Source organism: Vipera ursinii (genome assembly GCF_947247035.1).
Source record: "Vipera ursinii genome assembly, chromosome: W".
NCBI lineage: Eukaryota > Metazoa > Chordata > Lepidosauria > Squamata > Viperidae > Vipera > Vipera ursinii.
Genome location: NC_139522.1, coordinates 9,363,879 through 9,435,967, shown reverse-complemented (window position 1 = coordinate 9,435,967; position 72,089 = coordinate 9,363,879). Strand labels below are relative to the sequence as shown.

The window sequence follows — 72,089 nt, the reverse complement described above, 5'->3', positions numbered from 1 at the left end:
CCCTGGCATCCAGCCAAAGTAGCATGCAAATTCCTGGGTCCTCCCCACCACAAAGCCTAAAGTCCTATGATAGCTTTAAGGCCTGTCCAGCCGAGGCTGATACAACAGCACTTGAGACAGCCATCCAGGTCCTGGCTGCAACCCTAGAGGCCAAAAGGACAGCAACTCTAGCATCGGGGGTGACCAGCCCCCCTCCAAGGCCTCCTACCCTCTCCCCAGGGCCTAACTGCCAGGAGGGGTCCAGCGTGGAGCCTCCCAACAATCAACCCCCGCGGCCTCCCACCTTCTCTTCAGGTCTTCAGGACCAGCGATGGGCTTCTCAAGGCAATTCAGGCAATCCATATGCCATCCAGCCTCCATCCTGCCGGGAGGCATCTTGCAATCCTAAGGAGGAATCATTGCAGCATAAAACAAAGACTCAAATGCAGGCCAGCAAATCTGGGCTCCGCCCCCCCCATGCCTCATGGGAAGAGAAGAATCCCGAGCATGCCCAGATGGATTTAACAAATAATCAAGGAAAAATTCCCTCCTCGACCACTAGAGGGATCCCTTTCCCTTTTATCTCAATGGACAGCTCTGAAATGTATGCTAACGGAACTGAAAAGGATTTTTCCCCAGCATCTAATCTTCCAAGCAACTTTAAAAAACTGCAACTTGGGGGGGAGAACTACAACAGTTGGAGTAGAGATGTACAGGTATATCTCTTAAAGAATGGAACTCTAGAAATGGTGCAGAAACCTCCTCCTCTACCATGGGGACCCCGAGAAGAGTGGAGACACAGGCAGGCCTATTCTACTCTGCTGAGTTCACTGGACAACAACTTGTTCTCCAGCATTCCAGAAGGACTCAGAGCTGGTGAAGTTTGGCAGTTATTATACAATTTATTCAACAGCGACACCATTGGTTCGATCACCAGACACACAACTGAGTTTTACACAACCAGACTGAGGTTTGGTGCCAGCATGCCTGAACATCTTGCAAAATTAAAGGCACTCAGGGCAGAACTGATGTCCAGAGACCACCCAGTGACTGATGCAAACATGGTCGCAGTCATCCTGGCTTCCCTGGACAGGAGTTGGAGCAATTTCATTGTTTCACTGGAAGGGGCTAGGAGGGAAGACATAAATCTGTCCCACCTCACAGGGAGACTCATCGAGGAAGATAGAAGGAGAAGAGATGCAGGAGAATACGCCAGAGTCACCACTCAGCAAGCCAGAAGGGGGCGCCACAACTCAGAGCAAATTAATGCACTACTTAAGTGTTTCATCTGTGGCTCTGAGGAGCACCTCAAGAAAGACTGCCCCCATCAACAACAAGCCCCTAAACGTGGTCCCAATCAAGTAAGGGGCAAGGGGCAAGGAAGGGGGCGTGGCAGGGGCAAAGGAAATACCAAGGGAAATTTTCTGCATACTTGTTCCCTCACCCCCACAACAAAGGCTGATAGCTCCACTGACCTATGGTTACTGGACTCTGGAGCTTCATCTCACATTACTAATATGAGTCAAGGTTTTAAAAGGTTAAAGAAAATTAACTCATCTGTCAAAGTGGCCAATGGTGATAAAGTTTTAATTGTTGGGGAGGGCATTGTTTCTGTACCTGGACTTGGAAAAGTTGAAGGGGTGTTACACGCTCCCTCCATTGCCAACAACCTATTAAGCATTATCAAATTATGTGACGATGACAAGGTGGAAGTTTTATTTCACAAGGGGTTAGGTCATGTCACCCGGAACCAGAGGGTCATTGGAAATATTGCCATCATAAATGGTTTGCCATATTTCTCCCCTGAGAGCCCACCCACTTCAGAAGGGGCCCCACAGCCAGCCCCAAGGCTGTTTAAAGAGTGCAAGGCTGAAGCAATTGCACCCAAGCCCCCACAGCCTGCCCCAAGGCTTTCCAAAGGCAGTGTGGGCAAGAAGCCTGAATCTCAGCAGGCACCTACAGCACCACTCAAAGCAACTAGAGCCAAGAGGGTCTCAGTGGGGAAGCTGCTCCACGATAAGTGTGCCCATCTCTTACACAGAAGATTAGGTCATGCGAGCTTCCCTGTAGTTAAAAAGATGGAAGAATTTGCTGAGGGAATCCAGCTCAAGGATTGTGACGTGTTCCTGGACTGTGCCATTTGCAAGAAGACAAAAAGGAAGGCTGCCCCCATTCCAAAAATGTCACTGCGCAAGGCCCAGTACCCGTACCAACTAGTACATGTTGATTTGGTTGGGCCTTTTACACCATCCCTAGGAAAGAAACAGTATTTTCTCACTGCCGTTGATGATTTTTCGCGATACGGCCACGTGTATACCCTCACAGAAAAATCCGAAGCCTTTGACGCCATAAAGTCACTGTACAACTTTGTAGAGACCCAGTACAAGACCAAGATCGCACAACTGCAGAGCGATTGCGGGGCTGAGTTCATGTCCCGAAAGTTCCAGGACTGGATAAGGCGTAAGGGCATCCGCCATTTTCTTATTGCACCATTCACCCCCTCTCAGAATGGCGTAGCTGAGAAAAGAAATGGAATCCTGCAAACCATGATGCGTAGTCTGATTGCAGACGCTGGAGTCGCAGAATCATACTGGGGGGAAGCAGTGCACTACGCTAATTACACCTTAAACCGCACCTGGAGCAGTGTTGTGAACCAGACCCCATATTTCCTGGTTCACAGTAGGAAACCAAATCTGGGACATTTGCGTGTGTTTGGTTCCTATGCATGGGTGCACATCCCCAAGCAGCTGCGGAAGAAGGGGAGATCTGTTTCCCAGAGACTAAGGTTCTTGGGCTATGCTCCTGGCTCCAAGGCCTATCGTTTCCTGGGAGAAGGGGGCAGGCCTGTGACTTCCCAATCTGCCTCTTTCGAAGAGGACTCCAATTGGACCCAGATCCACTTGAATGATCTGAACCCATATGCCAACCGACCCAGCAAGGACACACCGACCACGACATCACCTGAGACGACCACATACCCTGCCACCGACGAAAGTGAGGAACAAGACGAAGATGCGTCCAGTCCCATGGAGGAAGACACGCCGTCTTCACCCCCAGCGACGCCTCAGAGACCCACGGAAGAAAAGGGCAGTGAGTGGCAGAAGGTAAGGAGGTCAAAGCGGTCCAACAAAGGAATCCCGCCAAAGAGAATTGACATTGGCCACATCGCGTCTGTCAACAGCGTTGTGGTCACCCCAAAATCCTTCTCTGACATCCAGGAGCTGCCCATTGAAGAACAGGAGAAATGGCAGCTCGCGATGGAGAAGGAGATGCAGAGCTTAAAGAAACTCAAGGTCTTCACCCCCCAGCAACCACCAAAGGAAAGAAAAGTCATTGGCACAAGGTGGGTTTACAAGGCCAAACCACTTGCCAATGGCCTCTACCTGTATAAGGCCCGTTTGGTAGCCCAGGGCTTCGCTCAGCGCTACATGGAGGACTACGCCGAGACCTACTCTCCAACCGTCCGGGCAGAGAGCGTCAAGGCCGCCCTCGTGACTGCAGCCGCTCTGGGAGAGGAAGTCTTCCAATTCGACATCCAGACAGCTTACCTCCACGCCAACTTGGACCGGCAGATCTACATGAGGGCTCCTCCTGGCTACCAGCAAGAAGGGGGAAATACATGGTTGCTCCACAAAGGGTTATATGGCCTCAAGCAGTCAGGGAAATTATGGTATGACTGTCTTAGAAAGAGTTTAGAACGAGTTGGTTTCACTGCATCCCATGCAGATGAATATGTCTTCACACGCAACTCCAAGGGTACCACAGAACGGGTGTTAGTTTATGTGGATGACCTATTATATGTAGGAAGGGTGTGATGAATTTGCCAAGGCCCTGGAAGAATTTGCCAAGGCCCTGGAAGAAAGGTTTACTCTGAAGTCTTTGGGGCGGGTTGACAAGTACTTGGGTGTGCATATTTTGGCCACTAAGGGGGGGTTCGCTCTATCTCAAAAAGAAAAGATAGAGGAGTTATTGGCCAAATGCAAAATGGCAGAATCTAATCCTATGCATAGCCCAATGCAAAGCGACTATTACAACCACACTCATAAGGACGGTCCTGAATTCACAGATAACATGCTTTACAGATCTGTGATTGGCTCCTTGCTATACATCAGCAATTGGAGCAGACCTGACATAGCTTTAGCTGTGAATCTATTGTCCAGGCACGTGGAACACCCAAAGGAATTCCACTGGACTACTGTTAAAAGGGTACTTACATACCTTAGGGCAGGGGTGTCAAACTCAATTTCATTGAGGGCCGCATCAGCACTGCGGTTGCCCTCAGGGGGCCGGGTGGGTATGGCCAGGGTGGGCGTGGCCTACTGGGTAGGCGTGGCTAGAGTGCGTATGGCCTACTGGGTGGGCGTGGCCAGCTCTACATCGTTCGCATCAAGGGTGCCTATGGGGGCCTGAGCAGGAGTGGGACAGATCTGAGGGTCTCTGGCAAAAGGAGGGTCTCTGGGCCAGGGCCAAGGCAGTGGGGGCCATTCCCTCACTGTTTCCAGGATGGCTTCGCGGGCCACATGAAACCACTTCGCGGGCCGGATCTGGCCCCCGGGCCTTGTGTTTGACATGTCTGCCTTAGGGGCACGGCTGATGCTCTCCTTATGCTAGAACCAGAGAAGGGGAAGACGGCCCAGCTCTCAGCTTACTCAGACGCAGACTGGGCTGGCGACACCAAAAGTAGATGGAGCACCTCTGGTTTCCTCATATTGCTAAATGGCTGTCCAATACATTGGCATGTTAGGCAGCAAAAATTTATTTCTTGCTCCACGGCCGAGGCTGAATATGCCAGCCTGTCAGACATGGCCAATGATTTGATTTGGTTCAATGATCTGATAACAAGCATCTGGGCATCTCCTCCTCTGCCCATCCAAATTCTAGAGGATAACACAGCCGCAATTGCAATCTCGGGCGCTTATGCAGTAGGATCTAGGTCTCGCCACATAGACATACGCTATAAAAATGTCAGGCAGCTTGCCAAAGAGGGTTTTATACATGTTGAGCACTGTCACACTACTGACCAGATAGCTGATCTGTTCACCAAACCTGTTCCCATTGACCGGCACAACCTTCTGTGTAAGCGTTTGTGTTTGGCCTTCTGAATGTTTTTATGCATGTCTATGATACCTGCTCGCCCCCTCACACACATTCACTGGTCCCTGTCATTGGCTGGCAAGAAGGGGAATTGTTAGATGTTTTGTGCCAGCCATGGCAGTTCCCCAAAAGGGTCATCAGATGGAGGCAAAGAGGCTTCTTTGCTTCCACTGATGAGCCAAGGGTCTCAGACCCCTACAGCCCCATTGGCGAGAGTTTTATGGTTAGGGAGGGGCCCAGACCCCCCATAAATACCTCTGCTCAAGGGGGCTGCTCTTTGCTTCTAGTCTCTCTTCAGTTTAGTTCTTGTTATGTTCCAGTTATGCTATGCTAGCTTGCTTTCTTTTCTTTTGTTCTCTCTCACATGCAGGCATGAATGCCTTCATGCCAAGTAATTCTTTCTCTTTAATCTATCATTGAATAAAGCTAATATGATTGCATCTCTGCGTGATGCCTTTTACTTGGAAGCACCTTAACGATCCATCGACCTCATGCGATCATCTTACAACTTTGATCAAAATAAAAGTTGTTTGCTTGTTGAAACCTCAGCTCAGGAGTTTCTTTTGCTCTTTTAAATTCCTGAGTAATGCTGGGGAAATTGTGAGGCAAAGACTTAGCCTCATCTCTCTTCGTGGCTGGTAGAGAGATGAAGGCAACAACCAGGAAAGATGTCTTCCACCTTTTATACCTTTCCAGAACAAAGAGATCTGGTCTTGGTACTAGGAACCAAAAGGTACACAAAAATAATTCCTAGATGATGACTCATACACAACAACCCAGGTTCCACCATAACTCCTTTTCCCTCTCCCCTCACCATCCTCATTTCATGTAACCAATCACCTGTACCTAAAGCATGAAACATTTGCTCGTATATAAGTAATTTCCCAATATAAAGTGTTATGTATTAGGCTTTTAGGAACAACTAAAGCACTTGTATAAGAGTCACCACCAGGAGGTGTTGAACTATAACTGTTTTGGTGAGAAGCAGTTTCGGCAGGAAACAGAGTGTCGCGCCCCGTGGGCGCAACGCCCAGTGGCGCCACGGACGCGACATTCACCTGGCACCTGGCACCGGACCGAAAGAACACCCCAACGGCTGCGGCAGCAACGACGGCCGGCTGACATCTGCCCTTCCCCACTTGTGCACGCCGAGCCGGCTGGAGCTTCTACGATGCACGCGTGCGTCGTGCAGCCCGGCCCAGCCCTGCCGGCTACGGTGGCCTCGCAGGGTCCTAGGCCCAGCCTCCCCTGCCTGCCGGCTACGGTGGCCTCGCAGGCTCCTGGGCCTAGACCAGCTGTTGATTTGGCCTTCGCGGCGTTGGCGGACGGGGCCCATGGCAGCGGAGGCCGTTTCCCATACAAGAGGACTGGGGGCTCGCCAGCTTTGCATAGGGTGTGGGGGTGGCGTCGAGCGGCGTCGGGACGAGCGTGCGCGAGGGGATTCAGCTGGGAGGTGGAGGGTGATGGGTGGCGGGCGTGTCGCAAAGGGAGTTGTTTGGGAGAAGCGGGGGTTAAGTAGGGGATGGGCGGAGGTGGGTGCAACCGGGTGGGGCGTGAGTGTGTACCTGCAATGTGTATTTAACAGCGTTGGATGCAGGTAGCAGCCAACGCTGGCTTTGTTCCGTTTGGAGATCGTTTGCTTTTGCTTATTAAACCGTTTTGGAAAACTCAGCTTTCGTCTCGGTTGCTTGAATCTCCTGCTCTCCGGACGAGGTTTGAGACAGAGGTTCAATCCGATTGGTTGGTTGTTTACCTGGCCAGGTATATAAGGAGTGCAGGTAGCCCCTATTCCTCAGTACAGTCACTTCCACCAAATAAAGAGCTGTTATGTTGTACTCATCGGTCTGGCGTCTTTCCTGCTCTCCAGAACTCACTACACAACAGTGGCGACGAAGGTGGGATGCTGCTTCGCATTAAAGAGCTGAATTCACGAGGGGACGGCTTCGCGTGCTGGAGGAAAGAAGCATCTTTTCCCCCCCTTCTATGGCCGGCTAGTCACCACGCTAGTGGCCTCACATACTCAGAACCCACCATCTGAGTCGGCGGAGCAGGATCCGAGAATAAGAGGAAGATGCCAAAGATCAGCCAGCCCAGAGAATTCGACATCCGCCATCCCAGACGATGGCCATCACACCTGGGGCAAGTCGAGAACTATCTCCAGGTGAACCAAATCGCCGAGGACGGCCTAAAAGCAGCAACCTTGCTTTGCATAAGCGGGCCTGCCACATTCGACTTGGCCGAAAGCCTATTCGCACCGATGCCGATCGAAACTGTCTCATACAGAGACCTGATGCAAAAGCTGAACGGGCATTTCAAGCCCCGAATGTCCGAGCTGGCCTGGCGGTTCCGGTTTGACCAGAGGGTACAACAGCCGGGCGAATCTGCGTCGGAGTTTATCACGGCCTTGTGACAGGCCGCCCGGCTCTGCAAGTTCTCCAACCTGGACGAGAGACTTTGGGACAGGCTGGTGTGTGGCCTAAGAGATAAGCGACTGCAACAGAGGCTTTTCGCAAGGCCCAATATAACTCTCCAAGATGCTCAAGATGAGATCTTGGCCGACGAGGCAGCCGGAGGCATGGTGCAAGCGGTACAGACTCCTCTGCCCAGCAGCCCAGAGGAAGCAATACATTACGAAGGCGCTACGTATGGCCAGCACACAGACGAGGAAGAAACCAACATCGACCAGATCCAGCGAAAAACGGAACAACGGGATCGACGATGCAAGCACAGGGAGAGCCAGAAGGCAGCTCCATCCCTCAAATGCGGAGGCTGCGGAGGCAACCACCTGCGGGTGAACTGCAAGTTCCAGTTGGCCATGTGTCGGGCCTGTGGAAAATTGAGCCACATCGCAGCGGTCTGCCGTAGCCGTTTCCGAGAGGGCCTACCCAAGCGACAGTTGGAGAACTCGTCGGGGAAAGGTACTGGGGCCTGGAGCTCGACAAGCGTGGGATTTTTCGAAAGCCGGAGGGCCATGTGCCGAACCGGGGCCCGCCGGTCGCTTAAACCCAAACTAAAATTGGAAGTCCATTTACAAGGCATTCCTTGTAAAATGGAGCTAGACTCCAGCTCTGCAGTCTCGATTATTTCCGACAAGACATTTAAACTTGTTTGCGGCCAGAGCAAGCAGTGGGTTAAATTGAGGCCCTCCAGTATCATGTTAACCGATTTACAAAATGCCCCAGTAAAAGTTAAGGGGGAGGCCACCCTTTCCGTACGGTTTAAGAGGTTTCAGGGGCACTTGGATGTTATCGTAGTCGAAGGCCGTAGGACCAGTTTAGTCGGGTTGGACTGGTTTGAGGCATTGGGCATCGTAATATCTGGCATCCACAGATTGCAGGGAAACAACATTGAATCTGTCTGCAAAGAGTTTGCAGATGTATTCGATAGTAAGCTGGGAAGGTACACAGGGCCCCCCATTTCATTTAAATTAAACCCCAGTGTCTTACCCATTAGAATCAAACCCAGGAGAGTCCCCTTCGCACTCAAGCACAAAATTGAAAAAGAGCTAGACAAACTAGTAGAACAGTGGGTCCTGCAGCTGACAGATGGGGGAGAGTGGGAGACCCCGATAGTCACCCCCCTCAAAGCTAACGGGGAGATCCGTATCTGCGCCGATTATAAATGCACCCTAAATAAGGCCCTAAACCAGCATGCTTCCCTCCAAGGCGGCGCCATCTTTGCTGAACTAGACCTCGCGCAGGCGTACCAGCAGCTGCCAGTTACCATGGAGACAGCAGCAGCACAAACAATTGTAACTCATAAGGGAGCCTTCAGAGTTAACCGCCTGCAGTTTGGGGTAAGTGTAGCGCCAGGAATTTTTCAGGAGGTAATGGAGCGAAAACGTAAGGGCATCCAAGGTGTATGCCCTTATTTTGACGATGTCCCCATTGCTGGAGAAACAGAGGAAGTGTTAGCAGACAGACTTAGGGCAGTTTTAAAGAGGCTTCACTCTGCAGGTCTCAAACTAAAAAGAGACAAATGCAGCATAGGGGTTACATCCACAGAATTTTTGGGGTTCAGGATCGATGCCAGTGGGATTCATCCTGCAGAATCCAAAGTGAAGGCAATTAAGATGGCCCCCACTCCCAAGAACAAGGCGGAACTGCAAGCCTTTCTGGGATTATTAAATTTTTACCACTCCTTCCTACCCTACAAAGCAGCCATAGCTGAACCCCTGCATAGACTCCTAGATAAAAAAGCTGCATGGAAATGGACCAATGTCCATGACAAAAGTTTCCAGGACCTAAAGGCTCTACTGTCCAACAAGTCCACAGTCACCCATTTCATTGAAACCAAGCCTATCTGCATTGCTTGCGATGCTTCACCATATGGAGTGGGAGCAGTGCTAAACCATCTGGAGGGAAATGGTACACAGGTTCCCATAGCTTACTACTCTAGAACCTTGTCAGGGGCAGAAAGGAACTATGCACAGATAGACAAGGAAGCCCTGGCAATAGTGGCTGGGGTCAAAAAATTCCACAACTATCTGTATGGTAGGGAGTTCACAGTGTTTACGGATCATAAGCCTCTATTAGGCTTATTCACCACTGACAAACAAACCCCACAAATACTCTCCCCTAAGATGCTCAGATGGTCCATATTCCTATCAGCTTACAATTTTAAACTGATTCATAAGCCAGGGAAAGAAATGGGCCATGCAGATGGGTTAAGTAGGCTACCCCTAGCAAACATAGAACCAGATCCGCCGCCCGCTGCACAGATACTGGCAATCCAAGAACTACCAGAATGCCCTCTCCATGCAAGGGATGTTGCAGCTTAGACAGCCTCAGACAAAATCCTGAGCAGAGTTCAGTCTTGGGTATTCACAGGGTGGCAGGATAAAAGTCCAGGCCCAGAATTCCAAGCGTATTTTGTAAGGAGGCATGAATTGTCTGCACATAAAGGATGCCTGTTGTGGGGTAGTAGGGTTATTATACCATCAACACTGAGAGAGAGAGTTCTGCAGTCTCTACATGAAGGGCACCCTGGCATAGTTTGCATGAAGGCTTTAGCAAGGAGCTACCTTTGGTGGCCAGGGTTAGATAAGGTAGTGGAAGAGCAAGTACAGGGATGCTACACTTGCCAAAGGTCCAGACCTGAGATGCCCCAAGCGCCTGTCCACAAATGGGAGGCAACACATACACCGTGGTCCAGGGTCCATATAGACTACACTGGTCCATTTCAAGGACAGCTTTTCCTAATAGTGGTAGACAGCCACTCAAAATGGCTGGAGGTAGTGCCAGTCCCAAATATGACCATGGCAAGAACAATCCAAGTGCTCAGGAGACTTTGCCACACATGGTCTGCCTGACGTTGTCATATCAGATAATGGGGCTCAATTTTCCGCTGCTGAGTTTCAGGCCTTCATGAGAGCAAACCTGATTAGACACGCCACATCCGCGCCCTTCCACCCGTTGACTAATGGACGAGCAAAAAGGATGGTGAGAACAACCAAAGATGCACTCAGGTGCATTATCGTCGTTGATTGGCACCACAGGTTGGCGGAATTCCTATTATCACAACACACCACACCATGCACAGCCACGGGGAAGAGTCCTGCGGAGCTCCGTTGGGGCAGACGCCTCATCACCAAACTGGACAGGCTTCACCCTGACAGAGTGGCTTCTGAGGCCGCGCAACCCCAAACCCCAAGAGAACTATACCCGGGTGACTTGGTCTGGGCCAGGAACTACAGTCCGGGACACTTGTGGATTTCGGTGGTGGTGGTTGACAAAACTGGGCCCTTATCTTACGTAGTAGGGGTGGAGGGGGGTCGTCAGGTCAGATGGCACATAGACCAAATAAGGAAAAGAGTTCCAGAACGGTCACCAAGCAACTACGGGGTGAATTACCCCTCATTGAGTTTTCAGGCTGGCACACAAGCTAGCTCACATCCCCCCTACCAGCACCACCAACAAACAACCGCGTCCGAGCCTGAGGAGGACCATGTTGACACAGAGCTGCATCGGGAGAACCCCGATCAACCAGGACAGCGACCCTCCCAGGACCGTGGGGCTAACCCTGCCACAGGGTCTGACTATGGGGTGGATCTACCAGGAACGGTCAGCCAGAGCTTACCTGCTGACTCGCCAGTTCAGGAGAACTTGGACTCTCAGGATACACCGAGTAAGGTGCCAGCCCACAAGGGGGAAGAAACCCTAAGACGTTCATCTCAGCCCCATAGGCCACCCGCGTACCACACTGACTATGTGCGCAAATAAGGGAAGCTGGGTGGCTAGGTCCATTGGGAAGTTTGGTTGTCATGAATGTAATAGTTGTATATGTGTATTCTTTCATCCTTAAGGGGGAAGGGGTGTTATGTATTAGGCTTTTAGGAACAACTAAAGCACTTGTATAAGAATCACCACCAGGAGGCGTTGAACTGTAACTGTTTTGGCTGGAAGCAGTTTCGGCGGGAAACAGAGGTTCTATCCGATTGGTTGGTTGTGTACCTGGCCAGGTACTGGCCAGGGTATAAGGCGTGCAGGTAGCCCCTATTCCCCAGTACAGTCACTTCCACCAAATAAAGAGCTGTTATGTTGTACTCATCGGCCTGGTCTTTCCTGCTCTCCAGAACCCACTACACGACATAAAGCACCTACAAAGCTGCTTGCACATAAATAAAGATGATTACAAAGTATCACTACTAACATCAATATTACTAACGTCAACCTTAAGCATAATAAAATCCCTTCATGGGAAACCTTACATGTGTATTTTAGATATAACTATTATGCAATGAAATAGGGGAAATTTGGGTTACCTGAAAGTTAAATACTATGGATCTTAAAGGCTAAATTGGAGCACTGTAATTGAAAATTGGTAAAATCTTAAAAACAGGACATGATAACTATAAGTAAAAATATATTGATAAATATTTTAACTGTGTTATAACTAGAAATGTATTAACTTGATTGTGAAAGGAATAAAATATTATTCAGAAATTTCTAATGAGTCTAAAGGATATTAAAAGAAGCCACCTGAAAATCCTAAGTAATAACGATTGTCTCTCTATCTCATCTAAAAGTTGACAAGTACAAATGTGACAAGCTGAAAACGCTAGCTAACCTAAACCGCAAGCAAAGGAAATACAGAAATAACTATAGGAGCTGAGCTTTGTTAACAGAAAATTAGATGGTGATAGATAGGATGTGTACAAAGGGGCTTCCTGGAACATGGGAGGGACAGTGGTTTTAGGCGGTCCGGATAGTTTATCGGATGATTAGGGAAGGGGTGTTGAGTGCGATAGGGAGGGGGGAATCAGCGTCGGGAGCAGGATATAAAAATGTGTCAAACAGCTGTATAAGGTGTGACTGAACTCTTGTGATAACTCCTGTCAGCTCACCAAGCCTTTGCAAACGCTTCTTTTTAAATAAAAACTTTGTTACTGGAATTCCAAGTGAGTTTGTTTTGGGATATTGAGCCACGTCCCAAACAATTGTGACATAGTAATTATGGGAAACAGAGAGGGAATTTTTAGATGATTTAACCTGAGATAGGTACAAATGATTTTATTACTGGACTATTGATTACCCAATCACCACGTTGCTTTCTAAACATTTTGATATTTTGATGTAAAATTGGAAAAATTAATAAAACTTGTTTTAAAAAAAAGAACCGACGCGTAAGGATTCAAGCGTGGTGATGGGGCATCCATCCAAGCATGCGCAGAGTGCGCGCCCAATAGGCCCAGCCTGTGGCGGCGGGAGGTGCTGAAGAAGGGGCGTAGCTCACGGACGATCACGTCGGCCAGTGAGATCCAAAGTGCGTCCGTGAAGTGCGTGTGGTGCGTTGTTTCGTGAGAAGTGGGAGAAGGTCGTTTTCTGGCTCATTCGTGCGGAATAGAGAAGAGGCTCTACTTGGGAATAAAAAGGCCGGGGGTGCGTTGTTGCCGGTAGCGAGTGATCCGAGGGCAGTGATTTTGGGCAAGATCCCATGGGAAGAGGAGGAAGGCCTGCTACAGAACAGGACGTGAGGCGAGCTTGAGGTTGAGAGAAGGGGGAGAGGTCTTTGCGCGCGCAATTTAGAGCAAGTGAGGTTCAAGGGGCTGCTGGGATAACAGCGGCAACAGGCACAACAATCAGAAGCACGCGCTGCTGAGTTCCAAACTCCTCGTGCGCATTACCTTTTTGCAACATGTCATGGGGATCCAGGTCGCGTGCGAGAAAGTGTTTAGAGAAGAGAAGTTAGCCCATGTGGTGAAACCAGGGCTTGAATGCTGAGGAGGTACAGTGGCTTGTACAAATAAAGATTGTAGGAGGGAATGCCACTTTTTAAAAGCTGTCCAATTGCACTATAGAGAACAGTCTGATTTGCAGGGGCCTCTTTCATCTCGAATAGTTTATATATGATAAAGTACTTAAAACAATTTTCCACTTGCCATTTGGAAAAATAAAACTTTAAGGTTAGTTTCTTCTGTGTGAGTAACAAGGTTCAAACTGGTGATATCCCACAAAATATGTCAACCTACTGTTTTTACCCTGTTGCAGACAGATGTTAAGTGTTTATATGTTTGGCTTAAAAAATCTGTTTTGGTTTCCATGCTAATCGCATGGATTAGCCACTGCTGTTCTTTTTTCAAACTTCCTGAATTTTTTTCTCCTTACATGACAGGTGTTTCAAGATGACACAGTTCCTGCCCCCAAATTTGTTGGCACTATTTGCACCCCGTGATCCTATACCCTATCTGCCTCCTTTGGAAAAATTACCCCATGAGAAACATCATAATCAGCCTTATAGTGGTATTGCTCCCTACATCCATGAGTTTGAGGTAGGTCTAGTAGTATTGGTCTTAACTATCTTTTGCTTGTTAGTGGGATATTGGCTAATGCTTGTAGAATCAGAACGATTGTTGTAGCAATTACTTTCTCAACAATTTTGTCTTAATATTCAGAGTTATTACAAAACAGTTTTCTCTTTCAGGACCCACGTGATGCTCCCCCACCTACTCGTGCAGAGACACGGGAGGAACGGATGGAACGGAAGGTATGTATAGCACAAAGTTAAATGTGAAGTATACCGGTATCAGCATTTGCTCTCTTCCAAGGTCCTAAAATAGAAAGAATTAAGTAGAAGGATGTTGAAGAGGTGGCCCTTGTAACATTCAAACAGTTGTTCTTCGTAGAGATATACTGAAAAACAAGATAAGCATTCCTTATGTTTTTTTGGTCCCTTTCATTGCAGAGGCGAGAGAAGATTGAACGCCGACAGCAAGAGGTTGAAAGTGAATTGAAGATGTGTAAGTGAGACACAGTAGAAAGCTGTAAAGCAGGGGTGTCAAACTTGCAATGTGACGTGTTGCAACACATCACAACTTTTTTGCCATTGCCAGCAATGGGGTGGGTGCGGTTTCATTATGATGCATCCGGCCCATGGGCCGGCAGTTTGACACCCCTGCTGTAAAGGAATGGATTCTTTTTATCATTAACTTAAAATTAATAGCAACCCCATTAATTAAAAATGAGGCCTGGCACTTGTAAAAAAAAAGGGAAGTAGAAGTATATTTTTTCTCATTTCTTCTGTAATCTGATTCATTATCTTTTCTTTTAGGGGATCCACATAATGATCCCAATGCTCAAGGAGATGCCTTCAAGACACTTTTTGTGGCCAGAGTTGTAAGTTATTTACTTTTCCTTCTATCAGTGGTTAGATTAAAATGCATGTAAACAATTTGCTAGCCCCATGCAGCTCTTGATTGTGCTTTTGGTGACCTGTTGTGCTCCAGACATCACTATACCCAGTACCTTGCAGTCTAGTTCAGTGGTCCCCAACCCCTGGTCCGTGCACCAGTACTGGGCCACGGCATGCCAGCAACCGGTCCACACAAACAAGCAAAGCCCCATGCAGGCAGCACACAAAACCACACTCTGGTCTGCGGGAAAACCTCTCTCCACAGAACCGGTCCCTGGTGCCCAAAAGGTTGGGGACCTCTGGTCTAGTTGATCACCTGCTGGGAAATGGGGAAAGGATGGTTGTTTTTTCACTATATAAAAACCAGTGCAGCTGGGATTGCTCAAGGACAGGATAGGTGTAATTTTACTAAAGAAAAGTCCAGTTGCGATGACTCAACTTCCAGACAACTCTACCTGGATGACCGAGAATTTTCATTGACATACTTCCCCAATTCCATCCCCAGATTTTCTTTCCAAGAAAGAATTTGGTGGTGGTGATTGGGGAAGCATAATTTCTGAGAAGAGGGGCTTCCTTCATTCCACTTGGTAAAGAATGTACATGCTGAGGTTTGCTCTACATCCAGTTTATTGTTTATAAGAGCTTTTGAGGTGCCAGATGAATCAGCTAGCTTCTTTAATAGTCATAGAGAGATGTGTTATTGGTTTTCCATTAGTTTTAACTCTGTTCTTCCTACTTACGTTCCAGAATTATGATACAACAGAGTCCAAGCTGAGGAGAGAGTTTGAAGTCTATGGACCCATCAAAAGAGTGAGTGATTAGTTTAGATCAATGGTTCTCAACCTGTGGTCCTGGACCCCTGGGGGGGCTGCAGTGTCAGAGGGGGTCTGCAAAGGCTTGGAGAAATGTTATGATTTAAATCTTAAGTTAAATTTTGATCCGTGGCCACAAAAGGTATTTAAAAGGTGTCTGTGGTGAAGAAAAGGTTGAGAACCACTGGTTTAGATGATTCCTCCAGAAAACACATATTTTCACAATGGAAAGGGAGGTGCCCTGTTTTCTGAGCACCTTTTTGTATTCTTCATAGTCTAGGTTGAGATCATATTCCTATTTACTATTTAACATTCCTGCTTTTGCTCTCTAAGGGAAGGAATTAGTGTTTTCCCATGATAGGTTTTTTTTTCATGTAAAAATATACTTAAGAAATTTCAGAAGGGATGTAAAATAAGATGATACAGTGTGGTTTTGGGGTCCTTATCTCAAAAATCTAAAATTTGCAAAGGCAATACCAGCTGAAGTTTCATAGTTGCAATCATAGTGACTGATTAGACAATATAAATAAAAGGGAAGAAAGACATTCATATAAGGAATCTTCCTGTGGAAATCCTTACCCAGACAATAATAGAAGAGCGTAAAAAGAGGATGCTGATATTTTTTTTTCATTTGACTGGTAATCTATTAATTGATGGGATTCTTCAAAGTGGTATTTTTTAGAACTCAAATGGAGATTGTCAGGGATGTGAAAACTGCAGGTTAGGTGGGTGGGGTTTCAATATTTGTGCATGGCTAAAAGGCAAAATGAGGCAAGGCATATATTAAACATTCCTTAAAATGTAACAAATACAACTTTCTAAAAAGACATTTAAAGTACTCAATTTGCCTCCTTAATACCATCTTCAGACCCTTAAAAACAAAACATTTTGTAGCACTTTGCTATTACATAACCCTGCAAAATTATCGAAATGTAAATGTATAAACAAAACATACCCCTTATTTATTTATTTATTTATTTTAATTCCATTTATATCCCGCCCTTCTCCGAAGACTCAGGGCGGCTTACAAGCTTAGCAGTAGCCTTCATTCTATGTATATGCCTGCTTATTAGGGCTTTCACACACACACCCAAGCGGCATTATTACAAAGTCAGCTTATTGCCCCCAACAATCTGGGTCCTCATTTTACCTACCTCGGAAGGATGGAAGGCTGAGTCAACCTTGAGCCTGGTGGGATGCGAACCTGCACTAATTGCAGGCAGCTGGTGTTACTTAAGGAGGCATTAGCCCACTGCTAATGTTGGAGTATAATTTTTAGTGAGTTGTGTGAAGCCCAATATAACCCTCAGACTGCTGTTGTATGGGCTTCCCTGAGGCTGTATGCCTGTTTAATTATTCCTTTTTAGATCTACATGGTATACAATAAGCACTCCAGCAAGCCACGTGGCTACGCCTTCATTGAATACGAACATGAACGTGACATGCACTGTAAGTCCTTTTATGTGATGACTTTAACCTTTTATGTATTTTAAAAAATAAATTTAATCTAAATTAACTTTTTATTATAAAAAGCATGTGTTTTATAAACATCCTCTAACTATTTTAAGCCCTTAAGTTGTTGAGGGCTTGGGTTTCCCCCCAACAGGTAAGTACAGAGTGGGAGAGCATAATTTGGTTTGGTGAACACCCAAGTTCCATTAATACAGCTCAGATAGTTTTTCAAGGGATCTTTATCTGATTAACAGTGTAGTCTAAAAGGAAGGAAGTTTTTATCTGTTTCTCTTAGTAGACTGTAATTCTTGGAAGGTACTGTATTGGGTCTCTCAGTTTATTCTAGGTAAGATGTTTCTCTTGGGAGCATCCTTTTCATTCCTTATCTAGTTTTGGAAAATCTAATTAATGTAGTTGGGGTGCCCCAAATTTAATCTGTGTGCTAAAGTAACAGGCAACAGTTCCTGTCCTTATCCCTTAAATTCCTGTGTTTGGGATGGATCCCTATAAGCTAAGGGTAGGCAGCTATTCATGCCAGCATCTTTTGGGGAAGGCTAGAGTTGCTGCTTGTATTATGGGGCCCAGGAAAAGTTTTATTTATTTATTTTATTTTAATTCCATTTATATCCCGCCCTTCTCCGAAGACTCAGGGCGGCTTACAAGCTTAGCAGTAGCCTTCATTCTATGTATATGCCTGCTTATTAGGGCTTTCACACACACCCCCAAGCGGCATTATTACAAAGTCAGCTTAATTGCCCCCAACAATCTGGGTCCTCATTTTACCTACCTCGGAAGGATGGAAGGCTGAGTCAACCTTGAGCCTGGTGGGATGCGAACCTGCACTAATTGCAGGCAGCTGGTGTTACTTAAGGAGGCATTAGCCCACTGCTCCACCAAGGCTCAGTTGCCCCTGAACTGTTGCCCATTCTTTTATGTTAAATTTTTAAAGAGGGAGAATGAATACTATGAAGTTCTTCTGAAGCAAGTGTTACTTTGAGGGTGAAGGTTCGTTCTCCGAGCTTGTGTGTTTCAGAACATTTTGTTAACAGGCTAGGTAACATCTTCAGCGGCATTTAGGGGATGACTGTGTCAGTTCTCTTCTGTTTATAAGGGCTTCAGGTGTGGGTGTGTCAAGTGAGGGTCTTGTGATGGGTCAGGTGTGAGTCATCAGACAGGCTTGTGATGGGAATGTTACTTCAGGTCAGGGACTTGTGATGGGGAGATTATATCAGGTCAGGGTCATTGGAAGGTGAACTGGGGGGTTGGTAGTAGGTTGGTGCTGTCTTCTGTTGGCTGTGCAATTGATTTGCATTCTGAGGGGTTCATAGGCTGGTTGTAGATCAATGTATCTTGATGGAATTGCTTGTGGAGTGCCAGGCTTCGATGAACTCACAAGCGTGGCAGGTGATAGTGTAGCCGATGATTTTAGTGTTGCTCCAATTGAACTGGTACTGTTTGGTGTCATGTGGGTAGCGATTTAAGGATTTGGGATCGTGTCGTTTGACTGCTAGCCGGTGTTCGTGGATCCTGTTTTTTAATTGACATGTTTGTCCCAGGTAGAATTGGTTGCAATTGTTACAGTTGATTTTGTAGGTAACATTGTTTCTTTCATCCTTCTGTGTCTTGACTTTGGTTCTGGATAATTCCTGGTGTAGTGTGGCTGTGGGTTTGTGGGCTATCGTTATTCCTAGGGGTTGGAGAATTCTGGCTGTCATTTCTGACACACCTTTTGTGTATGGTAGGGTTAGGTTTTGCATGGCGGTGTGGTGTGGTTTGGGTGCTGTGTGTTGGAATACAAAGTTTTTTAATATAAACAGAAGAGCACTGACACAGACATCCCCTAAATGCCGCTGAAGATGTTACCTAGCTTGGTAACAAAACATTCGGAAACCAACCCACAAGCTTGGAGAATGAACCTTCACCCTCATCCTATACCCGAGCTACAGATATTTGCCACTATTGCAAAGTGTTACTTTGACCTGAAGTTGTGTTTTGAAAAGATGATGATGTTGAGAGGCTGTTATGAGCGGGGTGTATTAATTCTATGTTCTTATTGTCACTGCAGCCACCTTTCTGATGGCTATTGCCACTGCTGGCTTGCAGCTGATCCTTATGCTTCCCCTTTACAACATCTCATTGTATGGTTGGTATAATTGGTAAGAATCTCAGTACCCAACACACTTCTATACACAAGCCAGGTCAAAGGGAGATGCTAGATAATATGGCTTAGTTGGGGATGGAGGGAATGAAGGAAGGAATCTATTTCTCTTTTTATTTCTATGCAGGTAGTCCTCAACTTATGACCACAATTGAGCCCAAAATTTCTTTTGCTAAGAGAGACAGTTAAGTGAGTTTTGCCCCATTTTATAACCTTCCTTGCCACAGTTGTTAAGTGAATCACTGCAGTTGTTAGTAATGGTTGTTAAGTGAATCTGGCTTCCCCGTTGACTGTCAGAAGGTCACAAAAGGTGATCACGTGACCCTGGGACATTGCAACCATCATAAATATTAGTCAGTTGCCAAGCATCTGAATTTTGATCATGTGACCATGGAGATGCTGCAACAGTCATAAGTGTGAAAAACAGTCATAAGTCACTTTGCTGTTATAACTTTAAACAGTCACTGAATGAACTGTTGTTAAGTCAAGGACTACCTGTACAACTCTCTTGCTGTGTAGGAGAAAAAGAAATAGGTTCCTCATGCTCTAATGTTAGTTCTGCATTTTTCAGCCTAAATTAAATGGAGAGGGAGGGAACAACAGGCCAGCCATTTCTGGAATAGCTCAAATATCCTGAGCGAATCCTCCCTCCTTAAATCACACAGGTACTATTTTGTAATCTATAGACTTAAACAAGCAAACTGGAGAGAGAAATAGGCAGAATATGTTTCAAAGGAATCAAAATATTTCTGTAGCATATGAAACTGGTAGAAAACAGTTATATTTCATATTGCCTAATCCAAAATAAATGTTTCCTCTTAATCACATATTCTAATTTGTGATTTGTACATTATATACAGTAAGGGATATCTTGCTTGAGTGAACATGTTCCTGGAATCTGTTCTTGAATTTAAACGTTAAAGTTGTACTTAGATAATGGAAACTTTCTTTCCAGTTTCTAGATTATTTGAGTTAGAAATAGGATTGGAAAAGAACTGATGTGGTTCCCATCTTGAAAAAAGGGGAAAAAAACAGACCCTGGAAACTACAGACCAATCAACCTAACTTCAATTCTTGGGAAGATACTGGAAAAGATAATAAAAAATCAGTTCTGCGAACACCTAGAAACAAATTGTTATAACTAGAATCCAGCACGGGTTTGTTAAAAACAGATCTTGCCAAACCAATCTTATTTCATTCTTTGACAAAGTGACTAAATTAGTAGACCAGTGAAATGCTGTAGACCAGGGGTGTCAAACTCGCCACGTGACGTGTCGTGACATCTCGGAACTTTTTTCCCCTTGCTGGAGCTGAGGTGGGCACAGCTTCTGCATGATGCATCCAGCCCATGGGCTGGCAGTTTGACACCCCTGCTGTAGACATAGTATACTTAGATTTCAGTACGACAAAGTAGACCACAGCCTACTTCTTCGTAAGCTAGAAAGATGTGGGATAGACCGCATCACCACCTGATGGATTTGTAACTGGCTGACAAACCATACTCAATGAGTAGTCCTTAATGGTACTACATCTACATGGAGGGAAGTAAGCAGTGGGGTACCAAAAGGTTCCAATACATTCATAAATGACTTAGATGAGGTAATAGAAGGGGAACTGATTAAATTTACAGATGACACCAAGCTGGCAGGAATAGCCAACATCCCAGAAGACGAGCTCAGGATCCAAAAAGATCTTGACAGACTTGAACAATTGGCCCTATCCAACAAAATGAAATTTAATGTGGAGAAAAGCAAGGTTTTACACCTACCATGTTTCCCTGAAAATAAGACCCAGTGTTATAATTTTTTTGCCTCCAAAAGAGGTGCCAGGTCTTATTTTGGGGGGGGGATGTCTTACCCACTTACCTTAGGACCGCCGCAGCCAGGCCTCCCACGGCCCGACACCTGCCTTGCTGGCCCACTTCTGCTGCTGCTTGTTGCCGCTCACGCGTGTTGCCCCCCAGCCTCTGTTTTGCCAGCAGAGGCCTTCAGGGAAGGTCTCTGCAGCTGAGAAACGACCTCCAGAAAGGCCTCTGACGGTGAAACGGGGGGGCACCATGCACATCAGTCTGGGGCAGAGTACATATTTTTGCATGTGTCCTGAAGTTTTGCTTGATAGGAAGCAGCACTGAGGATATTTGACCTCTACTTTTAGCTAGTAAATTAATGGGCATTTGTACTAGTAGCCTAACTTGGGACACAAAGCTAAGTAGGTAGATTTTTTTCTAACTATCCCTGGTATGGCTTGCCAAGGTCATAATGAAACTTGAAGTGGGGCATGATTGGGATGTCTGTCTCAACAGAGATTCGAACTCACTGTTCCCCTGAAATAAGGGTTTCTTCATGAAAGCAGGCAACTATACCACTGTTGCTGGGTTCCTGAATACTGGTAGGGCATTTCAGACACATCACACATTTGTTTCTTTTGTATCTTTTTTTTCTCTCTGGCTTCTTTAGTGTAGCTCTTTCAGTTCATTGAGAGCTTTCCATTCTGCCTGAAAGAGGCTATACCTAGGAATGTTAAGAAAGCTGATGGCTAACATTCAGGACTTCTTTATGGGGGTGCAATGGCTTAAAGATGCTGGAGTTGTCATCCAGAGATGGTTGGCACTCTGGTGGTTCAAGCCCATGGCACCGCATGGCAGAGTGAGTTCCTGTCATTTGCCCCAGTTCCTGCCCACCTATCAGTTTGAAAGCATATAAAAATGCAAGTAGGGAAATAGGTACCACTTAGGTGGGAAAAGCTAGCAGTGTTCCATATGGAAGTGGGAGCCGGTGCTGGACCTGCCCAGATGTAAGGCGAGGCTGGCAGAAGAAAGCTCAGATGACCGGACATCCCCCAAATGCTGCTAGCCAGCTGGTGCAAAGCTAGTTCTTCCCCCGTGGTGTACTGTGGATATTGTGCATGTGTGAAGAATGAACTAGCAACCTTAGACTGCCAGAACTACTCTGGTAAAGAGGGGGTGTGTGTGGTGGTGGAGAGACTTCTTTGGCCTCCCTGAATTTGTAGTTGTAAGAATATCTTTTGTATGTGTGTGTGTGTGTAATTCAAAGAAGGTTAAAATACAAAACACCAAAAACAAGACATTAAAAAGAAAGAGTGTCTTAGAAAACACACAGACATACATATAGTATCTGCCCTAGTTTAATGTTGATTAACATAATACAACAGTGTTAGTTTCCCACCCATTGCAAAACAGTCCAAGAGTTTTAAACTGCTAAACTACTACATCTGTTTACAAATTGTTAGCCTGTTATCTATATGCTATATCAGGGGTGTCAAACTGCCAGCCCGCGGGCCGGATGCATTACGTGGAAGCCGCGCCCACCCCATTGCCGGCAATGGAGAAAAAGCTCTGATACGTCACGCGATGTCACGTGACATCGCAAGTTTGACATGTCTGTACTATATTAATAACAAAATAGTTAACAGGAAAAACAATAATAAAAATATATAAGTATAAAAGTAGTAAAATTATTGATAAAAAAGACAAGATTGAAATTCCAAAACCCTCTGTTAACATACTGTTGTTGTAATGAACTCATAGAAAATTACCACTTCAATGCCAGTTCATCCCAAAAATTAACCCTAATTGGTCCCAGATCAAATATTCATGTTTGTTTCTTAATGCCATCTCTTATCAGTTACTGATTGATTAAATAAAATTTACTGCCAGAGAATCACACTCTTGGCTCTGACATTTTCTGCAGTCTGTTGTTTCTGAGTCTATATTTGTCAATTTAAAAACACATTCCTTTTGTGGATCTAAAGCAGGGGTGTCAAACTGCCGGCCCGTGGGCCGGATGCATCATAGCAAAACCGTGCCCCACCCCATTGCCGGCAATGGCAAAAAAGTTGTGATGCGTCACGACATGTGACGTTGCGAGTTTGACACCCCTGATCTAAAGTAGGGTCGGTTTCTTCAGAATATTTTCCATGGTCTTTATGAGTTCATCAAACCTTTTAGAAAAAAAATCAGAGATTGCATGTTACTAAACAGTCTCTTCCCCCGTCCCCCAGTGTTAGCCGCCTCCTCTCTTATTGCTCAGTGGAGTAGATAAGCAGAACAGGCAACAAACAAAAGGAACTATTTTGATCCAAAACCATTTTTCAAGTTAATAAAATACAGATTCTTTGTGGTGAATATTCAATAAGATATAGTCCAAATATAAACACTTTCACCATCCAAAGACACATGCTGCGTTTCCATATGAGAAAGTAGAAGCTGGTGTAAACAACCAAATAAAGAGAAAACAGAAAAAGCAAATAGAGTCCAGCTGGGGATTGAAATAAGTCAGCATTCAGCCAGCCAATTAACATTTGAAGATAAAGAACAAAAATAAAAGTTCAAAAAGTGAAGTTAAAAGTCTTACAAAAATGTACTGCTGGTAGGAAGAGATGTAAAAAGACCATTGACTTTCTGGCTGCTCCCACAAGGAGCTGCAGTCTTCAAGATTCCCCCTCCCAGCTGTCTGAAAGTCTTCTTGGGTCATTCCTAAGTGCCCCCATTCAAATCCAGGGGGCAGGGCCGCCAAAGAATCAGCTCTGGTAGCAAACAGCAGATCGTGGGTAAGAGAAGAAAAAAAAGGTCTCACCTTTCAGCAGCCGTCTTGGGGAGGAGTCCGAAGATATCTTCTGTTAGATATAGGTAATCATTGGAATTGGGATTTTAAAATGGAGAAATTAAATGAGACCATTATCAGTTTATCTTTTCCAAGTCAGTACTGTATCAGGAAAAAAGCCTTTCCCAACCTTAAGTCTTCTGAATATATAAGATTACAGTTCTTATTATTCCCAGAATATTCTCTTTGTGAATGATTGTAGTCCCTATTGGTGGGAACTACTTGGGAAGACTAATCTAGACTGTCCAAAGCAAGGACAAGACAAAATGGTGAACTCCATAAAGACTGACAATCATTCTTCATATTAGTCTTGTATCAAGACACTATTGAGTTGTTGAGATAATTAAACAATCCAATCTTTTCCCATGAAAATTAGTTGCTGGCCCGTAAATCCAGGGGAATAATGATAAATTTCATCCTTGAGTTTCAAATTGGCTAACAAAATAGCTATCTGATTTTAATACTGAGCTGTAAGCCATATAGTGTGATCGATTTATATCGGTCCCTTGACGGACTATCTAAAAACTAAGTCCTCTTGGAACCTTTCAGTTCTATAACTTTCCCTATTCAGACCAGATAACGGGCTGTGCTAATTCTGAAAAATGTGTGAACAGTAATGTAACAATCTACCTAAAAAGACCATGTACTTGCATATTTATTTGTTTTCATAAAATATGCCTTCCAATAAAATACATGAAAGTAGTAGAACCAGTGGAAATCAAATGCCTTTTCCCTTGTTATTTCTCCCTCTTGATACTTGCATGCAAGCATGTGGAAATTGGAAGAAATAAGTTTTTCTCTTTTGAGGAGGGGATTTCTGTGTTAAAAGTGAATGTTTCCTCTCATCGTTTGAAAGTCAGGTGGCTGACCTCTCAGATAAGATTTGAGGCTCCAATTTCGTATTCAGAAGCTTTGAATTGTAAATTTACTGGTATTAGTAGAATGTATGTATATCAGAGAATAGTTCCTGATTAGTTGCCCCCCATCATTCCACATGGTGATGTTCATATCCCATCAGAAATCTTCGGTCTTCTGAAAAAATCAAGAGGTTTTTATGATAGGCCCATTCCGCTTTATGTAAAATGTCCTAGAAGGTAAGATTCAGTACAGAGGGAGGTTTCAGGTAAGCATGCTGCAATTCTTTTTTCCTCTGACTGACCTCTTCATTAGAAAACACCGAGCTTCATCTCCTTTCTACGATAAACTGGAGGTGGATTAGTGACTCTAGTCTACTGGCTACCTTACCTGGAGAGGAGCCATGAGATTGGAAGAGATGATGGTGTGTCATCGTGTCCAACATCAAACTTGACTGATTCTCGGCCTGATGAATGGCTTCAAAGACCAGAGTGACATCTTTGCTATGAGACACAGTTTGGTAATGACAATTCAGTCAAGTCACATGTTTCAAAATTTCCATTTTTTAATGGAGAAGGGAGGATGGTGTCTATGTGGCAACCGAAAATGAGTAGGAATAATGGCTGCAGCCATGCTCATTTGTAGAGTTGACAGTTGGCAGACAGTTGAGAAATGCATCCCTCATCAAAGCTTGCCTGAGTAAACCAGACAAGGTGAAAATGTTTTCAGTGGTAAGATGTTACAGTATTAATTTTCTTAAAGGCTTTTGCTCAAATCTATTTTTCAATATTTTTTTGAAGTAATACTTTTTCTGACTGCAAGTCTATACACTAGAATCCATTTCTATGAGAATTAGCACCCCCCTAAGAGGAAATGATGAAGCACATTTCTGCATTATTTCTATGTACAAACATAGAGAAATTCTGTCATATTTTTATGTCCCCATGAGTTTATTTCCCTCCAGTATGTGTATAACCTTGCAAAGCTTATTACTTTTAAAAAATTGTGGGTTTTTAAACCCAACCACAAATATTTCCCTTGCAATTTTGTACAAACACTTCTTTTTCTAGTCCCAGATGTTTTAATTAAGTCATTACATTTTAATTTCCTAAAAGTATCCCCCATCAAAATAAAGAATTATTGTGGCCATTTCTCAAGGCTATGAGCAGTTTGGTAGCCAAACATTATTGGTACATTTTCTTAGTTATCTGAAGTTGAAAACTTTTTTTCCCTTAAAAAATATTTCTGAAATGCCTGGATTGGAGATTTAATTTTATCTAGTACTTAATTGTGTGGGCTTTTGTCACACTTAAGATTCATTGCCACATATAGCTTCAGTAGGTTTGGGACTGTAGGGCGAGACTCCCAAGGCTTGTGAGGACCCCTGAAAGGATAAAGTGCCCAAGCTCTTAATAAAAGATTTTACCTAGTTTTGGGAAATGGGGTGAGAATGGGGGAATTGGGCAGGGGCTGGCAGGGGTGTGAATCTGAGTGTCCAACTTCTGCTGCTGAGACAGGTAAGGCAGGGAAGGTCGGCTCAGCAGCTAAAATGCAAAACCCAAAATACTGCCCCAGCCGGGGGCACCCAGGCAGGGGGAAGCTGCGCCTCAGGCCCCAACGCTAGCAACCCGATGCAGTGAGTTTGAGGAGTTAGAAGTTGCAATGGTTTTGTAAGTAGTTTCTCCAGGTAAATGTTTTTATTTCCTTATTACATATTAGCTGTGCTGGCCCCACCTTTCCTTTTAGCAAGTTCCTTCAGAATATTTCCCTTCCCTAAAAATTACCCTAGAGATTTGCAACTGGGTGACAGTGACAAAGGTGGTATAGAAGGATAAAGTGGGTTGGATTTCTTAAGGGAGGGGACCAGCCAGTTCTGCTGAGGGTTCTTACTCCATTTTTTGTGCATATTATCTTTTCTTTCTAGTCAAACCTTCCACTACCTCCGTAACATAGAAGAAAATTCCATTTCCCTTTTCAGTTCTCCTTTTCTTTAACCTGTTTTTTTAGTTGTTTAACCCCAGGAGCTCTCACTTTGAGCGAGGGATTTGGCCCAGCTTTTTTGGGACCGGCTGGTTAGGGATACTATTGAAGGAACAGTAGATTCTGGGCCACTCTAAAGTGAGCTGGAAGGACTGGATGAAGGAATGGTTTTTACCCAGACTTTTTCCCTCTGGGCAAGTGATGAATGTAATGTGACTATTTTAACTCCTCAATAATGGGTGAGGGGGTTGCATTATGGGATGGAACTGGGCTTGCTTCACAACCTGGAGGTTTTATACCTGTTGTGGCCAGGTTACTCCTGAAATGTGCTTGCTTTTTCCATTATTCTGCAGTAATGTAGATTTTGTTCTGGGCAAGCACTATACTCAGATTTTCTCCTAGAAAACTTGAAGCAAGATTTCTTGAAGCAGGTGTGGAGCAATCCCTTACCCAAGGAATCATTGGAGCCATAGGAGCTGCCTCTCTGAATCCTTTCCATATGATTAGTCTTTGGGGGAGGGTGGGCTTGTTTATGTACACTGTAGATAATGGCAATTCCATTTGCCCTTCCCTTTCCCCTGGATATTCCTCCTAATCTGTTGCAGCGGCATACAAGCATGCGGATGGGAAAAAAATTGATGGCAGGCGAGTGCTAGTGGATGTAGAGAGAGGACGGACGGTGAAGGGATGGCGCCCACGTAGACTGGGTAAGCATGTGGAAAAGCATCAAACATAGCTGCTTTAATAATTGGTTCCAAATCCAATCTTTTAAAAAGTTCTGAATAATGTACTGGAGTACTGTGTGCAGTTCAGCCTGTTATGTTAAGTTGTGCATATCAGCAGCTTCAATGCAATTATATGATGCATTCTAAATAGGCTTTTGTTAAGCTACAGTGAGGGGAAAAATTATTTGATCCCCTGCTAATTTTGTACGTTTTCCCACTGACAAATGATCAGCCTATAATTTTAATGGTAGGTTTATTTTAACAGTGAGAGAATAACAACAACAAAAACCAGAAAAACGCATTTCAAAAAAGTTATAAATTGATTTGCATTTTAATGAGTGAAAGAAGTATTTGATCCCCTATCAGTCAGCAAGATTTCTGGCTCCCAGGTGTCTTTTATACAGGTAAGGAGCTGAGATTAGGAGCACTCTCTTAAAGGGAGTGCTCCTAATCTCAGCTTATTACCTGTATAAAAGACACCTGTCCACAGAAGCAATCAGATTCCAAACTCTCCACCTTGGCCAAGACCAAAGAGCTGTCCAAGGATGTTGGGGACAAGATTGTAGACCTACACAAGTCTGGAATGGGCTACAAGACCATCGCCAAGCAGCTTGGTGAGAAGGTGACAACAGTTGGTGCCATTATTCGCAAATGGAAGAAACACAAAATAACTGTCAATCTCCCTCCCTTCATGCAAGATCTCACCTCATGGAATTTCAATGACCATGAGAACAGTGAGGAATCAGCCCAGAACTACACGGGAGGATCTTGTCACTGATCTCAAAGCAGCTGGGACCATAGTCCCCAAGAAAACAATTAGTAACACACTACACCGTGAAGGACTGAAATCCTGGAGCACCCGCAAGGTCCCCCTGCTCAAGAAAGCACATGTACGGGCCCATCTGAAGTTTGCCAATGAACATCTGAATGATTCAAAGGAGAAGTGGGTGAAAGTGTTGTGGTCAGATGAGACCAAAATCGAGCTCTTTGGCATCAACTCAAGTCGCCGTGTTTGGAGGAGGAGGAATGCTGCCTATGACCCCAAGAACACCATCCCCACCGTCAAACATGGAGGTGGAAACATAATGCTTTTGGGGTGTTTTTCTGCTAAGGGGACAGGACAACTTCACCGCATCAAAGGGACGATGGGACAGGGCCATGTACCATCAAATCTTGGGTGAGAACCTCCTTTTCTCAGCCAGAGCATTGAAAATGGGCCGTGGATGGGTATTTTCCGGATGACAATGACCCAAAACACATGGCCAAGGCTACAAAGGAGTGGCTCAAGAAGAAGCACACTAAGGCCCTGGAGTGGCCTAGCCAGTCTCCAGACCTTAATCCCATAGAAAATCTGTGGAGGGAGCTGAAGTTTCGAGCTGCCAAGCGTCAGCCTCAAAACCTTAATGACTTGGAGTGGATCTGCAAAGAGGAGTGGAACAAAATCCCTCTTGAGATGTTTGCAAACCTGGTGGCCAACTACAAGAAACGTCTGACCTCTGATTGCCAACAAGGGTTTTGCCAGGTCATGTTTTGCAAAGGGGTCAAATACTTCTTTCACTCATTAAAATGCAAATCAATTTATAACTTTTTTGAAATGCGGTTTTCTGGATTTTTCTGTTATTCTTTCACTGTTAAAATAAACCTACCATTAAAATTATAGACTGATCATTTCTTTGTCAGTGGGCATACATACAAAATCAGCAGAGGATCAAATAATTCTTTCCTTCACTTTAATTAAAGGTGCTTTGAATTCATACAACATTAAGCCATAATTTGAACTATGCTTTGTTGAATAAGTTGTACTACTCTGGATTTTACTTACCCCAAGGCATGATTGGGCTGGAACTTCATACTAAACAAAACCAAACTTCATTATGGTTTAGCATTGAATGTGAACCATTGTTAACAAAATACTATTTTCAGTCCTCTTGATTCTTTGTTAAACAGGATTCCCTTCTTCCCCTGTTTTGCAAGATGAATTATTTCTATTGTATATATAATTCAGATACTTTGAGCAGGTTGGATTTGAACTTCTGATGAGCTGTTTTCACAACATGCCTAAAGTAAATTAAACTGAGTAAGAATTCTATCAAATTCCAAAGAGGCCATCTTCCAAAGAGAGAATACAACTCACTTTCTTTTCATTTTTAGGTGGCGGTCTCGGTGGTACTCGACGGGGAGGTGCTGATGTAAATATAAGACATTCAGGTCGGGATGACACTTCTCGGTATGATGAACGGTAAGCCAAAATGTATAGGGATAAAGTAGGATGGTGTTTTCTGCCAACATTTCTTATCTTAGATTATTAAACATGTTTCCTTCTGGATGCAAGTAAAAACAGCCAGTTTGGTCTAGTGATTAAGGCACCAAGCTACAAGCTAGGAAACTGTACTCTAGTCCCGCCTTAGGCATGAAAGCTGGCTGGATGACTTTGGGCCAATCATTCACTCTCAACACAATCCACCTCACAGGGTTGTTGTTTTGGGGAAAATGGGAGGAGGAAAGAGTATTTGAGTTATTTATAAAAAATAAAGGCAAGTTAAAAAAATTAACTTCACTCTTTCAAAATTTTTACATAATTTCAGCTGCATGTCCGATGGTCCAGAAAGCTGATAGTGAGAGAATCTTCTCATATTTATACTTTGAAGATTCTTTTTTTTTATTTTTTTTATTTTTTTTTATTTTTTCTTTGTTTTTTTTTTATTGAAAAGTTTTAAAATACAATTTTCCTTTAAGAATCCCCCCTTCCCCCTCCCTCCTCCCCCCCTACCTCCCCCCCTCCCCCCCCTCCCCCCCCCCCCCCGACTTCCCAGAGCTAAATACAAGGTATATATATAAAAAGCAATCATAAACAATCATATACTAACAACTATAAACTCTAAAATCCATCACTCTCTAGCTTATATAGGATAAAACAAGCCTTAGTAATATTGAATATGTATAAAAAGAAACTAAAATAAGAAAAGAAAAAAAAACGAAAGAAGACTTATTCAAATGCTACATAAAACTTCTTAACCCTATACTTGTTCTGGATAAACTCAATCCATTTTCTCCATTCCATAATATAGCGTTCTTGCGAATGATCTTTCAAATAGGCCGAAATCTTCGCCATCTCTGCCAGGTCGGAAACCTTTAAAGTCCACTCTTCTATGGTCGGCAGTTCCTCTTTCTTCCAATATTGGCCTATCAAAAGTCTTGCTGCCGTAATTAAGTTCAACATCAACTTGGTGTCCACAACTGTAGCGTCTGCAATTATTCCCAACAAAAAAAGTTGCGGACAAAACTTTATCCTCTGTTTAAAAATCTTCTGCATATTCCACCAGACTTTTATCCAAAAAGCCTTAACCTTCTTACATGTCCACCATATGTGAAAATATATTGCATCTTCATCACCGCACCTCCAACATTTAGGCTGATAATTCGGATACATACTTGCAAGCTTTTTAGGATCTAAATGCCATCTATAAAACATTTTGTAAAAGTTCTCTCTTAGATTTTGAGCTTGAGTAAATTTTACGTTCCTCACCCAAATCTTTTCCCACGTGTCCATTGTGATAACTTCCTGGATGTTTTGGGCCCACTTTGAAGATTCTTAATTGTAGCAGAATGTCTTTTATTTGGTTAAAAATACATAAATGTTCAGATTGGATAGATAGTATTTGTTAAGGTTCTTAGAAGGACAGTATCTTTGTGATTTCATTTGAAACTTCCTGATCAGACATGGGCATTTTACACACACACGGCCATATCTGTCCCTTTGGCTGTCCCTGTCTTACCAACATGAGGTAAAGCGGAAATTAGAAATCAAATGTAAATAAGCCATGCACGCAATACAACTGCATTGGTTTTATTTTGAAGGCGAATGGTATTATTTTTAAATTTATATATGTGCATGCATGTGTCCTTATGAACCTTCACAGTAATGTGTTGGAGAACGTGTCTACAAGAGATGTTGAGTTCTCAAAAATGTCAGTTCACAATAAAAAAGATCGATATAGAATGTAGAGTTTTTAACAAGACATGGACTTCTGAGTATTTATATTTACTGAAGTCAAAGGTAAAAGCCGTGTACTTAAAATTGTGGAGTACAAATTGCTGTGTTTAAGGATTACAGTTTGAATTGGCACTATGTGATTAAACACGCAGAGAAATACAAGAATTTGACTGATGCAGCCCCCCTCACAAAGCCCAACCGTACCTCACCATGGTGGTGGTGGGTGAACAGTACAAGCCTATTATACTGGCCAAAACTGCTCTGGCCTTGAGAAAGACCTGGCAACCTACTCCAGTTTTCCCCGCCAAAAAACTTTATGGATTGACTCAAATATGTGGAAAATATGGTATCAAACACTGAGTCCCCCTGGCTGGGAGGTACCAATAAAGCTACAGGGGTAGAGCAGAGACTATCATAGTAGCAGGAACATCCATGATGTATCTGCTGATCAGATATTCAAATCAGGAACATGGAACATCAGTGGCTTAAATTTAGGAAAGCTGAACATTGTAAAGAACAAAGTGAACAGGCTCAACATTGATATACTAGGCATCAGTGAAGTCCATTGGACTGGCTGTGGCTTCTTCAACTCTGATGGTCATATCGTATACTACTATGGCAAAGATACCATCAGAAGAGGAGTGGGCTTAATGCTGCATAAAATAGTGGGTAGAACCATAGAAAGTTTTCAAGCACTTCTAAAGAGAAGTTTCCTGAAGATGGGCTCCAGCTTGGAAGACAAAACCTCTGGGCCCAGTAACTGACCCAGATTGGATCCTGCAACATTATCCTGGGACATGTATATTCGCCTACATTCGTGAGTTTTCAAATAGTCAGTGATAGGAAAATGGCAGTAAGTATCAACAGCCTTCCGTGCGCCTTTGGTGTCTAGTCATGCCGGCCACATGACCACGGAGACGTCCTCGGACAAGCGCTGGCTCTTCGGCTTTGAAACGGAGATGAGCACCGGCCCCTAGAGTCGGAAACGACTAACACACATGTGCAGGGGAACCTTTACCTTTTCCTTTACCTTATCAACGGAAAGCCTTGCAACATGACAGTTCTGCAAGTTTACATTCCCACTGTGGGCTCAACAGTAGAGAACTTCAAAGAATTCTACACTGAAATTCAGGGGACTCTGAAACCAACACCAAAGAAAGACATTATCTGTATTCTTAGAGGTTTCAATGCAAAAGTAGGAGAAATGGAAAAAAAAAAACAGGGATCACAGGGAAGTTTGGCCTTGGTGAACAAAATGAGGCAGGAGAACATCTGATTCAGCTATGCCACAAACAGCAGCTAAGCATAATGAACACATGGTTTGAACAACCTAAGCAGCGACTATACACTTGGATTTCACCAAATGGAGAATATTGAAACCAAATTGAGTACATATTATGCTAAAAGAAATGGAAAAGTTCCATCCTCACTGTGACAATATTCCCTGGTGCAGATTGTGGATCAGACCATGAACTGTTAGCTGCCAAGGTAAAGTTCAGGTGCTGCAGTGTCAAATGACCACCCATGATTCAGAAATTCGATGTTGAGAAGATTGCCCCAGCATGTGCAGTTGAAGTTAAGAACAGATTTGAACTGCTCAACATCACACAAAGACAACCAGATGAGCTATGGGAGGAAATAAAAACAACTGTCACTGAAGTAGCCCAAGAACATAACAGGTGAAACTCGAACAATTAGAATATCGTGCAAAAGTTCATTTATTTCAGTAATGCAACTTAAAAGGGGAAACTAATATATGAGATAGACTCATTACATGCAAAGCAAGATAGTTAAAGCCGTGATTTGTCATAATTGTGATGATTATGGCGTACAGCTCATGAAAACCCCAAATCCACAATCTCAGAAAATTAGAATATTACATGCAATCAATAAAACAAGGAGTGTACATGCAACAATATCGGACCTCTGAAAAGTATAAACATGCATATGTACTCAGTACTTGGTTTGGGCCCCTTTTGCAGCAATTACTGCCTCAATGCGGTGTGGCATGGAAGCTGTCAGCCTGTGGCACTGCTGAGGTGTTATGGAAGACCAGGATGCTTCAATAGTGGCCTTCAGCTCTTCTGCATTGTTTGGTCTCATGTCTCTCAACTTTCTCTTGGCAATGCCCCATAGATTCTCTATGGGGTTCAGGTCAGGTGAGTTTGCTGGCCAATCAAGCATAGTAATCCCACGGTCATTGAACCAGGTTTTGGCGCTTTTGGCAGTGTGGGCAGATGCCAAGTCCTGCTGGAAAATGAAGTCAGCATCCCCATAAAGCTCGTCTGCGGAAGGAAGCATGAAGTGCTCCAAAATCTCCTGGTAGACGGCTGCATTGACCCTGGACTTAATAAAGCACAGTGGACCAACACCAGCAGATGACATGGCTCCCCAAATCAACACAGACTGTGGAAACTTCACACTGGACTTCAAGCATCTTGCAGTGTGTGCCTCTCCATTCTTCCTCCAGACTCTGGGTCCTTGGTTTCCAAATGAGATGCAAAAGTTGCTCTCATCAGAAAAGAGGACTTTGGACCACTGAGCAACAGACCAGGTCTGTTTTTCTTTAGCCCAGGTAAGACGCTTCTGATGTTGTTTGTTGTTCAGGAGCGGCTTGACAAGAGGAATACGACATTTGAAGCCCATGTCCAGGATCCGTCTGTGTGTGGTGGCTCTTGATGCACTGACTCCAGCCTCAGTCCACTCCTTGTGAAAGTCCCCAACACTTTTGAATGGCCTTTTCCTGACAATCCTCTCCAGGCTGCGGTCATCCCTGCTGCTTGTGCGCCTTTTTCTTCCACACTTTTCCCTTCCACATAACTTTCTATTAATGTGCTTTGATACAGCACTTTGGGAACATCCAACTTCTTTTGCAATTACCTTTTGAGGCTTTCCCTCCTTATGGAGGGTGTCAATGATGGTTTTCTGCACAACTGTCAGGTCAGCAGTCTTCCCCATGATTGTGATTCCTACTGAACCAGACAGAGAGACCATTTAAAGGCTCAGGACCCCTTTGTAGGTGTTATGGCTTAATTAGCTGATTAGAGTGGGACACTTTGAGTCTAGAATATTGCACCTTTTCACAATATTCTAATTTTATGAGATTGTGGATTTGGGGTTTTCATGAGCTGTATGCCATAATCATCACAATTATGACAAATCATGGCTTGAACTATCTTGCTTTGCATGTAATGTGTCTATCTCATATATTAGTTTCCCCTTTTAAGTTGCATTACTGAAATAAATGAACTTTTGCATGATATTCTAATTTTTCGAGTTTCACCTGTATTACATTCAAGAAACTAATGAAATTGGCCAGATGGATATCAGAAGCTACAATAGAGACTGCAGAAGAGAGAAGGAAAGCAAAAGCCATTGGTGACAGGGAAGAAATGCAAAGACTAAATGCAAAGTTCCAAAGAGAGGCAAGAAAAGATAAAAGAAAAGTACTGGGCTGATGAGAAATGTAAGAAACTGGAGGAAGCAGCCATGAGATTAGAGAGTTTCACTAATGGCAAGAAGGCCCGAAACCCCTTTATGGCAAGAAAGGCTATGGACAGAGGACGTGATGGGCAGGAATTGCATGACCAACAAACAATCAGAGAAAGATGGCAGGAATATGCAGAACTTTACACAAACAAAAAACAAGGCCAAGCTGTAAGAGGAGAAACTCACCTACCAGAAATGGAACCAGATATCCTGGAGAAGGAAGTAGTGTGGGCACTCAACCATTTGGCTAACCACAAAGCTCCAGGAGTTGATGGAATTCCTGCAGAGTTGCTGAGACCACTGCCAACAAAAGCACTGACAGTGCTTTGCCAAAGTGTATGGAAGTCTGGTCAGTGGCCAAAAGAATGAAAAAGGTCAATATTTATCCCAATACAAAAGAAAGGTGATATGAAAGACTGTTCCAACTACCGAGCCATAGCCTTGATACCACATGTGAGTAAAATTCTTTTGGAGATAATCCACCAACGTTTGAATCCAACCTCCAGCAGAGAACTGCCTGATGTACAAGCAGGATTTCGGAAAGGAAAAGGAACGCATGATCATATTGCCAATCTACGTTGGATGATGGAAAAAGCAAAGGAATACCCAAAAGACCTCTGTACATGTGCTTCATTGACTACACGAAAGCCTTCGACTGTGCTGACCATGACTAGCTCTGGAATTGCCTAAAAGAACTGGGAATATCACCACACCACATGCACTTCATTCAGTCATATGGAGACAAAATGATTCAGAATTGGAAAAGGCACTCAGCAAGGTTGTCACCTATACCACAGGTCAGACGGCTCCTCCTGCGGCTCCCAGTCGTCCTTCACCATTTACAGAGACAGAGACAGAGAGGGGCACTTGCGCTTCCCTTTCTCTCTCTCTCTCTCTCTCTCTCTCTCTCTCTCTCTCTCTCTCTCTCTCTTTCTCTCTCTCTCTCTCTCTCTCTCTCTCTCTCTCTCTCTCTCTCTCTCTCTGTGTGTGTGTGTGTGTGTGTGTGTAAAAGAGAGTGGCCTCAACACTGTTTTCCAAGAAGCTGACAAGCTTATTGGGTGGGGCTCCTGCCTTTGCTGCATCTCCACAGGAAGCAGCAGAAAGCAGGGCAGGAGAGCCAGCCCAATAAGGATGTGTGTCAGCTTGTCCGAGAACAGCATGAAGCCAGCTTGCCAGGTGAGCAGAAGATCGGAGAGAGGGAGAGAGAGGGAGGGAGGGAGGGAGAGAGAGAGAACTCATGCACAGTAGCCTCTATTTCTTTTTAATTAAACTCTTCAATCAAGCTCCCCACCTTGTGTGCGCACACATGTGCGCACAAGTTTTGCGGCTCCCAGTGTTTTTTTCCTCTGGGAAACGGGTCCAAGTGGCTCCCGACCCCTGACCTATACTATTCAACTTGTACACAGAAATAGTTATGAGAAATACACATTTGGAGGAATCTACCATTGGGGTTAAAATCGGGGGTAGGAATATCAACAACCTCCGATATGCAGATGATGCAACATTGCTCACAGAAAGCAAGGAGGATCTGGAGTGGTTAATCCTGAGAGTCAAAGATGAAAGTAAAAAATTTGGACTTAACATCAAGAAAACAAAGATAATCACAACTGCAGAGAACACACTGGTCAGAATGCAGATCAACAATGAGACCATTGAGAAACAGTAAAGGAACTCATCTTCCTGGGCTCTAAAATTGACCAACATGGTGACTGGAGCCTTGAGATCAGTAGGTGTATAGCACTTGGAAGAACTGCAATGTCTGGGATGAATAACATCTGGAAGAGTAAAGACATCAGCCTTGCAACCAAATGTAGATTAGTTAACTCATTAATTTTTCCAAATACTACTTAGGGCTACGAAACCTGGACTCTGAAAATGGCAGATAGGAGAAGGGTGGATGCCTTTGAAATGTGGTGCTAGAGGATAACCTTGGCGGCTCTGAAGGAGGCTGTGCGAGACAGAGGGGCATGGAGAGTGTTGATCCATAGAGTGCCTAAGGGTCGGACATGAATGAATGGCTGATAACAACAGATGCAGAGTGAGGATGGGCATCTGATGCTTTGCTAGCTAAGCTGCAAAACCAAGAGGTACTTCACACATCCAGGGATGGAGCAATCAAGACCAGTTATGTGATATCCCACAAAATCACAAAAAACAGTAAGCCATTTTCTGATTGGGAGTTTATGAAAGAGTGTTTGATGGACTCTGCAGCACTAATATGTCCCAAGAAAAAACAGGCATTTGAGAGAGTGCCCCTCTCCAGACTAAACTGTACAGGACATCACCAGAAATCTGGAGCTACAGCTGCAAAACAAAGCAGAGAATTTTGACTTTTTCTCCTTGGCTTTGGATGACAGCTGCAATGTCCATGACACAGCCAGTTACTCATCTTGGTACATGGGATAATGAAGGACTTTAAGATTATGGAGGAACTAGCAGCAATGCAGTCAATGAAAGAGACAACAACAGGGAGTGATTTGTTCACAGTGGTAAATGCATGCTTGGACAAGCTGGCAAGTGTTACAACGGATGGTTGTCTAAATCTGATGGGGAAAGATGTCAGATTTTTGAAGTGGATGCAGGATAAAGTGACTGAAATGAACCCTGAACAGAAATTGGTATTTTTACATTGTATTTATACATCAGGAGGTGCTGAGTAAGTCAGTGCTAAAAATCAACCATGTTATTGATGTTGTTAATTAAAATGGTTAACTTCATCAGGGTAAGAGCATTGAATCGTAACACTTTTGGAGGAGCATGAGACTGATCATAGTAACAGGCTACCACACAGCTGTCAGCTGGCTCGGCCTGGGCAAAGTGCTTAGGGTATGGGACCTGACTGCAGAGATTCAAAAGTTCTGTGAGAAGAAAGGGAATGACATCCCAGAGCTCTTGGATGCAGACTGAATCGCAGATTTTGGATTTGCTATTGATGTGACTGCACCAATGAATAAACTTGTCAAGACCCACTTCAACTCCAGATCTTAAGTAAGCAGAACTCTTGGAAACAATTTCTTCCAATAGGAACTTTTATTAAGAGTAGTTGATAGGCATAATAGACAGGATCTGAGATTTCCCGCAGCGCAGTAGATTATAGTATCCCCAAGCAAGACCCCACCCCATAGATCGGCTGCCTGATGTGGGATGGCCAATCCCCAAGTGTTAAGTCCATTGTGGGAAACGGGGAGATAACATCGGCCCATCTCCAGCTCACGCAGCGAGGGTCGGCGGCTTCTTCACACCTTCCTCTGAGAGCGTAGACATAAACCAGGCACTGAGGTTACATTCCTTATTTCCTCCTTTGTTCTAACTGACAGTTTAAAAGAGAGTTCAGAGAGAGAGATAACGCAGGAAACAAGTTGTTACATTTCAACGGGCGGGTCGAGGATACAAACCCAATAAACAAAGTAAAGGATTACATTGTAGCAAATAGAGGAAGTGAAAGTAATAACCCTGCAGGCACATCCTCCTTCCCCCTTGGGAGTATGGCAGACCCCAGGGAAAGGTGGGATTTGTTTTTCGATCAGAGAGGATAGAAATGAAATGAAATGAAATAGGAATGGGTTCTGACATCCTGCCCCCCTTAAAAATAGGAGAGATCCACCTGTAGAGAAAACAAAACAGGTATAGAGGTCAGTCTGGTTTGTTGGGATATTCTGTGTGAAACTTCTTTAGTAGTTTAGGTGCTCTGACGTGACGTTTGAGGACCCACTCGTTTTGTGAGGAGGGAAGGTGTTTCCAGGCTACTAGGTATTGAGTTGCCCCATGATACTTCCTAGAATCTAAGATTTCTTTTATCTCAAAGTGTTGTTCTCCTTCAACCATGATTGGAGGTGGTGGTGGGGGAGTTTTGGCCGTAAGGGTGACTGTTGTTCTCTCTTCAAGCTGCAGTGAAAAATTGGGTGTATTTGCCTGAGGTTTTTGGGTAGTTCTAATTCTACTGTTACTGGGTTTATGATTCTTTTAATTGGAAAAGGTCCAATATATTTTGGACCAAGTTTTTTACAGGGCTGTAGGGATTTTAGGTATTTTGTAGACAAATATACCATTTCTCCTACAATGGCTTAGGGTCTACTCTCTTTTTATCCGCTTGTGCTTTGTATGCTTGTCTAGCTTTGTCTAGGGCTTTCCTAACCACTGGCCAGGTTTTTTGTAATTGTGCTATCCATTCTTTCAGCGATGGGATTGCTGGTTCGTTTGGGGTTAGTTCTGGCATAGGGTTGAAACTTTGACCAGTGGCTGCTTGAAAGGGAGTGTAGCCTGTGTTAGAGTGGACTGCATTATTGTAAGCAACTTCTGCAAAAGGGAGTATTTAATTTAATTTAATTTATTGAGATTTTTATACCGCCCTTCTCCCAAAGGGACTCAGGGCGGTTCACAGGGCATAAATATAAACACCAATACAAACATTAAAAAATAATTAAATTAATGCCCAAGTTAAAACCAGAATACTAAAACAAACCAATAAAAAACCCAAGTACACCCATCAGGCCAGACCCGCTAGTTCAAATAAATGGGTCTTCAACCCGCGACGGAAGGATCGGAGGTCTGATGCCATCCGGAGCTCGACCGGCAGTTGATTCCATAACGCCGGAGCACCCACAGAGAAGGCCCTCCCCCTGGGGGCCACCAGTCGACATTCCTTGACAGGAATGTCGACTGGTGGCCCCCAGGGGGAGGGCCTTCTCTGTGGGTGCTCCGGCGTTATGGAATCAACTGCCGGTCGAGCTCCGGATGGCATCAGACCTCCGATCCTTCCGTCGCGGGTTGAAGACCCATTTATTTGAACTAGCGGGTCTGGCCTGATGGGTGTACTTGGGTTTTTTATTGGTTTGTTTTAGTATTCTGGTTTTAACTTGGGCATTAATTTAATTATTTTTTAATGTTTGTAGGTCTGTCCAGTTCGTTTGCTGGAAATTAATAAAGCATCTTAAGTATTGCTCAAGTACTGAGTTCGAACGTTCCGTCTATCCATTGCATTGAGGATGATGACTAGATGACAGTCCCTGAGTGGTTCCTAAGAGAGATAAAAGTTCTTTCCACAATTCTGATGTAAATTGCACTCCCCTATCTGATATGTTGTGTTGGGATGCCCCATGCAGTCTGTAGATGTGCTGCACAAATAGTTTTGCTAAGGTTTTTGCAGTGGGGATCTTTTGGCAAGGGATAAAATGCACTTGTTTTGAGAACAGGTCCTTAACCACCCAGATGACAGTGTTTCCATTGCTTTCTGGTAATTCCACTATAAAATCCATGGATATTTCCTTCCATGGGGCTGAGGGATTCGCCACTGGTTGTAGCAGTCCGGGTGATTTCCCTTGCAACCTCTTGGCAGCTGAGCAAGTTGGGCAGCTGGCCCCGTAGCTTTCTATGTCCTTTTTCATGGATGGCAACCAAAATTGCCTTTTAATTAAATGTAAAGTTTTTATAAATCCAAAATGCCCTGCTGATTTTGCATCATGGCACAGCTGCATGAAAATGACCCTCTGGGTGGCTGGTATATATAACTTCATGCATAATAGACAGGATCTGAGATTTCTCGCGCAACGCAGTAGATTATAGTATCCCCATGCAAGACCCCACCCCATAGATTGACCACCCGATGTGGGATGGCCAATCCCCAAGTGTTAAGTCTGTTGTGGGAAACGGGAAGATAACATCGGCCCATCTCCAGCTCACGCAGCGAGGGTCGGTGGCTTCTTCACACCTTCCTCTGAGAGCGTAGACATAAACCAGGCACTGAGGTTACATTCCTTATTTCCTTCTTTGTTCTAACTGACAGTTTAAAAGAGAGTTTAGAGAGAGAGATAACGCAGGAAACAAGTTGTTACATTTCAGCGGGCGGGTCGAGGATACAGACCCAATAAAGTAAAGGATTATATTGTAGCAAATAGAGGAAGTGAAAGTAATAACCCTGCATGCACATCCCCCCTCCCCCTTGGGAGTATGGCAGAACCCAGGGAAAGGTGGGATTTGTTTTTAGATCAGAGAGGATAGAAATGAAATGAAATAGGAATGGGTTCTGACAGAACTAAATGTTGTTGTTGTTGTTAGTTGCGAAGTCGTGTCCGACCCATCGCGACCCTATGGACAATGTTCCTCCAGGCCTTCCTGTCCTCTACCATCTTCTGAAGTCCATCTAAGCTCACGCCTACTGCTTCAATGACTCCATCCAGCCACCTCATTCTCTGTCGTCCCCTTCTTCTATTGCCCTCAATCTTTCCCAGCATTAGGCTCTTCTCCAGTGAGTCCTTCCTTCTCATTAGGTGGCCAAAGTATTTGAGTTTTAGCTTCAGGATCTGGCCTTCTAAAGAGCAGTCAGGGTTGATCTCCTCTAGGACTGACCAGTTTGATCGCCTTGCAGTCCAAGGAACTCGCAGGAGTCTTCTCCAGCACCATAGTTCAAAGGCTTCAATTCTTTGGCACTCAGCATTTCTTATGGTCCAGCTTTCACTGCCATACATTGCAACTGGGAAGACCATAGCCTTGACTATACGCACTTTTGTTGACAGGGTGATGTCTCTGCTTTTTAGTGTGCTGTCTAGATTTGTCATGGCTTTCCTCCCGAGGAGCAAGCGTCTTTTAATTTCTTGGCTACAGTCCCCATCTGCAGTGATCTTGGAGCCCAGGAAAATAAAATCTGTCACTACCTCCATTTCTTCCCCATCTATTTGCCAGGAATTGAGAGGGCCGGATGCCATGATCTTGGTTTTCTTAATGTTTAGTTTCAACCCAAGTTTTGCACTCTCCTTCTTCACCCGCAACAAGAGGCTCTTTAGTTCTTCTTCACTTTCTGCCATTAGAGTGGTATCATCTGCATATCTTAGGTTGTTGATGTTTCTTCCGGCAATCTTAATTTCAACTTTTGATTCATCTAGCCCTGCCTTTCTCATGATGTGCTCTGCATATAAGTTAAATAGGCAGGGCGACAGTATACAGCCTTGCCGGACTCCTTTCCCAATTTTGAACCAATCAGTGGTTCCGTGTCCAGTTCTCACTGTTGCTTCTTGGCCCGCATATAGATTTCTCAAGAGACAAATAAGATGGTCTGGTATGCCCATCTCTTTAAGGACTTGCCAGAGTTTGTTATGATCCATACAATCAAAGGCTTTAGCATAGTCAATGAAGCAGAAGTAGATGTTTTTCTGGAACTCTCTAGCTTTCTCCATGATCCAGCGTATGTTAGCAATTTGATCTCTAGTTCCTCTGCCTCTTCGAAATTCTGCCTGTACTTCTGGTAGTTCTCGATCCACATACTGCTGGAGTCTAGCTTGTAGAATTTTAAGCATAACTTTACTAGCATGAGAAATGACTTCAATGGTGCGATAGTTTGAACATTCTTTGGCACTGCCTTTCTTTGGAATTGGAATGTAAACTGATCTTTTCCAATCCTGTGGCCACTGTTGAGTTTTCCAAATTTGCTGGCAAATTGAGTGTAGCACTTTTACTGCATCGTCTTTTAAGATTTTGAATAGCTCAGCTGGAATATTGTCACCTCCACTAGGTTTGTTGTTGCTCAGCTTTTCTAAGGCCCACTTCACTTCACATTCTAGGATGTCTGGCTCGAGGTCAGTGACTACCTCATTGTGATTATCAGGGACGTTAAGCTCATTCTTGTATAGTTCTTCTGTGTAATTTTGCCACCTCTTCTTAATCTCTTCTGTCTCTGTTAGGTCCCTGCCATTTTGGTCCTTTATCATGCCCATTTTTGCATGAAACGTTCCTTTCATCTCTCCAATTTTCTTGAAAAGATCTCTGGTCCTCCCTATTCTATTGTTTTCTTCTATTTCTTTGCATTGTTCATTTAAGAAGGCATTCTTATCTCTTCTAGCTATTCTTTGGAATTCTGCATTTAATTGGGCATATCTTTCTTTTTCTCCCTTGCCTTTCGCTTCCCTCCTTTCCTCAGCTATTTGCAAAGCTTCCTCAGACAGCCATTTTGCTTTCTTGCATTTCTTTTTCTTTGGGATGGTTTTGGTTGCTACCTGTTGTACAATGTTGCGAACCTCTGTCCATAGTTCTTCAGGCACTCTGTCTATCAGATCTAATTCCTTAAATCTATTTGTCACCTCTACTGTATATTCAACAGGGATATGATTTAATTCATACCTGACTGGCCTAGCGCTTTTCCCTACTTTCTTTAATTTAAGCCTAAACTTTGCAACAAGAAGCTCATGGTCTGAGCCACAGTCAGCTCCTGGTCTTGTTTTTACTGACTGTATAGAGCTTCTCCATCTTTGGCTGCAGAGCATATAGTCAATCTGATTTCTGTGTTGACCGTCTGGTGATGTCCATGTGTAAAGCCGTCTCTTGGGTTGTTGGAAAAGAGTGTTTGCTATGACCATCGTATTCTCTTGACAAAATTCTATCAGCCTGTGCCCTGCTTCATTTTGTACTCCAAGGCCAAACTTGCCTGTTATTCCAGTTATCTTTTGGCTTCCTACTTTAGCATTCCAATCCCCCATGATGATAAGGACATCATTTCTGGGTGTTAGTTCTATAAGGTGCTGTAGGGAAAGGTGGGATTTGTTTTTAGATCAGAGAGGATAGAAATGAAATGAAATAGGAATGGGTTCTGACAGAACTAAATACCAAACTGCAATGCAAGGACCTTTTTGTACATGAAATGTACAAGTTTGGTGAAGGCTTTCATGAGAAAGTTGCACTTACTTTGAAGCCAAATGGAGGACAACATTCTCACCCACTTGCCAACACTAAAAGAAGTCACACCATCAGCTGATCACTTCCTCAGGTACTCATCCATGTTAGGTGCACTACATGGTGAGTTTTCAAGGCAATTTTAAAACTTCAAAACAGTTGAGAATGAAATGCACATTTTTTTCCTTTTACCTGCAGTGTGGATAACACACCCAGCGATGTTCAGCTCGAATTCATTAACCTGCAGTCTGATACACTACTGGCAGAGCACTTTAAGTCAGTATCACTGCTTGATTTTTACTCTTCTCTCAAAGAGAACTTTCCATACATGAGGAGGCATGCTCAGAAGATGTTAGTACTCTTCTGATCTACCTACATATGTGAATATTCTCAGTGATGATGTTCAACAAATCCATATACTGATCCTTTCACTGATGATCACCTGTCAGCTGTCCTTCGCATATCAACCTCAGACATTCAACCAGACTTAAGTGCACTTGTTCAAACCCAAGATAGACTGGATTTTTCTCACTGAACAAGAAAAAAGAACTGTAAAACATCAAATGCACTTAATTGCTTTTTGTATAAAGTTAATTAATTGCTGGTCTTTAACATACTGCAAAACATACACATTTTCCTTATTGTTTTTATGAAGGTTAAAAGTATGTTAAAAATAAATAGTGATATGATTGGCATTTTTATTATTTTTACTGCTATATTTGACCTACTCCACATTTTCATAGCGTTATTGTAACATGTTCTTACCAGTAGCAGCTAATCAAAACCATTTAATTTACAGCTTTTTATAAAGTGATAACATTAATATTGAGCACAATTAAGTTTAGTCTGTTGGTTTGGACATCCACAACAGTCCCAGTTTCTCATGTGGCCCCTTGGGAAAATTAACTGCACACTCCTACTCTTGATCATAATGGAAGCTACTGCTTTTTCTTGATGAAAAATCTATATTGTATTGCTGATACTGTGTGCTCAGACTGCTAGTTTTTTCATTCTACTTGTCTGATGCTTGCTTTACCTTGGCGCTCTCAGGGATAGGGAACGTGAACGTGATCGCCGAGACCGGGACAAGGAGCGGGAACGGCGTCGTAGTCGATCCCGAGAACGCAGGAGACGAACACGGAGCCGAGAGAAAGAGGAGCGGAAACGCAGCAGGGAACGCAGCAAGGATAAAGACCGGGAACGCAAGCGTCGGAGTCGTTCTAGAGACCGCAAGCGGGATCGGGACCGGGACAGAGAAAAGAAGGAGGAGTTGCCAGAAGTGGGAGAGGCCCACCCTGATGAGGTTACCCTTGGCGAGATAGATGTAGATGGGATACAGGTGAAGCCTGAAGGGGGTGAGAAAGGTAGAGAGAGGGACCGGGATAGGGAGAAGGAGAGGGACCGTCGGCGTAGTCATCGTGACAGAGACAGGGATCGTGACAGAGAGCGTCGCCGTGATAGGGATCGAGATAGGGATCGTGAGCACAAGCATGACAGGGCTGAGCGGGGTGCAGAAAAACGGGAGGAGAGGGGGCAAGACAATGGGATGGGAGAAGCATTGGAGGAAACCAGTCAGGATATGTTCCTGGACCAAGAATCCATACAATCAGCTGATGGCTACTTATCTACTGAAAATGGATACATAATGGAGCCCCCACTGGAGTGATGAATGGAGACACTTCCTTGTCCCTTGTCCAGCCAGGTGAGGCTCTACTTCCCAGGCTGCTAGCCAGTGAGGCTGTCAACCAGTTGAGGTAACTGATTTTAACTGGTTTTGTTTAGAAGGGTAAGTGTTTGAGGTCTGTTTATCCCATCCCATCCGTTCTTAATATGTAACTTTCCACCAATCTCTTGTGTATTTGGATATTTTTGTTTAAACAAGAATAAAGTGTTAAAAAGGTTTTCTTCATGTGAAATGTATATGAGATTGGAATGATTGAAGATGTGCTTTTCTGATTCTAGACTGCTAGTAAGTGAGAGATCTGTTAGAGGTATCAAGTTACAGTGATAGAAAAAAGTATTTGATCCCCTGCTCATTTTGTATGTTTGCCCACTGACAAAAAAATGATCAGTCTATAATTTTAATGGTAGGGTTTTTTTAACAGTGAGAGAGAGAATAACAACAAAAAAATCCAGAAAACTACATTTCAAAAAAGTTATAAATTGATTTGCATTTTAATGAGTGAAAGAAGTATTTGACCCCTTCGTAAATCATGACTTGGCAAAAACCTTGTTGGCAATCACAGAGATCAGATGTTTCTTGTAGTTGGCCACCAGGTTTGAACACATCTCAGGAGGAATTTTGTCCCACTCCTCTTTACAGAAGGTTTTCTCGTGATCTTTTTACTCCCTACTAGCAGCAACACACAACTGAACTTTTTCATTACCTTTTTATCCTTTTCTACTTGCTGCTTCTTCTTCCAGCCTCTCTCTTCCCTTTCCCCCATAGTACCACAAGCAAAAACCTGACTCACTATCAGTATGTTTTCAGCAGCAGTTTGGCATGTACAGTGAGGGGAAAAAAGTATTTGATCCCCTGCTGATTTTGTACGTTTGCCCACTGACAAAGAAATGATCAGTCTATTAATGGTAGGTTTATTTTAAGAGTGAGAGACAGAATAACAACAAAAACCAGAAAAACGCATTTCAAAAAAGTTATAAATTGATTTGCATTTTAATGAGTGAAAGAAGTATTTGATCCCCTATCAATCAGCAAGATTTCTGGCTCCCAGGTGTCTTTTATACAGGTAAGGAGCTGAGATTAGGAGCACTCTCTTAAAGGGAGTGCTCCTAATCTCAATTTATTACCTGTATAAAAGACACCTGTCCACAGAAGCAATCAATCAGATTCCAAACTCTCCACCTTGGCCAAGACCAAAGAGCTGTCCAAGGATGTCAGGGACAAGATTGTAGACCTACACAAGTGTGGAATGGGAAGCAGCTTGGTGAGAAGGTGACAACAGTTGGTGCGATTATTCACAAATGGGAGAAACACAAAATAACTGTCAATCTCCCTCCCTTCATGCAAGATCTCACCTCGTGGAGTTTCAATGATCATGAGAACGGTGAGGAATCGGCCAGAACTACACGGGAGGATCTTGTCAATGATCTCAAGGCAGCAGCTGGGACCTTTGTACATATGTACAAAGATAAATCTGTTAAATGCTGGAAATGTAATCAAATACCAGGCTCGTATTATCACATGTGGTGGACATGTCCCAGAGCAAAAAGGTATTGGAATAAAATACACCTATGGTTGGAAGCAATGATAAATCAACATATAGATTTAAAATGAGAGATATTCCTATTGGGCATGTTACCAGAAAACTATAATAAAGGTAATACATATTTAATTTAATTTAATTTAATAATTTGATTTCTATACCGCCCTTCTCCCGAAGGACTCAGTGCGGTGAACAGGGCAATACACAATAAAAATATTATACAAAAATTAAAAAATCATTAAACATTATGCCCTAAAAATTAATACATATTACAATTAAAACTATTTATAAAAACCCAACCCCATCCCATCAGACCAGGCCAGCTTGTTCGAAAAAGAAAGTTTTGAGATCGCGCCGGAAGGAGCGAAGGTCGGGGGCCATCCGGAGCTCAACCGGTAAGCTGTTCCAAAGGTCTGGCGCGCCCACAGAGAACGCTCTCCCCCTGGGGGTCACCAATCGGCATTCTTTGATCGGTGGCACCCTGAGGAGGCCCTCTCTGTGGGAGCGCACTGGACGGAGGGAAGTTGACGCCGGCCGCAGGTGTTGCCGTAGGTAATCCGGACCCATGCCATGAAGGGCTTTGTAAGTCATCACTAACACCTTGAACCTCACCCGGAGAGCAACCGGTAGCCAATGCAGCTCGCGGAGCAAAGGTGTAACATGGGAGTATCGGGAAACTCCCAAGACAACTCGCGCGGCTGCATTCTGCACCAGCTGGAGTCTCCGGGTGGACCTCAAGGGCAGCCCCATGTAGAGAGCATTACAGTAGTCTAGACGAGAGGTCACGAGTGCATGAGTGACTGTGCGCAAGGCATCCCGGTCTAGATAGTGCCACAACTGGCGCACCAGGCGAACCTGGGCAAAGGCCCCCCTAGTCACAGCTCCAATATGCTCTTCCAAAGAGAGCTATGAATCTAGAAGGACCCCCAAGTTGCGGGCCCTATCTACGGGGGGTAATAGCTCACCCCCCCCATGGCCAATGATGGGATAATCGGAATTTCCCGGGATGCCGGCACGAACAGCCACTCAGTCTTGTCAGGGTTGAGTCGAAGCCTGTTCCTCCCCATCCAGACCCGGACCGCCTCCAGGCAACGGGACATCACGTCGAGGGCATCGCTGGGGTGGTTTGGGGTAGAAATAAAAAGTTGGGTATCATCAGCATATTGGTGATACCCAACTCCAAAACCACGAATGATCTCACCCAGCGGCTTCATATAGATGTTGAACAGGAGAGGCGAGAGAACCGATCCCTGAGGAACTCCACAAATGAGAGGTCTCAAGGTCGATCTCTGCCCCCCTGCCAACACTGACTGCGAACGTCCCAGAAGGTAAGAGGAGAACCACTGGAGAACTGTGCCTCCCACTCCTAACCCTCTGAGACGCCGCAGCAGGATACCATGGTCGATGGTATCAAAAGCCGCTGAGAGGTCTAAAAGGACTAGGACAGAGGAGCAACCTCTGTCCCGAGCCCGCCAGAGATCATTCCCCAGCGCGACCAATGCCGTCTCCGTGCTGTACCCGGGCCTGAAACCCGATTGGTACGGGTCTAGGTAGTCAGCTTCATCCAAGAACAAAGGGAGCTGCTGCGCCACCACGCTCTCAACAACCTTCGCCAAAAAGCGAAGGTTGGAGACTGGACGATAGTTGTTTAAAATTGCTGGGTCCAAGGCAGGCTTCTTGAGGAGGGGTCTCACCACCGCCTCCTTCAAGGCGGAGGGAAAACTACCCTGACTCAAAGAGGCAGTAATCACTGCCTGGAGCCAGCCTCGTGTCCCATCCCGAGCTGCATAAGTCAGCCAGGATGGGCACGGGTCCAACAAACACGTGGTGGAGCTCAGCTTCCCCATGATCTTGTCCACTTCTTCAGGAGTCACAGGATCGAACTCTTCCCAGATTAAATTGACAAGGCCGCCCGTATCCTCTACGTCAGACTCTGCCCAGTCGGAGTCCAAACCGGTCCGGATCCGAGCGATTTTGTCCGACAGAAATCGGCTAAATTCCTCGGCTCGACCCTGCAAGGGTTCCTCCCTCACCTCCTGATTAAGAAGAGAGCGAGTTACCCTAAACAGGGCGGCCGGGCGATTATCTGCGGACGCGATGAGGGTGGCAAAGTGGTTAGACCTAGCCACCCTCAACGCTGCGAGATAGGTTCTCGTAAACGACCTTAGTCGTAACCGGTCGGATTCGGATCGGCTGGACCTCCAACAGCTCTCTAGGCCCCATCTCCGACGCTTCATCTCACGGAGCTCCATGGAGAACCATGGGGCCCGTTGGGATCTGCGTCGGGTCAAGGGCCGCATGGGTACAACTTGGTCGAGTGCCTCTGTGGCTGCCCTTTCCCAGGCTTCCACTAAGGCATCGACCGAGCTGTGAGCAAAGGAGGCAGGTGGGGGCCCAAGTGCCGTTTGGAACCGCTCAGGGTCCATAAGGCGCCTAGGGCGGAACCATCTTGTTGGCTCAGCAACCCCACGACAGGGAGTGGCAAAACGGAAGACCATCCGCAGGAGATGATGATCGGTCCATGACAGGGGTGAATTAATTGGGGAACCCCCCCCAAGATCATCTAACCACCGTCCGGATAGAAAAACCAGAAAAACCAGATCGATTTAGTTTTACATATTAACAGCAGCTAGGATAGTATATGCACAATATTGGAAAAATGAAGAGACCCCTACAGAGGAAAATATAATTAAAAAAATAGTGAAGTGCGCAGAATGGATAGGTTAACGTTAAAAATTAAAGAAAAAGAAACTGAATAATATATAACATGAGATCTGTTTTACCAATGGTTAGCTGACAAAAACAGAAAGTTGGAAATATGAGAAAATGTGGATTATATGAGGAAGAGCTATAGCAGATTAGTAAACATTTTGATTGTTATTCAATGTCAATGTGAAAAATACTATTTTTAACAACATGATTGCTATTTCCTAGTACTTGATTGTATTTTGATAAATTACTATGAATGTGATGATTATTATATTCTAATACTTTTATACCTAGACAACACACACTTCAATACAGAAATGGAATCTTTGATGATAATAATATAACAACAATAACAATAATAATAGGCAGCTGGGACCATAGTCCCCAAGAAAACAATTAGTAACACACTACACCGTGAAGGACTGAAATCCTGGAGCACCCGCAAGGTCCCCCTGCTCAAGAAAGCACATGTACGGGCCCGTCTGAAGTTTGCCAATGAACATCTGAATGATTCAGAGGAGAACTGGGTGAAAGTGTTGTGGTCAGATGAGACCAAAATTGAGCTCTTTGGCATCAACTCAAGTCGCTGTGTTTGGAGGAGGAGGAATGCTGCCTATGACCCCAAGAACATCCCCACCGTCAAACATGGAGGTGGAAACATAATGCTTTTGGGGTGTTTTTCTGCTGGGGACAGGACAACTTCACCGCATCAAAGGGACGATGTACAGGGCCATGTACCGTCATGAGTCCTCCGGGAATAGGGCGGTATATAAATTTGATAAAATAAATAAAAATAAATCTTGGGTGAAAACCTCCTTTCCTCAGCCAGGGCATTGAAAATGGGCCGTGGATGGGTATTCCAGCATGACAATGACCCAAAACACATGGCCAAGGCTACAAAGGAGTGGCTCAGGAAGAAGCACACTAAGGCCCTGGAGTGGCCTAGCCAATCTCCAGACCTTAATCCCATAGAAAATCTGTGGAGGGTACTGAAGGTTTGAGCTGCCAAACGTCAGCCTCGAAACCTTAATGACTTGGAGTGGATCTGCAAAGAGGAGTGGAACAAAATCCCTCTTGAGATGTGTGCAAACCTGGTGGCCAACTACAAGAAACGTCTGACCTCTGATTGCCAACAAGGGTTTTGCCAAGTCATGTTTTGCAAAGGGGTCAAATACTTCTTTCACTCATTAAAATGCAAATCAATTTATAACTTTTTTGAAATGTGTTTTTCTGGATTTTTTGTTGTTATTCTGTTACTGTTAAAATAAACCTACCATTAAAATTATAGACTGATCATTTGTCAGTGGGCAAACGTACAAAACTAGCAGGGGATCAAATAATTTTCCCCTCATTGTACTACAGAAAACCACAAGCAAAATCTGTTTTTATTGAAGGCAAGAGTATAATTATGCTTAACTGAGGTTATGCTTCCAAACCCTCAGCTTCTTTGCTCCCACTTACATAACACCCAGTACTGAAAGAGCATCCATGGCTAATTTCACTAAATAGTCACACCAATGTGATTTAATTGAAGAGCAGCCTCTTGCAAGCAAATATGGGCAAAGGAAAGAAATACATCAACTGGATGAATCATACCTGAAGGGAAAAATTTGAGAACAGAATAGCAGCATGGTGTGCAGAGAGAAATGCACAGAGAAGCAGATGGGAACAAGCTGTGTTGGTTTGCACCTGAACTGTTTTCTCATAAAGGTTAGATTTTTAAACTGAAAAGAGAGAGAATGAAATAAAGTACTTGCTTACCCAGTTGGCAGGTTAATCTGGTATTTTGGTAGCAGGCGCTTCCGTAAAGGAGCTTCAAATATAACCGAAGGCCTTTAGACTTCTGAATGAAAATAAACATTCGTACAGGAGACCATTTTATAACAGAATGTTGCTCAAAATTGTCCCAAGTCCAAAAATGAAATGAGTTTAATTGGCTACTGTGCCTACGAAATAAAAGACTTGCCTGCTTTGATGTCACGGTGACGGCAGGCACGATAGCTATATTTTGCTTATGTAAAGATTCATCCAGCGATTGGTTTGTTCAAATGATAAGAGTTCGTTTTATGTTTGCGGAAAAAAATGACATCTGCTTATGCACTGTCAACTTTAAGCCAAATTCTGGAGGAAACGTAGGTTTAGCGTCTCTGCGCATGGAACTTCGTGGACAATGGAAGAGTCTCCTACTTGACCTAAGCAGCACCTGGGAACCACGGGCCTTGGCACACGTGTCCAGGCAGACACACCATTAGCTCAGGGGCAGGGCTACGTGCCAGGCTTCAAAATCCTACATGCACTTCCCATCCTTCTGCTTTGACGTGCAAGGCTGCGGTGGGGTTTTTGGATGTGAAAATGGCAGCGTTGGTGGAGCCTCGGGCTAGAGAGAGGTAAGCATGGAGTTTGGGAATGGAGGTTCATGGCGAATATGCCTGGTGGACTGGAGAGGGGTGCTTGGGCAGTCTTTGGAGCAAAGGAGGGGATGCGGTCCTGACTGGAATCTAGCACCCCTGACTGAGAGGGGGCTGACAGAAAGGACAGAGTTCCCGCGCCTAATCTGCAGACCTTGGGTATCTTGAGGGATGGTGACATAGAGTCCCCCTTAGTGAAAAGCAGCGCTCCAGAATGGTGAAGCTGGAGGCCGTGGCTGGGTTACAGTTTTCCTCCACTCATCTTGAGTTCGGTCCCAAATGTTCTGCAGGACTCTCGATTCTCTGTTCCGTTTTTGTAGATGTGGTTCGGGCGGTCAAATTGCTGCAACACAGTGGGGAGGTGCCCCCCTCCCAGAAATTGCAAGCCCTTCAGAGGGTGCTACAGAGCAAATTCTGCTGTGCCATATGGGAGGTGAGACTGAGAAGTTTGTCCTATTTAAGCTGCCCCTCCTTGCTTCTCCTGTCTTCCATATCTGTTTTTTAACCTTTTCCCCCACTTCAGAGATGAACTCCTATAGAAAAATGTTTGAGAGTAGCGAGGCTGGAGTTAGAGTGCCAGTTCTGCAGAATATTTAATACAAGTACTGACTGGGTTTCTGCCCTATGCTTAGACTGGGCTAAAAGGTGGTTGGGAAATTTTGTGGGAACCTAGCCATCTTATCACATATGAACCAGATCCATGTTAAGGGCATCATGTGTCTGATTTGTCTGGGTGTAGATTGCTACATTACAAAGCACATAGTTGTGCTGAAGGTCTTCCCCTCATTTCCCAGTACCCAGTGAAAATGCTTCATCACCTCCCAACATGTAATGTCTAATAATTGCACAGTCAGTGTAATGCAAATCATAAGATTCTTCTTTCAATCCACCCCCTACCACCATTTCAGTCTTTTTGCTGTTCTGCATCAGATCGTCTCCCAAGATTTCAGTTAACCTCTTCCATTTCTCTGTTATTTCTGAGTTTCTGATTTCTTTAGCCTCCTGTTTCCTAGCTTGAATTCTGCAAAGTCTTGCAACTGTAAAACAACCTCTGTGTCCTCTCTTGTATCTCTGGACAGGTTTATGAGCAGCTGTATGACACTGGATATTTCAGGAAGTCCTGAAATTCAGGCACATGCCACTGCCAAGGTAATTCAACAAGCCTGTTATGGCGCTACCACTAAGAGCGCCACAGAAGTCAGGATCTGTGTCTTGCCCTCTGTGAATCCAGGAAAAAAACACAGCTGCTTTAAAGTTGTTACTGACAGATGCCATAAGCACATTCATGTGCTTTCCAAATCACATTTTCTCCTTCAAAGCTGCATCTTCGTACCCTATTACAGGGGTGTCAAACTGCCGGTATTATGCCCACCCCAGCTCCGGCAATGCAAAAAAAGTCATGATACATTGCGACATGTTACATGACGCAGCATGTTTTGACACACCTTTTATTTGCATTCCCTTATTCTCCAGAATGATAAACATCCCAATGCCCTCTAGCTATCCTATCCATTAGCCTCCTTTTAAGGATTCATGATCTACCAGGGTTGTGTAATGAATTGGATTCAAAGGTAGAAAAGTATTTTGGGACATATGGGGCCAATCAGTAATATGTGTCTGCCCTCCACAACTGCAGCAGAACTGGAGAAAAGATGTATTTGGTTTCAGACAGGTGTTGCATGACTACCCCTAGCTGGGGGGTGGGGGCGCTGATGCCATAACTTGGCAGCTCCTTCCAAAAGAAACTACACTTGGCATTAATATTTGTATGTAAGATACCTGCTTATGACCATTTATTTGCTAAGGAAAATATTCTGCTGCTTTTTGTTTTGAGGACTTAATTATTTTGAGCTGTATATAAATAAAAGGGTTGGGTTTTTTCCAGCCTATTGATTTTAAAAGAAAAGGGGTTGTCCTTCACACGCAAACAGGGATGGTCGTAGGCTGGAACAGAACAGTTTGCCTCCTTCAGACTCCCACCCCTTACTATTATGGAGCAGCTATGTGCTGAGAATGCCCAGTTCTCCCAACAGCTGGCTTTGTTGGCAGCTCAAGTAACTCAGTTACAAGCACACATCCCTGCTGCTCCACCACCACCCAGGAGAAAATGCCAAGTTGTGATGCCGGACAAATTTGATGGCAACTTGGGACAATCCCATCTGTATATCAGTGTGAGAGCGGCTGATTTCCCCACTGACCGGGACAAAGTGGTGTTTATGATAAGCCTTTTCTCTGGTGCTGCAGCTCGTTGGGGCACACCCTTGCTAGCCCAACCTAGTCCATTGTTGGACAACTTTGTGGGGTTTTGTAATCATATGTGTCTGATGTATGAGGACCCCATAAAGACACAGACTGCTACCTGATGCCTGAAAGCTCTGAGGCAGGGCCGACACCCCCTACAGGGCTATATCAGCAATTTTCGGCTGCTTAGCCAGGATTCAGCCTGGAATGAGGCTGCACTCGTGGACACTTTCCAGGATGGATTGTCGGAGATGTTGGATGAGCTGGCCCGTGTTGATATTCTCTCAGACCTCAATGGGGTGATCCATCTCTGTTTGCAGATCGATGCTCGGCTGCAGCAGCGAAGGAGTCCCCATGCCACCCCAGAGACCCATGCGGCCACTGTTGTGCACGAGACCCCGGTGTTCTGTTCCAGCCTACGACCGGCCCTGTTTGAATGTCAGGGACAACCCCTTTTTATAGTCAACAGGCTGGAAAAAACCCAACCAAATTTATTTACAAAGAAATCAAAAGTTCAAACAAGAGTTAAACGGGAATAACAGACCAGGACTCTAACAGAAGATCTTCAAATGGTTGCCTTCAGCAACCAGCACCTCCCACACCTTCCCCTTTTATCAGCAGTCCCAAGGCATGGCTTCTCATTGCCTTCTCTCACCGAGTTGCCTCATTGCCTTTCTCTGTTCTACTCTGCTGGATTGCCTCCTGCTCCTAGAGTCCCTGAATAGATCCAGCTGTGAATCATCTACGTCCAATACCTCATGCTCACACGGCTTAGTCTCATGAGGAACGTGACGAGAGGGGCCAGGCTGAGAGTCCTGCAATGCATCAGAGCCTCCCTCTGACACCAAAAGCTCTCCAAACCCCTCCTCCTCCTCTTCAGAATCATCAGACTCAGCTGCTGGTATCACAGGCTGACGCTGAATCACAACACCCGGTACAGAGGGAGGAGCCAATGGAATTAGGTGCTGCCAGGCTTCGCCTATCGGTGACAGAAATAAACAGGTGACGTTTGGGGTATGTGTGTTTTTACTGTGGGGACTGTGGGCATTTGGCCGCCTTCTGCCCCAAGAAGCAATGAAGGGCATCAGTGACCGAGTCTGCCCCGAGAAAGCCAACTATTCCTCTGTCGAGAAACGCCCCGAGCCCAATCTAAAAGGTGTGTTAGGTCGGGCGTCCCACAACACCGAGCTACGTCTTTCCGATGCTCCCTGTGGACCTCCACGGCATCTGATATTGGAGGCACGTCTGATTCTCCCCGGAATGCCGAAGGGGATTCCAGTCCATGCCTTAATTGACTCTGGGGCCACTACAAATTTTATGGACTCAGCATTTGTGGCCAAATGGGCTGTTCCCCAGTGCCCGGTGGAACCGCCCATGTTAGTGGAGACTATTGATGGTCGAGTACTCCTGTCTGGGCCAATTAAGACCGCCATGCAACCATTATGTATGGCCATCAGTTCACATGAGGCCATCCAGTTCTATATGACCTCAGATCTGCATTTCCCCGTGGTCTTGGGACTGGCGTGGCTCCGGACGCATGACCCACAGATATATTGGTCACAGAATGTGGTCACCTTCCCAAGCTTACAGTGCATGGACCACACCCGCCAGATCTGTGACAGCCAGGTGGAGGGTTCCCCAGGGGTATCCTTGCCCTCCGAACTGACTGATTATGCCGATGTGTTCAGCGAGACGGAAGCGGATCAATTGCCCCCGCACAGGCCCTATGACTGCCCCATTGATTTGGTCCCTGACGCACCTCTCCCAGTGGGGTGTTTATACTCCATGTCGGACCCTGAGTTGTCCACATTGCGGGACTTTCTGGACAAAAATTTGGCTCGGGGGTTTCATTCGGCCCTCGTCCTCGCCAGTGTGTGCACCTGTGCTCTTTGTCAAAAAGTAGTCCGGCAAATTGCGGATTTGCTGTGATTATAGGAAATTAAATGCCATCACAGTGCACAATCGATACCCGCTGCCCCTCATCCCCGAACTCTTGGACCAGCTCCAGGAGGCAAAGATTTTCACGAAACTGGGCTTGCGTGGAGCTTACAACCTTGTCAGAGTTCGGTCGGGTGATTATTATTATTATTATTATTTATTAAATTTATATGCCGCCCTTCTCAGGGCAGCTCACAACAATAAAAAATTAAAAAACATAGAATACAAAGATTAAAAAAGAATTAAACAATAAATAAAGGACAATTTAAGCCGATAAAAACAAATTTAAAAACCGACTTCCTGTTTGGTAGCGTCGAGGCAAGTTGGAAAAGTCAGTGCTCGGCTTTCCAGCTTGATTTTTTCTTCGTCTAACAACCCTTAAAGGGTTGAAAGTTGCCTTGGAGAGGCAATGAAGTAGGAGGGGCCATCAGGAGCTCGGATCGGGGCACCCGATCAGAGCGAACTATAAGACCCTCTGCAAAACGAAGATAAAAGGCTGATTTTATCGTCAGCCAGACGCCTCCAGCGGGAAGCAGAAATCACAAATCAGAGAAACTCCGACAGCGTGTTGAACCTGGGTGAGCAGATTGTTTCCTTTCCTTCTCTCAGAAGATTATTAATGTTGAATCCCTGATGATAAGAGCTGGAAGGCAAAGACCCTCAAGATTTATGAGCGGCAGGTAATTATTTGGGGTGGAAGAGATTCTTTGTTTAAAAATATCGGACTTGGACATTGATAAATAAGCTAAGGAGGACATCTAGTGGTGAAAAAAAAGAAGAATGGAATTTCTGTAATATTCTTTGTTGATAGAAACGTGACCTTGGGAAGAACAGCTGCAGTAAGATAAAGCTGCTTTGTTATGAGACTGAGTTTCAAAGCTACTTTTATTGAACTGGAATAGTTTAAACAGACACTGTTTTTGCCATAGACTATAACCTTCAAAATGACTTCATCTAATATTACTAGACTTACGAAAAAAACCCTCCTCTGCACCCTCAGTTGGCCAATCCAGCCCTACAACACATGGATCCATTGAAGCCATGTTACAAAGGGAAAAGACCACAGTTCAAAGTGAAACACAGACTTCATTAAAATTTATTCAGGATCTTATCTTGAAAAATCAAGAGACTGTGGAAAAACATTGCTTGGAGACACAAGGGAATCATAGAATTACGCAGGCAACATTGGAGAAGTTAAATGAAGAAATGATGGCTATAAAGGGGAAACTCGAATCTCAAAATCAAATGATACTACAAAATCAACAGAAGATATATAAGATTGAAGAAAAAACAGGTGAAAATGACAAAAAGATAGAATTTTTACTACAAGAAAATGAAAAGTTGGATAATGAAATTAAAATTTTGGAAATGGCAAATGCGGAACATTATTTGAGATTCCAAAATATTCCTGAAGATAAAGCAGAAAATATAGAAGAGGTGATTATTGATATCCTGGAGGAGGCTCTTAAGACAGACAGATCCGAAATTTACCTTGAGCTGGACGGGGTTTTTCACTGCAATTCAAGTTATGCAAGAAGAAATAAATTACCAAGAGAAGTACATGTACGGTTTGCAAGGAAGTCAACAAGAGATGAAGTATTGCAGAAAGTAAGAGATGAACCAATACAATATAAAAACAAATTGTGGTCTTAAAACAGATACCTAAAAGAATTAGAGATTCACAAAGACAGTACCATTTTCTGACTACGAAACTTATAGCTAAGGGTATAAATTTCAGATGGCTGACACCAGAAGGCATTTTAATAAACTGGAACAATACAAGATACAGACTCGATTCAATTTGGAAAGCAGAAGATTTTGAAGAGGAAGAGGAACTTTGGAGGAAGAAGTAAAAAGAGGCCAAGAGGAAAGTAAGGAACAGAAACAAGTAGAGGAAGAGCAGATCCAAGGAGCAACCGCATCAACAAAAGAACAGGAAGAGGAAGATCTTCAAAAGGGGAAAGATGAAAGACCTGCTAAAGAACAAAGATCTACCAGATCGGCCAGATCAAAATATAAGTAATGGAAATGGATAAAGAAAGTGGAATTTTTTCAGTAAATATAAATGGACTGAATTCTCCAATTAAAAGAAACAAGATTTTTAGGAAATTATGGAAACTAAATTTGGATATAATTTGTTTGCAAGAAACACACATAAATGCACAACATCATAAATTGTTGGAATATCCAAAAATTGGAAAACTTTATTATGCATCAGCACAACAACAAAAAGAGAGGAGTAGCTCTATATATTAAAGAGACAATAAATTTGAAAATGGTATACTCAGATGAAGAAGGAAGAATATTAATGGTGGAGATTTATCTGCATCAAAAACAAATATTATTGGTGGCAATATATGCACCGAATAACAATCAGGATAAATTTTATAAAAATTTACATAGAAAAATAGTAGAAATGGAATATCAAAATGTTTGTTTACTAGGAGACTTTAATGCAATAACAGATGGAAAAATTGACTATAAAAGTAACAAAACAAAGAAAAATGGTAGAGGAAAACGACCTAAGACATTTTTTGATATGGTGGAGGAAATTGGACTTCAAGATGTCTGGAGGGAAATAAACCCACAAAAATTACAATATACTTTTTACTCAAATAGCCAGACAACTTGGTCAAGAATTGATACGATTTGGATGACTGTGGATTTGAGAATGAATGTGCAGGACATTGAAATAGAAATAGGTATATGGGCAGACCATAACCGTTTGAAAATGACCTGGAAAGAGATACAAAAAAAGACCAAGATGGACTTTAAATTGTTCTATATTAAAAGAAAAAGAATTTATAGAACTAACAAAAAAGAGATGGAATTTTTCTTTAAAGAAAATAAAAAAGAAGATACTAAGACACAAAACTTATGGGACACTGCTAAAGCATATTTTAGAGGTATAGCAATATCGTATATGGCAAAGAAAAACAAACAGAAAACAGCAATATATATCACTAAGAGAAGAATTTGGAAGATTAGAATTAGAACTGCAAAAGAATCCCCCAAAAAAGACTTTAAAAAGAGATATGGACATGATAAAACACAAATTAAATTTGTTAGATTCGGAAAAAGTGGCAGAACAGATAAAAAGAGCGAAGCAAAATTTTTTTGAAAATGCTAATAAACTGAGAAGATGGTTAGCTTATAAACTTAAAAAACAGAAAGAAAAAAAATGATACACAATCTGCTGGACGGGGAAGGTTATTTACAATACATAAATGAAGAAATTAAAAAGATAGTTAAAGAATTTTATAAAGACTTATATGACAGGAGGGAGATTCCAATAGAGAAAGTTGTAAAATACTTAGAAAACAGTAACCTTCCGAAGATTCCAGAGACATTTAAAAATATATTAGATGAAGGAGTTACAATGATGGAAATAACAGAGGCTATAAAAAGACAAAAAAATGGTAAAGCTCCTGGTCCAGATGGACTCCTGGCAGAATTATACAAAAGTTTGCAAGAGATATTAAGCGATCCGTTGAAAGATGTTTGCAATGGACTTTTAATAGAAGCGAAAATGCCAGTGATGTGGATTGAAGCAAACATTTCTTTAATACCAAAAGACGACTCAGATCAGACTCAGATTAAGAATTACAGACCGATCTCACTACTTAATGTGGATTATAAAATTTTTACCTCAATAATGGCAGAGAGATTGAAAAGATATTTGGTTGAATTTATACATCCAGACCAAAACGGTTTTTTACCGAAGAGACAAATTAAAAGTAACTTAAGAATGATAATAGACATACTGGAATATTATGAATTACATCCAGGGAAACAAATGGCATTAGTATTTTTAGATGCTCAAAAGGCATTTGATAATCTCTCTCGGCAGTTTTTAATTTATCAATTACAAGCAATGGATTTTGGTCAGAATTTTATAAATATGGTAAAAACGATATATAGTAAACAAAGTGCCAAAGTGATTGTGAACGGAGATTGTACTGAAAGCTTTGAAATAAGGAAAGGCACAAGGCAAGGATGTCCTCTATCCCCTCTGCTATTCATTTTTACTCTGGAAGTCTTAAATCGAAATATAAGACAAGATATAGAAATTAGAGGTTTGGAGTTAAAAGGTGAAATATATAAATTACAAGCATTTGCTGATGACTTGGTATTTATTTTGGAAGATCCCTTGAAGATGATTCCAAAATTGTGGGAAAAATTGGAACAATATGGTGAAGTAGCGGGATTAAAAATTAATAAAGAAAAAACTAAAATAATAGTGAAAAATGTAACAGATAAGCAAAAAAATTGAATATCAGAGGTGGTAGAAGTACAGATAGTGAAAAAGGTAAAATATTTGGGTATATATTTATCAGCTAAATGCTCAACATTAAAAGAAGACAACTATATAAGACTGTTGAAACAAATAAAGTTAGACCTGGAAAAATGGAAGAATTTAAAACTGTCTCTACTAGGAAGGATAGCTACAATTAAAATAAATATATTGCCAAAGATTTTATTCTTGTTCTAGACAATCTCAATAAAACTTGGGGGACTTTTTTTAAAGAGTTGGACTCCTTAGTTCTGAAGTTTATATGGCAGGGAAAAAAAGCTAGAATAAAAAAGAAAACTTTGCAAGATACTAAAGAAAATGGGGGTTTTGGTTTACCTGAATGGACTTTGTATTATCAAGCATCTGTACTGACATGGGTGAAAGAATGGATAATGCTTAGGAATAAAAGGTTGTTATATTTGGAGGGACACGATTTACAGTTGGGATGGCACGCATTTCTATGGTATGGGAAAAACAAAATTCATAGATATTTTCAAAATCACTATTAGAAATGCTTTGATAACTGTATGGGAAAAAATCAAAATGAAAATATATGTAAAAATTCCAGGGTGGTTATCAACAATTGAAGCTTTTTCACACGTAAATTTATTAGATTTTGAAAAAACGTGGACATACAAAGATATTTTAAATATTGATGGGACATTAAAATCGAAGCAAGAATTGGAACATCAGGGTATCAACATGTCATGGTGGGTACATTTACAAATACAAAACAGATATGAAAAAGACATGAAAATGTTTGAATTTTATAAAGAACAAAATGTGTTTGATAAGATATTATTAACTTCTGATGAGAAACTAATTAAAAAGTTGTATAATTTTTTGTTAACTTTAGAGATGGAAAGTGAAAAAATCAAAGGGTCAATGACAAGATGGGCGGAAAACTTTGGTTATAATATAGAATTAGAAGAGTGGCAAAAATTATGGGATTGGAAAAATCCCTTGTACCATCAATAGTGCAAATTGCAGATAGAGGTCAAATTTGAAAAACAAAGACATATTCATGTGCCCCCTGGTCAGGGAAACCAAAAAAACATGAGTTTCTGGGATCTGATCTGTCCCTGCGGAGTTGGCACAGGGCATAACTCACATTTGTTAGGAAAAATCCATGAAAAGTGGAAATTGGAGATAGAGCTCAAATTCGAAAAAGAAAGACATATTCACGTTCCCCGGTTCAGGGAAGCCCAAAAAAACATGAGTTTTCTGGTTCGGATATGTCCCTGTGGAGTTGGACCAGGGCATATCTCGCATATCTTAGGAAAAATCCTATATACCATGAAAAGTGGAAATTGGAGATAGAGCTCAAATTCGAAAAACAAAGACATATTCATGTTCCCCCGGGTCACGGAAACCCAAAAAAACATGAGTTTTTGGGACCTGATCTTTCCCTGTGCAGTTGGCGCATGGCATATCTTGCATTTGTTAGGAAAAATCCCATATACCATGAAAAGTGAAAATTGAAAATACAGCTCAAATTCGAAAAACAAGCACATATTCATGTTCCAATAGGTCAGGGAAGCCCAAAAAAGTTGAGTTTTTGGGATATGATCTGTCTTTTTGGACTTGGCCCAGGGCATATCTCGCATTTGTTAGGAAAAATCTCTTATTCCATCAATAGTGCAAATTGCTGATAGAGCTCAAATTCAAAAAAGAAAGACATATTCATGCTCCCCTAGGTCGAGGAAAAAAAACACATTATTTTCCTTGATCTGATCTGTCCCTCTGGAGTTGGCCCAGGGCATATCTCACATTTCTTAGGAAAAATCCCTTATACCATCAATATTGCAAATTGCAGATAGAGGTCAAATTCGTAAAAGAAAGACATATTCACGTTCCCCGGTTCAGGGAAGCCCAAAAAACATGGGTTTCCTGGATCTGATCTTTCCCTTTGGAGTTGGCCCAGGGCATAACTTGCATATGTTAGGAAAAATCCCATATACCATGAAAAGTACAAATTACAGATAGAGCTCAAATTTGAAGAAGAAACACATATTTATGTTCCCGCAGGTCACGGAACCCCTCCAAAATAGAGTTTTCTGGATCTGGTCTCTCCCTTTGGAGTTGGCCCAACTCATATCTCGCATTTGTTAGGAAAAATCCATTATACCTTGAAAAGTGCACATAGGAGATAGAACTCAAATTCGAAAAACAAACACATATTCATATTCCCCTACGTCAGGGAAGCCCAAAAAACATGAATATTTAGCATCTGATGTGTCCCTTTCGACTTGGCCCAGGGTATAACTCGCATTTGTTAGGAAAAATCCATTATACCATCAATATTGAAAATTGCAGATAGAGGTCAAATTCGAAAAACAAAGACATATTCATGTTCGGGACATGATCTTTCCCTGTGCAGTTGGCGCATGGCATATCTTTGTTAGGAAAAATCCCATATTTGATGAAAAGTGAAAATTGGAGATAGAGCTCAAATTTTAAAAAAAATACATATTCCTATTCCCCTGGGTCAGGGAAGCCCAAAAAACATGAGTTTCCTGGATCTTATCTGTCCCTGTGGAGTTGGCCAAGGGCATATCTCACATTTCTTAGGAAAAATCACTTATACCATCAATAGTGCAAATTGCAGATAGAGCTCAAATTCGAAAAAGAAAGACATATTCATATTCCCCTGGGTCAGGGAAACCCAAAAAACATGAGTTTTCGGCATCTGATCTATCCCTGTGGTGTTGGCCTAGAGCATATCTCGCATTTGTTAGGAAAAATCCCTTGTACCAACAATATTGAAAATTGCAGATAGAGGTCAAATTTGAAAAACAAAGACATATTCATGTGCCCCCTGGTCAGGGAAACGGAAAAAAAATGTGAGTTTCTGGGATCTGATCTGTCCCACAACTCACATTTGTTAGGAAATGTGCAACTCACATTTGTTAGGAAAAATCCATGAAAAGTGGAAATTGGAGATAGAGCTCAAATTCGAAAAACAAAGACATATTCATGTTCCCCTGGGTCAAGGAAGCCAGAAAAACTTGAGTTTTTGGGATCTGATCTTTCCCTTTGGAGTGGGCCCAGGGCATAACTCGCATTTCTTAGGAAAAATCACTTATACCATCAATAGTGCAAATTGCAGATAGAGCTCAAATTCGAAAAAGAAAGACATATTCACATTCCCCGGTTCAGGGAAGCCCAAAAAACAAAAACCAAAAAAACCATGAGTTTCTGGGATCTGATCTTTCCCTGTGGAGTTGGCACAGGGCATAACTCACATTTCTTAGGAAAAATCACTTATACCATCAATCGTGCAAATTGCAGATAGAGCTCAAATTCAAAAAAGAAAGACATATTCATATTCCCCCAAGTCAGGGAAAACAAAAAAAACATTAGTTTCCTTGATCTGAAATGTCCCTGTGGAGTTGGCCCAGGGCATATCTCACATTTCTTAGGAAAAATCATGTATACCATCAATAGTGCAAATTGCAGATAGAGCTCAAATTCGAAAAAGAAAGACATATTCATATTCCCCTGGGTCAGGGAAACCCAAAAAACATGAGTTTTCAGCATCTGATCTGTCCCTGTGGAGTTGGCCCAGAGCATATCTCGCATTTGTTAGGAAAAATTCCTTATACAATGAAAAGTGCAAATTGCAGATTGAACTCAAATTTGAAGAACAAACACATATTTATGTTCCCCCAGGTCTGGGAAGCCCTCCAAAAAGAGATTTCTGGATCTGGTCTGTCCCTGTGGAGTTGGCCCAGAGCATATCTCGCATTTGTTAGGAAAAATTCCTTATACAATCAAAAGTGCAAATTGCAGATTGAACTCAAATTTGAAGAACAAACACATATTTATGTTCCCCCGGGTCTGTGAAGCCCTCCAAAAAGAGTTTTCTGGAACTGGTCTGTCCCTGTGGAAAAATCCCATATACCATGAAAAGTGCAAATTACAGATAGAGCTCAAATTTGAAGAAGAAACACATATTTATGTTCCCCCAGGTCAGGGAAACCCTCCAAAAAAAGAGTTTTCTGGATCTGGTCTCTCCCTTTGGAGTTGGCCCAACTGATACCTCGCATTTGTTAGGAAAAATCCATTATACCATAAAAATAGGAGACAGAGATCAAATTCGAAAAACAAAGACAAATTCATGTTCCCCCGGATTAGGGAAACCCCAAAAAACATGAGTTTTTGGGATCTGATCTGTCCCTGTGGAGTTGGCCCTCGGCATATCTCGCATTTCTTTGGAAAAATCCCATGTACCATGAAAAGTGCAAATTCCCCCGGGTCAGGGAAGCCCAAAGAACATGAGTTTCCTGGATCTGATCTGTCCCTGTGGAGTTGGCCAAGGGCATATCTCACATTTCTTAGGAAAAATCACTTATACCATCAATAGTGCAAATTGCAGATAGAGCTCAAATTCGAAAAAGAAAGACATATTCACGTTCCCCGGTTCAGGGAAGCCCAAAAAACATGAGTTTTATAGTTCGGATATGTCCCTGTGGAGTTGGCCCAGAGCATATCTCGCATATGTTAGGAAAAATCCCATATACCATGAAAAGTGGAAATTGGAGACAGAGCTCAAATTCGAAAAAGAAAGACATATTCATATTCCCCTGGGTCAGGGAAACCCAAAAAACATCAGTTTTCGGCATCTGATCTATCCCTGTGGAGTTGGCCTAGAGCATATCTCGCATTTGTTAGGAAAAATCCCTTGTACCAACAATATTGAAAATTGCAGATAGAGGTCAAATTTGAAAAACAAAGACATATTCATGTGCCCCCTGGTCAGGGAAATGAAAAAAAAAATGTGAGTTTCTGGAATCTGATCTGTCCCACAGGGTGTAACTCACATTTCTTAGGAAAAATCCATGAAAAGTGGAAATTGCAGATAGAGCTCAAATTCGAAAAACAAGCACATATTCATGTTCCCCTGGGTCAAGGAAGCCAGAAAAACTTGAGTTTTTGGGATCTGATCTTTCCCTTTGGAGTGGGCCCAGGGCATAACTCGCATTTCTTAGGAAAAATCACTTATACCATCAATAGTGCAAATTGCAGATAGAGCTCAAATTCGAAAAAGAAAGACATATTCACGTTCCCCGGTTCAGGGAAGCCCAAAAAACAAAAACCATAAAAAAACCATGAGTTTCTGGGATCTGATCTGTCCCTGTGGAGTTGGCCCAGGGCATATCTCACATTTCTTAGGAAAAATCACGTATACCATCAATAGTGCAAATTGCAGATAGAGCTCAAATTCGAAAAAGAAAGACATATTCATATTCCCCTGGGTCAGGGAAACCCAAAAAACATCAGTTTTCGGCATCTGATCTATCCCTGTGGAGTTGGCCTAGAGCATATCTCGCATTTGTTAGGAAAAATCCCTTGTACCAACAATATTGAAAATTGCAGATAGAGGTCAAATTTGAAAAACAAAGACATATTCATGTGCCCCCTGGTCAGGGAAATGAAAAAAAAATGTGAGTTTCTGGAATCTGATCTGTCCCACAGGGTGTAACTCACATTTCTTAGGAAAAATCCATGAAAAGTGGAAATTGCAGATAGAGCTCAAATTCGAAAAACAAGCACATATTCATGTTCCCCTGGGTCAAGGAAGCCAGAAAAACTTGAGTTTTTGGGATCTGATCTTTCCCTTTGGAGTGGGCCCAGGGCATAACTCGCATTTCTTAGGAAAAATCACTTATACCATCAATAGTGCAAATTGCAGATAGAGCTCAAATTCGAAAAAGAAAGACATATTCACGTTCCCCGGTTCAGGGAAGCCCAAAAAACAAAAACCATAAAAAAACCATGAGTTTCTGGGATCTGATCTGTCCCTGTGGAGTTGGCCCAGGGCATATCTCACATTTCTTAGGAAAAATCACGTATACCATCAATAGTGCAAATTGCAGATAGAGCTCAAATTCGAAAAAGAAAGACATATTCATATTCCCCTGGGTCAGGGAAACCCAAAAAACATCAGTTTTCGGCATCTGATCTATCCCTGTGGAGTTGGCCTAGAGCATATCTCGCATTTGTTAGGAAAAATCCCTTGTACCAACAATATTGAAAATTGCAGATAGAGGTCAAATTTGAAAAACAAAGACATATTCATGTGCCCCCTGGTCAGGGAAATGAAAAAAAAATGTGAGTTTCTGGAATCTGATCTGTCCCACAGGGTGTAACTCACATTTCTTAGGAAAAATCCATGAAAAGTGGAAATTGCAGATAGAGCTCAAATTCGAAAAACAAGCACATATTCATGTTCCCCTGGGTCAAGGAAGCCAGAAAAACTTGAGTTTTTGGGATCTGATCTTTCCCTTTGGAGTGGGCCCAGGGCATAACTCGCATTTCTTAGGAAAAATCACTTATACCATCAATAGTGCAAATTGCAGATAGAGCTCAAATTCGAAAAAGAAAGACATATTCACGTTCCCCGGTTCAGGGAAGCCCAAAAAACAAAAACCATAAAAAACCATGAGTTTCTGGGATCTGATCTGTCCCTGTGGAGTTGGCCCAGGGCATATCTCACATTTCTTAGGAAAAATCACGTATACCATCAATAGTGCAAATTGCAGATAGAGCTCAAATTCGAAAAAGAAAGACATATTCATATTCCCCTGGGTCAGGGAAACCCAAAAAACATGAGTTTTCGGCATCTGATCTGTCCCTGTGGAGTTGGCCCAGAGCATATCTCGCATTTGTTAGGAAAAATTCCTTATACAATGAAAAGTGCAAATTGCAGATTGAACTCAAATTTGAAGAACAAGCACATATTTATGTTCCCCCAGGTCTGGGAAGCCCTCCAAAGAGAGTTTTCTGGATCTGGTCTATCCCTGTGGAGTTGGCCCAGGGCATATCTCGCATTTGTTAGGAAAAATCCCTTATACCATGAAAAGTGCAAATTGCAAATAGAGCTAAAATTCGAAAAACAAAGACATATTCATGTTCCCCGGGTTAGGGAAACCCAAAAATACATGAGTTTCCTGGATCTGGTCTCTCCCTTTGGAGTTGGCCCAACTCATATCTCGCATTTGTTAGGAAAAATCCATTATAGCTTGAAAAGTGCACATAGGAGATAGAGCTCAAATTCGAAAAACAAACACATATTCATATTCCCCTGGGTCAGGGAAGCCCAAAAAACATGAATATTTAGGATCTGATCTGTCCCTTTGGAGATGGCCCGGGGTATAACTTTATTTTGTTAGGAAAAATTCGCTTATATGATGTAAAGTGAAAATTGGAGATAGAGCTCAAATTAAAAAAAAAAACATATTCATATTCCCCTGGGTAAGGGAAACCCCAAAAAAATGAGTTTCCGGGATCTGACCTGTCTTTTTGGAGTTGGCCCAGGGCATATCTCGCATTTGTTAGGAAAAATCACTTATTCCATCAATAGTGCAAATTGCTGATAGAGCTCAAATTCGAAAAAGAAAGACATATTCATATTCCCCTGGGTCAAGGAAACCCAAAAAACCCAGCATCTGATCTGTCCCTGTGGAGTTGGCCCAGAGCATATCTCGCATTTGTTAGGAAAAATTCCTTATACAATCAAAAGTGCAAATTGCAGATTGAACTCGAAAAACAAAGACATTTTCATGTTCCCCCCGGTTAGGGAAACCCAAAAATACATGAGTTTTCTGGATCTTATCTGTCCCTGTGCAGTTGGCCCAGGACATATCTCGCATTTGTTTGGAAAACTCCATTATACCATGAAAAGTGAACATAGTTAGTTCAAATTCGAAATTCGAAAAACAAACACATATTCATATTCCCCTACGTCAGGGAAGCCCAAAAAACATGAATATTTAGGATCTGATCTGTCCCTTTCGACTTTGCCCAGGGTATAACTCGCATTTGTTAGGAAAAATCCATTATACCATAAAAATAGGAGACAGAGTTGAAATTCGAAAAACAAAGACAAATTCATGTTCCCCCGGGTCAGGGAAACCCAAAAAAACATGAGTTTCCTGGATCTTATCTGTCCCTGTGGAGTTGGCCAAGGGCATATCTCACATTTCTTAGGAAAAATCACTTATACCATCAATAGTGCAAATTGCAGATAGAGCTCAAATTCGAAAAAGAAAGACATATTTATATTCCCCTGGGTCAGGGAAGCCCAAACAAACATGAATATTTAGGATCTGATCTGTCCCTTTGGGGTTGGCCCAGGGTATAACTCGCATTTGTTAGGAAAAATCCCATATACCAGGAAAAGTGCACATAAGAGATAGAGCTCAAATTCAAAAAACAAAGACATATTCATATTCCCCCGGTTCAGGGAAGCCCAAAAAAACATGAATTCTCCAGATCTGATCTGTCCCTGTCGAGTTAGCTGAGGGCATGTCTCGCATTTGTTAGGAAAAAACATGAGTTTTCGGGACCTGATCTGTACCAAATAGAGCTCAAACTTGAAGAACAAACACATATTCAAAAAACAGAGATATATTCATGTTCCGTCGGGTCAGGGAAACCCAAAAACACATGAGTTTTCTGGATCTTATCTGTCCCTCTGCACTTGGCCCATGGCATATCTCGCATTTGTTAGGAAAAATCCCATATACTATGAAAAGTGCAAATTGCAGATAGAGCTCAAATTTGAAGAACAAAGACATATTTATGTTCCACCAGTTCAGGGAAGCCCCCCCAAAAATGACTTTTTCGGATCTGATCTCTCCCTGTCGAGTTGGCCCAGGGCATAACTCGCATTTGTTAGGAAAAATCCCTTATACCATCAATCGTGCAAATTGGAGATAGAGCTCAAATTCGAAAAAGAAAGACATATTCACGTTCCCCGGTTCAGGGAAGCCCAAAAAAACATGAGTTTTCGGGACCTGATCTTTCACTCTGCAGTTGGCGCATGGCATATTTCGCATTTGTTAGGAAAAATCCCATATACCACGAAAAGTGCAAATTGCAAATGGAGCTCAAATTCGAAAAACAAGCACATATTCATATTCCCCTAGGTCAGGGAAGCCCAAAAAAGTTAAGTTTTTGGGATCTGATCTGTCCCTTTGGAGTTGGCCCAGGACATATCTCGCATTTGTTAGGAAAAATCCCTTGTACCATCAATATTGCAAATTGCAGATAGAGCTCAAATTCGAAAAAGAAAGAAATATTCATATTCCCCCAAGTCATGGAAAACTAAAAAAACATGAGTTTTCGGGCTCTCAACTGTCCCTGTGGAGTTGGCACAGGGCATAACTCACATTTGTTAGGGAAAATCCATTATACCATCAATATTGAAAATTGCAGATAGAGATCAAACTCAAAAAACAAAGACATATTCATGTTCCCCGTGGTCAGGGAAGCCCAAAAAATGTAAGTTTTTAGGATCTGATCTGTCCCTTTGGAGTTGGCCCAGGGCATAACTCGCATTTGTTAGGGAAAATCCATTATACCATCAATATTTAAAATTGCAGATAGAGATCAAACTCAAAAAACAAAGACATATTCATGGGCCCCCTGGTCAGGGAACCAAAAAAAAACATGGGTTTCTGGGATCTGATCTGTCCCTGTGGAGTTGGCACAGGGCATAACTCACATTTGTTAGGAAAAATCCATGAAAAGTGGAAATTGGAGATAGAGCTCAAATTCGAAAAAGAAAGACATATTCACGTTCCCCTGTTCAGGGAAGCCCAAAAAAAAATGAGTTTTCTGGTTCGGATATGTCCCTGTGGAGTTGGCCGAGAGCATATCTCGCATATGTTAGGAACAATCCTATATACCATGAAAAGTGGAAATTGCAGATAGAGCTCAAATTCGAAAAAGAAAGATATATTCATATTCCCCTGGGTCAGGGAAACCCAAAAAACATCAGTTTTCGGCATCTGATCTATCCCTGTGGAGTTGGCCTAGAGCATATCTCGCATTTGTTAGGAAAAATCCCTTGTACCAACAATATTGAAAATTGCAGATAGAGGTCAAATTTGAAAAACAAAGACATATTCATGTGCCCCCTGGTCAGGGAAATGAAAAAAAAATGTGAGTTTCTGGAATCTGATCTGTCCCACAGGGTGTAACTCACATTTCTTAGGAAAAATCCATGAAAAGTGGAAATTGCAGATAGAGCTCAAATTCGAAAAACAAGCACATATTCATGTTCCCCTGGGTCAAGGAAGCCAGAAAAACTTGAGTTTTTGGGATCTGATCTTTCCCTTTGGAGTGGGCCCAGGGCATAACACGCATTTCTTAGGAAAAATCACTTATACCATCAATAGTGCAAATTGCAGATAGAGCTCAAATTCGAAAAAGAAAGACATATTCACGTTCCCCGGTTCAGGGAAGCCCAAAAAACAAAAACCATAAAAAACCATGAGTTTCTGGGATCTGATCTGTCCCTGTGGAGTTGGCCCAGGGCATATCTCACATTTCTTAGGAAAAATCACGTATACCATCAATAGTGCAAATTGCAGATAGAGCTCAAATTCGAAAAAGAAAGACATATTCATATTCCCCTGGGTCAGGGAAACCCAAAAAACATGAGTTTTCGGCATCTGATCTGTCCCTGTGGAGTTGGCCCAGAGCATATCTCGCATTTGTTAGGAAAAATTCCTTATACAATGAAAAGTGCAAATTGCAGATTGAACTCAAATTTGAAGAACAAGCACATATTTATGTTCCCCCAGGTCTGGGAAGCCCTCCAAAGAGAGTTTTCTGGATCTGGTCTGTCCCTGTGGAGTTGGCCCAGGGCATATCTCGCATTTGTTAGGAAAAATCCCTTATACCATGAAAAGTGCAAATTGCAAATAGAGCTAAAATTCGAAAAACAAAGACATATTCATGTTCCCCGGGTTAGGGAAACCCAAAAATACATGAGTTTCCTGGATCTGGTCTCTCCCTTTGGAGTTGGCCCAACTCATATCTCGCATTTGTTAGGAAAAATCCATTATAGCTTGAAAAGTGCACATAGGAGATAGAGCTCAAATTCGAAAAACAAACACATATTCATATTCCCCTGGGTCAGGGAAGCCCAAAAAACATGAATATTTAGGATCTGATCTGTCCCTTTGGAGATGGCCTGGGGTATAACTTTATTTTGTTAGGAAAAATTCGCTTATATGATGTAAAGTGAAAATTGGAGATAGAGCTCAAATTCAAAAAAAAAACATATTCATATTCCCCTGGGTAAGGGAAACCCCAAAAAAATGAGTTTCCGGGATCTGACCTGTCTTTTTGGAGTTGGCCCAGGGCATATCTCGCATTTGTTAGGAAAAATCACTTATTCCATCAATAGTGCAAATTGCTGATAGAGCTCAAATTCGAAAAAGAAAGACATATTCATATTCCCCTGGGTCAAGGAAACCCAAAAAACCCAGCATCTGATCTGTCCCTGTGGAGTTGGCCCAGAGCATATCTCGCATTTGTTAGGAAAAATTCCTTATACAATCAAAAGTGCAAATTGCAGATTGAACTCGAAAAACAAAGACATATTCATGTTCCCCCCGGTTAGGGAAACCCAAAAATACATGAGTTTTCTGGATCTTATCTGTCCTTGTGCAGTTGGCCCAGGACATATCTCGCATTTGTTTGGAAAACTCCATTATACCATGAAAAGTGAACATAGTTAGTTAGTTCAAATTCGAAATTCGAAAAACAAACACATATTCATATTCCCCTACGTCAGGGAAGCCCAAAAAACATGAATATTTAGGATCTGATCTGTCCCTTTCGACTTTGCCCAGGGTATAACTCGCATTTGTTAGGAAAAATCCATTATACCATAAAAATAGGAGACAGAGTTGAAATTCGAAAAACAAAGACAAATTCATGTTCCCCCGGGTCAGGGAAACCCAAAAAAACATGAGTTTCCTGGATCTTATCTGTCCCTGTGGAGTTGGCCAAGGGCATATCTCACATT

At 43.0% G+C, this 72,089-nt stretch overlaps 1 protein-coding gene and 1 long non-coding RNA gene across 5 annotated transcripts; both read left to right on the top strand.

Moving 5' to 3' along the window:
- Positions 1-12,852: 12,852 nt before the first annotated feature.
- On the top strand, positions 12,853-50,722 carry LOC310648284 (U1 small nuclear ribonucleoprotein 70 kDa-like). 2 transcript variants are annotated; one of them, XM_083376036.1, is made up of 11 exons: positions 12,853-12,953; positions 13,687-13,843; positions 13,996-14,058; positions 14,257-14,311; positions 14,623-14,687; positions 15,451-15,513; positions 16,883-16,964; positions 27,188-27,289; positions 29,459-29,546; positions 44,499-45,150; positions 49,676-50,722. In XM_083376036.1, exons 2-10 carry the CDS (start codon positions 13,697-13,699, stop codon positions 45,112-45,114), a joined length of 1,281 nt encoding a protein of 426 aa, XP_083232162.1. In that variant the 5' UTR covers positions 12,853-12,953; positions 13,687-13,696; the 3' UTR covers positions 45,115-45,150; positions 49,676-50,722. The 2 variants fall into 2 exon arrangements, with proteins under 2 accessions (XP_083232162.1, XP_083232161.1); XM_083376035.1 differs by lacking the exon at positions 49,676-50,722 and having other exon boundaries at positions 44,499-45,350.
- A 194-nt stretch (positions 50,723-50,916) lies between these two features.
- On the top strand, positions 50,917-60,497 carry LOC310648285. Of its 3 annotated transcripts, XR_014494053.1 has the most exons (4): positions 50,917-52,222; positions 52,869-52,938; positions 54,743-55,032; positions 56,485-60,497. It is a non-coding gene; the product is annotated as an uncharacterized lncRNA (long non-coding RNA). The 3 variants fall into 3 exon arrangements; XR_014494052.1 differs by having other exon boundaries at positions 54,911-60,497; XR_014494054.1 differs by having other exon boundaries at positions 54,743-60,497.
- Positions 60,498-72,089: the final 11,592 nt, after the last annotated feature.

What these genes read in the sequence shown, in the direction of transcription:
- LOC310648284 (XM_083376036.1), top strand. Translation starts at nt 13,697, where the DNA reads ATGACACAGTTCCTGCCCCCAAATTTGTTGGCACTATTTGCACCCCGT. An exon ending in ACATGAACGTGACATGCACT is followed by an intron (nt 16,965 to 27,187) that starts GTAAGTCCTTTT and finishes AATCTGTTGCAG; the next exon opens with CGGCATACAAGCATGCGGAT. An exon ending in ACTTCTCGGTATGATGAACG is followed by an intron (nt 29,547 to 44,498) that starts GTAAGCCAAAAT and finishes TGGCGCTCTCAG; the next exon opens with GGATAGGGAACGTGAACGTG.